General features: G+C 50.1%; 3 protein-coding genes across 3 annotated transcripts; all 3 read left to right on the forward strand.

The window, feature by feature from the left end:
* Window positions 1–5512: 5512 nt before the first annotated feature.
* srms (src-related kinase lacking C-terminal regulatory tyrosine and N-terminal myristylation sites) lies at window positions 5513–33507 on the forward strand. Its single transcript, XM_030119224.1, is given in 9 exon segments — window positions 5513–5978; window positions 5980–6212; window positions 9429–9550; window positions 13841–14007; window positions 23330–23477; window positions 23556–23714; window positions 29317–29498; window positions 29598–29754; window positions 29875–33507. Coding segments are annotated over 9 exon segments (1539 nt in total). The 5' UTR covers window positions 5513–5807; the 3' UTR covers window positions 30075–33507.
* LOC115408320 (mucin-2-like) lies at window positions 31653–34369 on the forward strand. The gene is made up of 4 exons (XM_030119010.1): window positions 31653–31673; window positions 32899–32986; window positions 33032–33909; window positions 33965–34369. The coding sequence occupies exons 1-4, from the start codon at window positions 31653–31655 to the stop codon at window positions 34274–34276; spliced, it is 1299 nt and encodes a 432-aa protein (XP_029974870.1). The 3' UTR covers window positions 34277–34369.
* Window positions 34370–35783: 1414 nt separating this feature from the next.
* Window positions 35784–44588, forward strand: ptk6b (PTK6 protein tyrosine kinase 6b). Its single transcript, XM_030119227.1, has 8 exons — window positions 35784–36883; window positions 38503–38624; window positions 39326–39489; window positions 41063–41228; window positions 41361–41522; window positions 43405–43586; window positions 43669–43822; window positions 43958–44588. The coding sequence occupies exons 1-8, from the start codon at window positions 36558–36560 to the stop codon at window positions 44137–44139; spliced, it is 1458 nt and encodes a 485-aa protein (XP_029975087.1). The 5' UTR covers window positions 35784–36557; the 3' UTR covers window positions 44140–44588.
* The last annotated feature ends 15477 nt before the right edge of the window (window positions 44589–60065 follow it).

Genomic DNA, 60065 nt, shown 5'->3' on the forward strand with positions numbered 1-60065 from the left:
GGCGCAATCAGTCAAGTTGGACACAGCTGTGACTCAGTCAGGTACTTCACAGCACAGACTGCGCTTTGGCGTCAGCCACAGCGTCAGCCCACAGAGGGTAAAGACCTGCGAGTCTACCTGCGCGAGTCCACCGAGCTAGGACACCGGTGTCACTAAGGTCTGTCTGTCACAGTCTAACGCACAATGTGTTTCCTACGTATCCCAGTCATCGTCGGCAACCGGAAAAGACGCGTAGTCCTCCTCAAACGCAATCCACACAACCTGTCCGCTCTCTCTGGAAGTGGTCCAGCCCACACTCAGTTACCTTCGGTCTCTGGAACTGTCAGTCCGCAGTTAATAAGACAGAATTCATCAGTTCTCTGATGAAACTCTCAGACATTCAGGTTCTAGCCCTGACTGAGACATGGATCCGCCCAGAAAACTCAGCTACACCAGCTGCACTCTCTGAGTCTGCTGCGTTAAGCCACACCCCTCGCTCTACTGGCCGAGGAGGCGGTGCTGGCATTCTCATTCCGGACAACTGGTCCTTCTCCTCACTGCGCCCGTCGAACAACAACACAACGTTTGAATATCATGCTTTAACGGTCACTACTCCCATCAAAGCATATATTCTGGTTGTGTACCGCCCACCAGGGGGTAATCTGGATGGCTTTGTCTCTGAAATGGACATGTTACTCTCTGACATCCCTGATGATGGCACACCACTGATTGTCATGGGAGACATGAACATTCACGTTGACAAACCCCAGGCACAGGACTTTTTGGCACTGATGGCTTCCTTTGCTCTGGTACTGGCTCCGTCTCCTCCCACCCACAAAGCTGGCAAAATCCTTGACTTGGTGCTGACTCGTAACTGCTCCATAGCAGAGGTGACAGTTACTCCACTACATCTATCTGACCATTTCTTGGTAAAATTTGCGGCTGCCTTTCTGCCATTGCAGACACCGACACAGATGGTCTCCTTCCGCAGAAACCTGAAGTCCCTCACAGCAGCTCAGCTCTGTCCTGCCGGACTACTCTCACTTCTCATCGCTTCCTGTTAATGAGGCTACAGAAACACTCTGGTCCTCTCTGGCGTCCTCTTTGGACAAACTCTGCCCCCGGGTGTTGAAACCAGCCAAGACAAAACAACCAAGTCCATGGCTCTCAGAAGTCCTGAGAGAACAAAGAGCTGGACTCAGGGCAGCAGAAAGAAAGTGGCGTAAATCCCACGAGCCGCTGATTTGTCCTCATACAAACAGAAACTTGCTTCCTTTATCTCCCGCTTGCAGTCCGCAAAGAAAGCTTTTTATCAGAACAAGATCTGTGCAGCTTCTGATTCCAGAAAACTGTTTATGGCGTTCAACTCCCTGCTTCCTCCTCCAGCTGCTCAGCCGTCCACTGAGCTGACTCCTGATATGTTTGCCCCCTTTTTCACTGAAAAGGAGGCTGCAATCAGCAACCAGTTCTCTGAGCCGGACCGGCCCAGTCAGCTCAAACCCACCACTGCTCCTTCTCTCTGCTCGTTTGCTCCTCTGAGTGAGGATGAGGTCTCCAGACTTCTTCTGAGCTCAAAACCGACAACATGTCCTCTCGATCCAATACCCACCAGCATTCTGCAGACCATCTTGCCCATAATCATACCTGCAGTCACGCACATTGTCAATTCCTCCCTGGAAACCGGCATTTTTCCTGTTACTTTTAAACAAGCCCGCGTCACCCCACTGCTAAAAAAGCCTCATCTCAACCCAGCCCAGGTTGAAAGCTACAGGCCAGTCTCACTTCTACCATTCCTGTCGAAAATACTGGAGCGCTCAGTATGTAACCAAGTCTCTGAACACCTGCGGAACAACAACCTAATTGACCCATTTCAGTCAGGCTTCAGATGCGACCACTCCACCGAGACTGCTCTCCTTTCAGTCACAGAATCTCTGCGGCTGGCAAGAGCTGCTGGTCAGTCCTCTGTCCTCCTGCTGCTGGTCAGTCCTCTGTCCTCCTGCTGCTGGACAGTCCTCTGTCCTCCTGCTGCTGGACTTGTCTGCTGCCTTTGACACCGTGAACCATCAAATCCTCCTCTCCTCACTCTCTGACCTTGGCATCTCAGGTTCCGTCCTGTTGTGGTTCAAATCCTACCTCACAGGCAGATCTTTCAGAGTTTCATGGCGAGGGGAGGTGTCAAGGTCACATGGCCTATCGACAGGGGTCCCTCAGGGGTCGGTGCTTGGCCCCTTACTCTTCTCTCTGTACACCACCTCACTTGGTGCAGTGATTCGCTCCCATGGCTTCTCCTACCACTGTTATGCTGACGACACTCAGCTCTTCCTCTCTTTCCCACCTGACGACACCACAGTCTCAGCTCGAATATCAGCATGTCTGGCTGATATCTCCACCTGGATGAAGGAACGCCACCTTCAGCTAAATCTGTCTAAGACTGAACTCATGGTCTTTCCAGCTTGTCCATCTGTCCAGCCTCAGATCAGTGTCCAACTTCACTCGAGCCTACTTGTGCCCACAAACTCAGCCAGAAACCTGGGTGTCATGATTGATGACCAGCTGACCTTTAAGGTTCACGTGGCCTCAGTTTCTCGGTCTTGTCGTTATGCCCTCTACAACATCAGGAAGATCAGACCCTTCCTGACCCAACAGGCCACACAGCTTCTGGTTCAGGCTCTCGCGATATCACGCATTGACTACTGCAACTCTCTTCTGGCGGGTCTCCCTGCGTGCACAGTCAAACCTCTACAGATGATCCAGAATGCAGCAGCACGTCTGGTCTTCAACCAGCCCAAAAGAGCTCATGTCACTCCTCTGTTCATCTCCCTTCATTGGCTTCCAGTTGCAGCCAGGATCAAATTCAAATCTCTCCTCCTGGCTTACAAAACGCTTACAAGAACGGCTCCGGCCTACCTGGACTCCCTGACCCAGGTCTGCTCTCCTTCACGCCCTCTTCGCTCTGCATGTGAGAGACGTCTGGAGCTTCCAGCCCAGCTCGGCTCTAAATCTCTTGCCAGACTCTTCTCCTCTGTTGTTCCCAAATGGTGGAACGAACTACCTAACTCGGTGCGTTCCGCCGAGTCTCTTTTTACTTTCAAAAGACAATTGAAGACTCAATTGTTCAGAGAACACCTAGGGTCTTAATCCGACCCCATGTTCGGGGAAGAATAGATCAGGTGTTCTAAAACCCAGCACTTATGTAACACTGACTAAGTTGACACACAAAAAAAAAAAAAAAGGGGGGGGGTAGTGGCTCCTCTTCTGCAACTTGATGGCAACTCCCTTGACCAATCACACTTGAAGCAATTGATGCATTTACTAATGGTTTCTTTCTTTCTTATGTCTGTATTCTTGCTTGTGTTGTACGTCGCTTTGGACAAAAGCGTCTGCTAAATGAAATTGTAGAATTGTAGAATCTCCAAATGGCTTAAAGGAAAACTCCGGAGATTTTGGACTACCCTTTCCCCATCATCGACAAAGTGAGTTAAGCTCATAAATACCTTTTTTGTGTCTATGCGTCTAGTGGCTGGATCCCAGCTGTTAGCATCGCATTTAGCTTAGCTCAATTGCTGAAGGTGAGTAGGAGTCAGAGCCGGACTGACGAAAGTGGACGAAATCCTCCTTCCAGTGGTCCAGGGGACGGCGTTTTAGCACGTGAAGTAAATCCGAATGGTTATAAAACATTTAAAAAAAGTTTTCTTTTCAATCCGTTAAAATAACGTTTTGATCCACACAGATCTGTACAAGCATAGTGCTCCACGGAAGGATATACCGGAGCACAGCAGTAGAAGCCATAGACTCAGTCGCTGTACTCCGGTATATCCTTCCGTGGAGCACTATGCTTGTACAGATCTGTGTGGATCAAAACGTTATTTTAATGGATTGAAAACAAAACACGTCTTTTAAAATGTTTTATAACCATTTGGATTTACTTCACGTGCTAATACGCCGTCCCCTGGACCACTGGAAGGAGGATTTTGTCCACTTTCGTCAGTCCGGCTCTGTCTCCTCTTCACCTCCAGCAATTGAGCGAAGCTAAATACGATGCTAACAGCTGGGAACCAGCCACTGGACGCACAGACACAAAAAAGGTATTTATGAGCTTGTCTTACTTTGTCAATAATAGGGAAAGGGTGTCGGTCCAAAATCTTCAGAGTATTCCTTTAAACCTAACAGTCTTGATGAGCCACGGCTGGATGCAGAGCAGCATGATGTGAGGATCTAGTCATCTCTGACTTCCATTCATCAGTCCCACCATCAAATCCCATCAGTGTTTTAACATCAGCTCCTCTTTAATGGCCTGGTGGGACTTTTTAAAGCTAACCAAGCCTTCCCTGATCCCAGGGGTAAACTCACACCCATCTGGAAAAACCCAAACAGAAAGATGATAAACTTCACTCAGTGGAGAAATAAAGGAATTAGACAGAACATAAAAACGGCAACATTCTATACCCTCACCTCACAATATGGAATCAGCAGCACATTTTCAGAATACCATCAACTTAAATCTATATTTTAAAAAAATACCTTCAACCAATTCCACTAGAAGCTTCCTATCAGGGTCCAAGAATTCTGAAACCTTAGTTCCCCAAAGATATATAGAATATTATCAATGCTAGAAGATAAAATCTTCCTTCCGACTTTAAAATGGGAAGCTGACTTATCCAAAAACTGATCAGAATGCCTGGTCACGGATGTGTTTAAAAACCTTTAAAATGACAAAGAACAAATATACAACTAATACAATTCAAAGATCTGCCTAGAATTCATTATACAGGACAAAGGATGTTCAGGATGGCTCTGGTTCAGTAGCTGGTCCGGGTGAAGTGAAACTGAGTCTACATGGTTCTCACCGTCCTGTGCACTGAAGAAAACTCTCCTAAATTAGAAATCCAGAAATAATCGGAGCGGAAGGCAGTTCAGGAATCTTTTGCTGGATCACAGGTGGAGACCATGTCTGTCAGTTCAGGATCAATCAGCTGATTCAGCGCAAAACGCGGTTTACATAGAAATGAATGACTGGAGAAAGCCTGAACACACACACACACACACACACACACACACACACACACACACACGCTCAGTCTCGTATTTCTATCCTTGTGGGGACCGTCCATTGACTCCCATTCATGTCTAGCCCCTAACCCTGACCCTTACCCTAACCCTAACCCACACCACAACAAAGCCTAACCCTAAAGAAATGTTTTTGCACTTTTACTTTTTTCAGTAACAACAACATGGTCAAGAAAACACTGTTTCTCCTACTTAGGACCGGAAAAAGGTCCCCACAAGGCACGTCGTTCCACGTTTTGCTATCCTTGTGGGGACATTTGGCCCCGACAAGGATAGAAATACGAGAACACACACACACACACACACACACACACACACACACACACACACACACAGAAAGAGAGAGGGGTGTGTGTGTGTACAGAGCGCCAGAGCCAACCAACCCCCCCCCCGCTCCACCTGCCGCGGTGCCCCACCGGGGATCAGCCGGAGCGGCGGACCGGAGGCAGCCATGCTCCTGCAGCCCCGGTGCAGCTCGGGCCGCCGGGGCGCTGCCGGGTCTCCGCAGGGACGCGATCCGGCTCGGATCGCCTCCGCTCCCGTTTCCGCATTCCCGCGGCCGCCGCGCGCACCGCAGGCGCGGAGCCCCGCGTCCTGATCTCAGGAGGGAGAACCGGTCGGTCCGGATAATCCGCCCGCAGCGCCGGGCGGGCAGAATGCAGCCAGCCGCAGAGCCGCCGAGCCGCAGGAGCCACGGGTCCGGGACCGGGACCGGCGCCGCGGCGGGTGAGGACTGATCCGGATCCGGATCCGGCCCCGGGATGGAGAGCTGCTGCCGCGCGTGCATGCCGTGCTGCGGCCGGCTGTGGAACTGGATCTGGCCCGACCTGCGCTACCCGAGATCCGGCCTCCCCGGCGGCACCGCCGGCGGCCCGCGCGACCACGTGATCGCCAACCCGGCCGCGCTCGGCGCCGAGATCAGCACCGTGTCCGGGGGGGGTCCGCATCCCGTCCCCCCGCCGCCACCCGCCGCAGCTCTACGCCGCGCTCTTCGACTTCGAGGCCCGCAGCGACGACGAGCTGACGGTGCGCGAGGGGGACAAGCTGTCGGTGCTGGAGAAGCGCGGGGACTACGTCCTGGCCAAGAAGCTGACCGGGTCCCTGGAGGCCGGCCTCATCCCGGCCAGCTACGTGGCCCTGCTGCAGGACGAGTTCGCCAAGCACAAGTGAGTCTCCGCCTTCTGGGGGGCCGTGGGGGGCCGTGGGGGGCCGCTCCGCCCTCTGGGGGGGCTTCTCTCCTCCACCCTCTGGAGTTGTCCCCCTCCCTCTCCATCCTCTCCCCTCCTCCCTCCAGCTGACTCCTTCAGCTCTGCTGATCGGTTCATCATTGCTCCAGTGACTGACTGATCGGTAGGACTGGTGGCTGCAGATCAGTTATTTAAGAAAAAGAAAAGAACATCTGGACCTGGACAGCTGGGACAGCTCAGACCGGGTCCTCTCCTCATGTGGAGTTTGCATGTTCCTCCTGCTTCCTCTCAGTTTCTAGTTTTCAGCCTGAAAACACGAAGCTGCCCGAGACCAGGTGTGTTTAACCACAGCAGAAAACTTGAGTGGGTGGAGCCATGAGCGAGCAGGACCACTTGGACCCGGACCACCTGGACCTGGACCTCCTGGACCCGGACCTCCTGCGTCTGTACAGGAAGTGGATCCGGCTGTTCTATTGTCCGTCCTGCGGCTGAGTTCAGGCTCCGCCCTGCTCCGTCACCGGCCGTCTCCGGACAAACAGACACGCCTTACCTGAACCTGGAACACCTGTTTTTACTCTGAGGGAAGAAACCAGAGTCGACCAGCAGGCACAGGCAGAACATGCAGACTCCGCCCAGAAAGACGGAACTGCACCTCCTCTCGGCGCCGACGCTCTGGAGTTCCTTCATTTTAACATTATTTATTTTTACTGTTTGAGCTGCTGAGCTGCTCCACCTGGTGGAGCCGACCCGGCTGGAGCCGGCTGAACCCGGCTGAACCCGGCTGGAGCCGGCTGAACCCGGCTGAACCCGGCTGAACCCAGCTGAACCCAAGTGAAACCAGTCAAAACCCGACAGACCCAGGCAAACTCTGTCTGACTGAGTGTTGGGATACTCTATTCTTGGTCTTGACTCAGTCTTGGCAGGTTCTGGTCTCGGTCTTGGCAGGTTCTGGTCTTAGTCTTGATCCAGTCTTGGCAGGTTATGGTCTCGGTCTTGGCAGATTCTGGTCTTAGTCTTGACCCGGTCTTGGCAGGTTTTGGTCTCGGTCTTGGCAGGTTCTGGTCTTAGTCTTGACCCAGTCTTGGCAGGTTCTGGTCTCGGTCTTGGCAGGTTCTGGTCTTAGTCTTGATCCAGTCTTGGCAGGTTATGGTCTCGGTCTTGGCAGATTCTGGTCTTAGTCTTGACCCGGTCTTGGCAGGTTTTGGTCTCGGTCTTGGCAGGTTCTGGTCTTAGTCTTGACCCAGTCTTGGCAGGTTCTGGTCTCGGTCTTGGCAGGTTCTGGTCTCGGTCTTGGCAGGTTCTGGTCTTAGTCTTGACCCGGTCTTGGCAGGTTTTGGTCTCGGTCTTGGCAGGTTCTGGTCTTAGTCTTGACCCAGTCTTGGCAGGTTCTGGTCTCGGTCTTGGCAGGTTCTGGTCTTGGTCCTGACCCGGTCTTGGCAGGTTCTGCACATCAGAGGCGCTGAGTCGGAAACTGACCGTTTTCCATCCAGGAGCAGGAGTTCAGTGAAACAGGAAGAAGGCGGAGCCTCCGCCTGGCGTTCACCAGCGAGGCTCCAGATCGGGGGTGTCCAAAGTGGGTCCTGGACGCCGCAGCCCTGCATGTTTTCATGTCTTCCTGCTTCAACACAGCTGATTGCAATGAGGCTCATTATCAGGCTTTCTGCTGGACTTGGCCATGAATCATCATGAGATTCAGCTGTGTTGAAGCAGGGAGACATGGAGGACATGCAGGGCTGCGGCCCTCCAGGACCCGCTTTGGACACCCCTGCTCTAGATGCAGCAGCAGGAAGTCCATTATTCATCCGGCCTGCAGGAGGCGCCGCCAGAGAACCAACCAACCAACAACCAAACGGTTGACGGACCAACCAACCAGTCAGTCGAAGAACCTGCTGTACTGTGGTCCCGCCTGCTGGTCTTTAAGGCTGAGGGCCTGAGGTCCTGTTGGGGTGGGGAGCAGCAGAACGTGGTTCCACCAGCTGGTCTCAGGATGTGTTCTGTCTCCGGAGCGGTGGATCCTCTCTGGAGCCGAACTGAAGCCACGGGCTCTTCAGGAGTTGGTTAAATGGGATCCAGTGTTGGTTTGATGGGATCCAGTGAAGGAATCAGTCCCAGAGTTTCCCAGCCTGCCGAGCGGTATGCCAGCAGACCATGGTCTGAAGCCGGTCTGGTCTTTAAAGGACTCAGTGTCACTGACTCACAGTCAGGATTCACTCCGGTACTGAAACCAGAAGGATCCGGTTCATGGAGGAGGATTTCTTTTTCTTCTCCTCTTTTTCATCGTTTTATGGAACCAAACCTTCTGGGGGTCGGTTCACAAACCGACGGCGCTCTGAGTAACTGAAGACACAACTTTTCGAAAACACCGTGACTCCGTCTCCATGGAAACGGCCGAAAACACAACCTGCTGTAGCAACACTGAAGTTAAAGAGATAACGGGATCAAACTGAAAGCCTTCTTATTTCTTCTCTTCTCTCTCTTTCCTTCTTTCGTTCTTATTGCCGTTACGCTTCTCGACACGCCGTCGTTGGTCGACGACTTTGAAATATTGAGTTCAGTTGAGAAAAGTCTTGATCTGTTCTGCAGGCGAGTCCTTCAGAGCTGCTTTCTGCTGGTTTTCAACAAGAAATGACCAATGATGATAAGTGAGAACCGTTCTGACAGCTCACTGTCTGGAGGGATGAAGAGTCTCCGTCCAGCTTCCTCTTCCTCCCTGGCGGTCTCTGCTGAGACTGTGATGTCTAACAGACAGCAGCTGAAGGAAGAATTTAAAGGATTAGAGACAGTAAAGCTGTCCTGGACTCCGTCTTCAAGCAGTCCCTAGTCTCTGGTCTCTAGTCTCTAGTCTCTAGTCTCTAGTCTCTAGTCTCTAGTCTCTAGTCTCTGGTCTCTGGTCTCTGGTCTCTGGCTCTGAGCCGTTCCTGTTCCTGCAGGGTTTGTTTGTTGTGAGTTTCAGTGAAACCTGATCCTCATTCGGAGCGCTGTGCGGTTCATCGGGTGTAGCGTCAGGCGGAGCGTCAGGCGGAGCGTCAGGCGGAGCGTCACACCCGCAGCGCTGCGCCTGATGACTCAGGGAAACCGGCGTTTTTCTGCTGTGAACAAACCGGAGCCGCCTCCTCCTGCTTAACGCCTTCTGCCATTGTTCTCTGTGTCCCTCACCCCTCCACCCTCACCCCTCCACCCTCACCCCTCCATCAGGTGGTACTATGGGAACATTAACCGGATGAAAGCCGAGAAGCTGCTGCTCGCCGCCCAAAACAAAGATGGCGCCTTCCTGGTTCGCATCAGTGAGAGTCACAGTGACGAGTACACCATCTCTGGTGAGGCTGCGCCGCTCCTCCGCCCGCATGACCACACATCCTCCACCCGCTCCTCCACCCGTTAATCCACCCGTTAATCCACCCGTTAATCCACCCGCTCCTCCACCCGCTCCTCCGCCCGCTCCTCCGCCACATGACCACACATCCTCCACCCGCTCCTCCACCCGTTAATCCACCCGCTCCTCCGCCCGCTCCTCCGCCCACATGACCACACATCCTCCACCCGCTCCTCCACCCGCTCCTCCGCCCACATGACCACACATCCTCCACCCGCTCCTCCACCCGTTAATCCACCCGCTCCTCCGCCCGCTCCTCCGCCCACATGACCACACATCCTCCACCCAATCATCCACCCGCTCCTCCACCCGTTAATCCACCCGCTCCTCCGCCCACATGACCACACATCCTCCACCCGCTCCTCCACCCGCTCCTCCACCCGTTAATCCACCCGCTCCTCCGCCCACATGACCACACATCCTCCACCCGTTCATCCATCTGCTGGTTCCACGACTCAAACATCCAGGAACAAAAACTTGTTTCATTCATTGAACTTTTCTTTCTCTTTTTTCTTTCACATGAAAAACTGAGCCTCTTGTTTCTGAATTCATGAGATAAATATTAGAACGACAACAGAAAGTGAAGAACCTCAGGCAGCAGGATCCTTCCTGGGGGGCGGGGGTTCAGAGTCCTTCAGGGCCCTAAAAACCGACAGAGGGAGGATTTTCCCGCTCCTGTGGACACCTCCACCTGCCTCCTCCACCCCTCCCTCCATCCTCTCCTTGGCTCCTCCCCCAAACTGCCTCCCCCACCCCTCTCTCACTCACCATCCCCATCAACCCCCCTCCTCCTGCCTGTCCTCCACCCGTCCCTCCGTCGCCCCCCTCCACCCTCTGGGGGTTGAAATGCTGCTCCTCAGTCTTCACTGATCTCGTCCTCCTGAAATTTGAAACGTGCACGGTCGGGACTCTGCCGTGCACGTGCACTTCCTCTGCTTGGTGACACGTGCACACCAGTCGCAGGTGTGCACGTGTCCTGGTTCCTCAGCCGGGGGTCTCTGATGTTCTGGCGTTTGGAGGGAAGTTCTGAAAACGGCGTCTGTTTCCGTGGAAACGGGCGCAGTGGGCGTGTCCAGCCGCAAGTCCCCGCTCTCCGTTGCTTTTAGCCGTGTTCAAAAAGCTGTTTTCCGCGGCTCCAAGCAGGTTGTAGGTTGGATTCCCTGTGTGTCCTTGAGCAAGGCAGGCTAGGCTAACAGGCGGAGTCCTGAAACCCGCCTGAACCAGACCACAGTCAGGTCCTCTGACGCCGTATCACTAGCTAGTTACTTCATGAAAAGGTAACTCAGTTAGTAACTCAGTTACTTAAACCAAAAAGTAATGCATTACTGAAAAAGTAACTTTTCAGTTACTTGTACAGGTTTTTCCAGCTCTCTCAGTAAAAGACGGGTGACTGACTGACTGAACTCCTGCAGCCCTGGTTCCAGTCTGGACTGATGTTTTATTACAAACCGTTTCAGTTCGTTTCATCCTCATCCCTGAAACTAACTACTAACTAATGGAATATTATCCACTGAGCGCCAACACAAACACCAAAGTATTTTTTTCAATGACTGTTTATTTTAATCAACAACAGCCTGGAAAACAGTAAAGTGGATTAAAGACAATATAGACATTCTGACAGAATCTATTATTCAGAATGAAGTTTCACTCAGCACCAAGAACTTCTGTTAAAGACAAAGAATGAAATATGAAATGCAGACTGACGCATATCAGTACAAAAACAGCCAATTACTGCATATCACAGGAAAACAAAACAAAAATCCCTTTTGCACTCTGTAAACAATGTTCAAAATGAAAAATCAAGAAAAAACAGAAACAATGTGCTGCAGAAACGCACAATGAAGATAAACGTGCATGTTTCAGAATAAATAAATTGCCAGACATCACAGAAACAGTAACGATTAGCCTTCGCGTGCATCTCGCTCCTCAGCGCCACCAGTGCGTCTAGATCCAAGATGGCGGCGGTTACGCTCGTGCGGTTACGCTCAAAGATGTCTCCCAGCTGGATGATGCCTCAGTCATGTGTAACATATCAACAAACTTTATTTAAACTCCAAAAATTAACAACAAGCCCACAAGATGGCGACAAGAGGCAGCACATGACATCCTGGGAACAGGGCCGGCCATTAGGCTGGGCATCCGGGGCACTTGCCTAGGGCGCCGAGCCATAGGGGGGCGCTTGATGAGACCGTGAGGCGCACCGCCCAGGGTGCGCCGCTGTGACGGCCGTTTGAGCAGCGCACTGCTTGGTTCGCTCGCTCGCAACCCCCCCCCCCCCACCGCTCAACAACTCTCGCGGCGCGACTCTCCGCGACACTACTACGGGGCGCTCGCGTCGGGCTTGCCCAGGGTGCCTGAGAAGCCCGCGCCGGTCCTGCCTGGGAATGACGCTCTTTCCCTCCTCCAGAGGATTAGGAGGTTTGGTCAGAGGAGCTGGATCAGTGGGAAATTACCGCAAAACGGTAAGGAAATAAAACGTGTTGTGTTTGGTTGAACAGCTGAGAGGTTTGGTGAAGAAGCAGAAACATGATCTGAGCAGCTGCTGTGAGTGAAGCTGGGTTCTGGCTGGTTCTGGTCCTGAAGGGGGGCGGTCGCTCAGAGAAGACTCTGCTGCTGCCTCTGAAAGTTCCATGAGACCCAGCATGGTGGAGCAGACGGGCCTGGGCCTGGAGGTGCTGGGTGGGTGGGGGGTCAGAGTGCAGCTGGAGGTCAGTCAGTGAGATGAAGGCTTCTGGTTTGAGACACAGTTGAAAGAAAACTTCCTTTCAGCACTTTAGTCTCTTTTTCCTCCTGGTGAAGTGGAGCAGACGGCTGGATCCGGCACGGGATCTGTCGGGCCGAACGGGTTGAATAAAGGAATTAAATCATACTAGTCTAAGTAGTATTGCTACATGGAAGAGATTCTTTTATTTTTACTGAAAATCATGCCTTGTAAAAAAAAAAAAAAAAAATGTTCCAGGTGTGAAATAATGCGACTATCTGCAGGACTGGAGACTCTTCTGCTCTGCCGTCTTGCTGCTCATCAGACCAGAGCAGTCGAGCTCTGACCTGAGGAGAGAGAGCACCGAATGCTTTGTTTTCAATTCAGTTAAACTTTATTGATCGCTGGGATGTTACAGGACCTGTGCGCCTGTCATGAAAACGCTGTATGAAACCTCACCGAAAGGAACGGAGTAACGCAACGTCTGGTAACGGAAACGGAGATACCGAGTTAAAAAAAGAACGTGTTACGTTACTAGTTACTGAAAAAAGTAATGCTGTTACTAATAATGCATTACTACCCAACACTGATCACCAGGTGACCTCTTCCTGGGTCACCAGGTGACCTCTTCCTGGGTCACCAGGTGACCTCTTCCTGGGGACCTCGGAGGTCTGGGTGGTTCATGTTCTACGATCTGAGATGGATTCAAAGTCTGCTAGAGGCTCCGTCAGACGCTGAAGTGGATCCGATGACAGATTCAGTGTTTGAAGCTCGGGTGTGGTTGCTCCGCCCTCTGTTGGTGAGGTTAAGGTTTGGGTGTGGTTGCTCCGCCCTCTGTTGGTGAGGTTAAGGTTTGGGTGTGGTTGCTCCGCCCTCTGTTGGTGAGGTTAAGGTTTGGGTGTGGTTGCTCCGCCCTCTCTTGGTGTTTAGTCTTCATTCACTGACTCGTCTCTTTATCTCCAGACTTTCTCAGGAGTTAGTTTTTCCTCGGATCGTCGGGGTTCAGACTCAGAACAGCTGATCAGGAGTTTCCTCAGAAGATTTTATTTACAGAAAGAGAAACTGACACCGAACCCAGACCGGTCCGGTTCTGCAGAAAATACCCGTCTAAACCGGTCTCCAAGTTCTTCTGATACAGAAAACTGAGACTGAGGCAGGACGACTGTGGGAACCAGCAGACTGAGCAGAACTAACCAGAAACAACCAGCACTAACCAGAACTAACCAGCAGTAACCTGCACTAACCAGCACTAACCAGACTGGGACAGAAGGGAACCAAATACTACCTGAACCGCAGCCCCACCACCTCCACCCAGCGAGGGGCGGAATTCTGGTTTTGAAACTTCATGAATGTGTTTTCTTTTAGATCCGTGTCTCTGCTAACTTCAGTTAAATTTCTAATTCATAGATTGATGGAGGGCTGGGCGTGTGGAGGGATGGAGGGGTGGCTGGATGAGGGATGGCTGGGTGAGGGATGGATGGATGAAGGATGGATGAAGGTGATCACAGACCCTGGTCCCTCTCTTCCCCGCAGCTCGCAGCGAGGGGAAGGTCTTCCACTTCCGGATCCAGCGCTCGGCCATCGGAGCGTACTTCGTCTCGGATAAGATCTCCTTCGGCACGCTGGGAGAGCTGGTCTCCTACTACCAGAAGAACCATCGCAGCCTGGGGGTCCTGCTGCAGGAGCCCTGCGCCCAGCAGGTAACGTGACCCCCCCACCAGAGGAGGAAGATGCTCTATAGTCTGAGGAGGAAGATTAAACCTGTCCAAAAAAAATCCTTATCTCAGATTTTCATTCAGTCCGGCCTGGTTCCCTTTCTCCAAGCTGTACAATGACTGAATCCACCGGTTCCATGTAGCTGGGGTCGTGGTTCAGCCACAACAGCGGAACTTGTATTCTTGACGTATCGGCGAAATTGCCTGAAAACACGTGGTTCAAATTTTTCTTTAAAAAAACGACACAGCTATTAAAGTTATGGCAGAACGGCTGGTACCAACTGAAGGCTTAGAAAGTTTTCCTTCACATGACACGGAGCTCATCCACCGTTAGAGGGTCTGGAGTTCTCTGTACCACTGCAATATGTACATTATGTTGCTTTGGCAAAGGTGGAAGGAAGTAGGCCCCACACTGAGTGTGCAGTGTCCACCCAACCATCTGACCACTCATCTTCAAGGCTTCATGTCTTTAACATTCCTCCAGAATGTGAAGACCCTTCTCAACAGCCTGGACGGTTCAGCAGAACCACGGTTCTCCTGTCAGAGATCAGGTCTCTTCAGAACTCTGCCCTCAGGAGGAAAAACTACATTTCTTTCTCAGACAGATGGTCAATGTCCTCAGAAAGCTCCGTCCCTCTGGCCTGGGGTCTCTGACAGTCAGAACGTTCAGACGTTCTGTCTTTAAGGCAGAAGAACATTGAAACGTTCCTCGTCTCCCTTCAGTCTGAGTCCAGAGCTTCAGTCACTCTGGTTCCTGTCAGAGTCTTATTTCTTCTTTGGTTTTTAGCGAACAGGAAACATGTTGTAGAAGAGAATGAAGAGAAAAAGCATTTTACAGTCAGAAGAACCTTCAGGTTCTGATTCTCACGTCGTTCTCACACTTCTAAGGAAACTGTTCTCATTTTTAGTCAAACACAAACTAACTTCATCCATCAGAGTCAATAAACAAAACAAAAAAGGAAAATCAGATGAAGCCACAGAGCTGGAAGTGAAGCTGGAGCCTCACAGCTCACTGCTTCACTGGTCCCCCCGTCTGTCCTCCCGTCTGTCCTCCTGTCTGTCCTCCTGTCTGTCCTCCTGTCTGTCCTCCCGTCTGTCCTCCTGACTGTCCTCCTGTCTGTCCCCCCGTCTGTCCTCCTGTCTGTCCTCCTGTCTGTCCTCCCGTCTGTCCTCCTGTCTGTCCTCCTGTCTGTCCTCCCGTCTGTCCTCCTGTCTGTCCTCCTGTCTGTCCTCCTGTCTGTCCTCCTGTCTGTCCCCCCGTCTGTCCTCCTGACTGTCCCCCCGTCTGTCCTCCTGTCTGTCCTCCCGTCTGTCCTCCTGACTGTCCCCCCGTCTGTCCTCCTGTCTGTCCTCCTGTCTGTCCTCCTGTCTGTCCTCCTGTCTGTCCCCCCGTCTGTCCTCCTGACTGTCCCCCCGTCTGTCCTCCTGTCTGTCCTCCCGTCTGTCCCCCCCGTCTGTCCTCCTGTCTGTCCCCCCGTCTGTCCTCCTGTCTGTCCTCCTGACTGTCCTCCTGTCTGTCCTCCCGACTGTCCCCCCGTCTGTCCTCCTGTCTGTCCCCCCGTCTGTCCTCCTGTCTGTCCCCCCGTCTGTCCTCCTGACTGTCCTCCCGTCTGTCCTCCCGACTGTCCCCCGTCTGTCCTCCTGTCTGTCCCCCTGACTGTCCCCCCATCTGTCCTCCCATCTGTCCCCCTGACTGTCCCCCAGTCTGTCCCCCGTCTGTCCCCCTGACTGTCCCCCAGTCTGTCCCCCGTCTGTCCTCCCATCTGTCCTCCTCGTCCTCCCGTCTGTCCTCCTGTCTGTCCTCCCATCTGTCCTCCTCGTCCTCCCGTCTGTCCTCCTGTCTGTCCTCCTCTCTGTCCTCCTCGTCCTCCTGTCTGTCCTCCTCGTCCTCTCGTCTGTCCTCCTCGTCCTCCTGTCTGTCCTCCCATCTGTCCTCCTGTCTGTCCTCCCATCTGTCCTCCTCGTCCTCCCGTCTGTCCTCCTGTCTGTCCTCCTCTCTGTCCTCCTCGTCCTCCTGTCTGTCCTCCTCGTCCTCCTGTCTGTCCTCCTCGTCCTCCCGTCTGTCCTCCTGTCTGTCCTCCTGTCTGTCCTCCTCGTCCTCCTGTCTGTCCTCCTCGTCCTCCCGTCTGTCCTCCTGTCTGTCCTCCTCGTCCTCCTGTCTGTCCTCCTCGTCCTCTCGTCTGTCCTCCTCGTCCTCCTGTCTGTCCTCCCATCTGTCCTCCTGTCTGTCCTCCTCTCTGTCCTCCTCGTCCTCCTGTCTGTCCTCCCATCTGTCCTCCTGTCTGTCCTCCTCTCTGTCCTCCTCGTCCTCCTCTCTGTCCTCCTCGTCCTCCTGTCTGTCCTCCTCGTCCTCCTGTCTGTCCTCCTCGTCCTCCTGTCTGTCCTCCTCTCTGTCCTCCTGTCAGCAGATCCATGTCTGGTCTTCATGGTGCTGCAGTGTGTTCTTGACTGATGTTGACAGCTGATCCGACTGTTGATCACCGATACAGTGAAACGGTGCCGTTGTGTTCTGGAGAGAACCACCGTCAGACTGAGAGTCAGTCAGTCCAGATCAGCCTGATCTGTTCTCTGGGAAACTGAGCTGAGTCCAGCCTCACTGAGCGTCTTCCTCTGTAACGACGCTCTGAGACGCTGAGACGCTCTGAGACGCTGAGACGCTCTGAGACGCTGAGACGCTCTGAGACGCTCTGAGACGCTGAGACGCTCTGAGACGCTCTGAGACGCTCTGAGACGCGCTGAGACGCGCTGAGACGCTCTGAGACGCTCTGAGACGCTCTGAGACGCGCTGAGACGCTCTGAGACGCTCTGAGACGCTCTGAGACGCTGAGACGTGGACGAAGGGACATGCAGTGAGACGAGCTGTGAGGAAGACCGCTCTGTGAGCTGCTGGAGGTTTGCTGTTTGCAGAATTGAGCCGAGCCACTGGAGGAGAACTGAACTACCATCCTGACGCTTGACTGAGGCCACCAGGTGGCGCTGGTGGTCCAACCTTTACATTATGGTTTAACTTCTCTTTATTAGTTCAGTTGCTGGTAGAGTTGCTGGTTAAATTCCTGGTTGAGTGGTTGATCTTTTATGAGGACGAGTGTTCTGTGCCGTGCCGATACCGTGACCGATACCGGTGTCGTTTATCGTCTCGATATCGCTGCTTCTTCAGAATGAAGTTTTTCTTTCACTCAAGTTCAGCTGGTGATCACTCCGTTTCCTGTCTTCCCTTCCAGTGATCGCTGAGTCCAGGCTGAGGACACACACACACACACACACACACACACACACACACACACACACACACACACACACACTAATCAGGATCAATTCAATAGACGGATCAACATTTCCACTTGACCTTTGAACTCTGGTCCTGATCACTGCCTGATTCATGTGGATTCAGGAGGAAAAGGTTAAAGGTCAGCAGCCGACTGACGACTTGCAGAGTTTTGTTCTGGTGGGTTGTTGTTTATTGGGTTGTCGTCAGCGGAGACCGACTGTCTGCCTTCTGATCAGTCAGAGGACGTTTGACTGTAAAACTACAGGAGAATCGGTGAACCATCAGCTTCCCGGCTGTACAGCAGGGCCGGACGCTGTGGGCTGTGACGCTGTGGGCTGTGACACTGTGACGCTGTGACGCTGTGGGCTGTGACGCTGTGGGCTGTGACACTGTGGGCTGTGACACTGTGACGCTGTGACGCTGTGGGCTGTGACGCTGTGACGCTGTGACGCTGTGGGCTGTGACGCTGTGACGCTGTGACACTGTGACGCTGTGGGCTGTGACGCTGTGGGCTGTGACACTGTGACGCTGTGACGCTGTGGGCTGTGACGCTGTGACGCTGTGACGCTGTGGGCTGTGACGCTGTGACGCTGTGACACTGTGACGCTGTGGGCTGTGACGCTGTGACGCTGTGACACTGTGACGCTGTGGGCTGTGACGCTGTGGGCTGTGACGCTGTGACGCTGTGACGCTGTGACACTGTGACGCTGTGGGCTGTGACGCTGTGGGCTGTGACGCTGTGATGCTGTGGGCTGTGACGCTGTGACGCTGTGACGCTGTGACGCTGTGGGCTGTGACGCTGTGATGCTGTGGGCTGTGACGCTGTGACACTGTGACGCTGTGACGCTGTGACACTGTGACGCTGTGGGCTGTGACGCTGTGATGCTGTGGGCTGTGACGCTGTGACGCTGTGACGCTGTGACGCTGTGACGCTGTGGGCTGTGACGCTGTGACGCTGTGACACTGTGACGCTGTGGGCTGTGACGCTGTGACGCTGTGACACTGTGACGCTGTGGGCTGTGACGCTGTGATGCTGTGGGCTGTGACGCTGTGGGCTGTGACGCTGTGATGCTGTGGGCTGTGACGCTGTGGTACTGACGCTGTGCCGTTGTGGCCAGGGCCCGACCGATATGGCTTTTTTGAGGCCGATTCCAATATTTGACAGAAAAAAATTCCGATATCAACCGATTAATTTACAAATTGTTTAATGAATAAAATGACTTCTGTTTTGGTCCCTTAAAGGTGCATTAAGGAGTTTTACAACCTTAAAAATACTTATTTTCCACCATAATATGTTCCACATTTTTAATGATGTGTACAATGTGCCCTGACATATTCATTACCAGAACCTCTAACAGGCTAAACTGTCACTTGACAGTCACAGTGCCGGTCCGGCTCCAGAGTTTTTTTGGGGAGAATTTGAAAGGAATGACGTAATGCTCGCTCCAGCTCCTTGAGTTTCATTTTGTCCGCCATTACTCCGCCAGATGCTTGAGCAGGATCTTCCAGAAAGTCAGAACAGACTGGCTTCTGCCACAGCACTGCCACAGCTCCACACAGACTCCACCAGGGAGAAGACACTTACATTTTACTTGAGCGCTACTAAACGAGCGAGGACGGAGTCCCCCTCTTCCGTGCACATGAGCCACAGGGACGAATTTTTCACTAAGCTGCATTACGCCCAAGGCCTGCAGGGGGCGCTGTTTTGCATAAAACGTGCAAACCCTTAAGGCACCTTTAAAAACAAAAAAATACAACATAGAAACGGGTAGAAACGAGCGCTCCCGCCGGCGCAAACTGCAACACTCCATCGGTTAATCATTCAGGAAAAACACACTCATTCTACTACTGAATGACGACACGTGGACAACTTAACGTCAGGGTAGACGACGTTGAAGAGCCTGCAAGATTTGAAATGGCACACCTCAAGGCCCCCCCCCCCCCCAAGCTCCTCCTACTCCAATCAGTGCTTGGCCCAACGCCACACCCCCACCAACGTGACCGCGCATCTCTACTCATGTTCTCAGTGGGACCCGCTCCACGCCTCGGGTGGCCAGACGTCCTCTTTTGCCCGGACATGTCCTCTTTTTCCGTCCTGTCCGGGGCGTCCGGGCGGGTTTTTAAATTCAAGCAGATGTCCGGGGCTCATGTTTCTCAGCACGTGAACGGAAACTGACCGGCGCTTTGCACTCAGTACTATGATACTTCGTTTCACGACGTCATTACCGAGAGGACACACACACACACACACACACACACACACACACACACACACACACACACACACAGACGGAGCGGAGCAGACGGGGCTGTTCAGACAGCGGAGCACGGCCTCTGATTGGTTCCTGAAGAGCGGTCCGGCCAGATTTTTTCCGCACCTTTTTCCGTCCACTTATTGTACTGACCTCTCCCAGGCGGCAGGGAGCGTTTCACTCAGTATGACTAAAAGTGCTTTTGGACAACAGTAGAAGCACTCAAATAATTAAAAAAAAGCAACATTTTAAATATTTTTCCAAACGTAAAGAAACGAACGAAAACAATAGAAAAACACTTTTTGTTCAGGCATTAGCCTGTTCGCCTTTTCAAGGGCCGTCAGCGTCTCGCTGCAGGACCACACCAGTGTCGCCGGTGTCGTGCCAAAAAGTGATTCTCTGCCAAAAACTGGTTTCCGGTCTGCAGACAGCTGAAAAGCGCAGCGTCTGCGGCTCTGCTTCAGTCTTCATCGGGCTCAAACGAGCCTGTTTAGGATCATGGAACGATGTTTATTAGTGTTTGTGTTGGATAGCCTCCTGTACGTCCAGCTGCCTTATATCGCTGTTAAATAGGCTGGCTGGTGATTTTAATCTGGCTTGTAGTTACGCTGATAAAGACGTGACACCGAGGTGTTCTATGTGTTCTTTTTTTTCTGCACCAAAATTACTAGATTGCTCAACAGAGTAATTCGATCCCAAGCAGTGTTTCCTACAGTTTGAAAGTTGAGTAAAGGGACATTACAATGTCCAATTCAGCTTATTTTGCTGGCCAAAAGCTGATTCATGCCTCTAGTATTGCACATAGAGGGATATTTTGCCCCAAAATTATTAAATACAACACAGCAGAGTCACATTTACAACATCTGAGCACAACCAATACTTTAAACCACTTGAAAATTGAGTAAAAGGACATTACAATGTCCAAATCAGCTTCTTTTGCTGGCCAAAAGCTGATTCCGCGGACCGGAAATCACCGGCAGGTGAGACGCGCCGCATGCAGGCGGTTTGTCTGCCACTGTGTGGAGGGTTGAGGTGATGCTGGGTTCCTCTCTGGCTGCTGGACGTTGGGGCGTCGCCAGACGTTCCCAGATGACTCCTCATCGGTGAGACCCTCGTCTGCCGTCACCTCCATATATAATGGAGTGGAATATAGCAGCGTTCTATCGGCAAAAACCCAGCCGATGATCAATATTTTGAAAAGGCCTCATATCGGCCGATGAATCGGTCGGGCCCTAGTTGTGACGCTGTGACACTGACACTGTGATGCTGTGATGCTGTGATGTTTCGACGCTGTGACGTTGTAGGCTGTGACACTGACGCTGTGATGCTGACGCTTTGACGCTGTGATGCTGTAGGCTGTGACGTTTTGATACTGACGCTGACACTGTGACGTTGTGACGCTGTGACACTGACGTGACGCTGTGGTACTGACGCTGTGACGCTGTGACGTTGTGACGCTGTGACGCTGTGACGTTGTGACGCTGTGACGCTGTAATGCTGTGACGTTGTGACGTTGTGACGTTGTGACGCTGTAATGCTGTGACGCTGTGACACTGACACTGTGACGCTGTGATGCTGTGGTGTTTCGACGCTGTGACGTTGTAGGCTGTGACACTGACGCTGTGATGCTGACGCTTTGACGCTGTGATGCTGTAGGCTGTGACATTTTGATACTGACGCTGACATTGTGACGCTGTGATGCTGTGACGCTGTGACGTTGTGACGCTGTGACGCTGTGACGCGGGGATGAGTGAAACTTTTTTCAGAAACCTCAAACCAGGCTCGTCTTCTGGTCACTTCATTGTTTCACCTTCACTCGTCCTTTTCCAGGATTTTAAAATTTACTCAGTTTATTCTTTTCATGTTCCTTAATATTCATTATCAATATTCATTATAGAAAAAACTGTCTAAATGAAATTTTAAAGAATAGAATCCGTCCGGCTCAGGTCAAATCATTAATGATATTAATTAGCTGAAAAGTTCAAATCGTAGTTTTCATTTATCTGTGAATCAGTCGTTTGTTCTGTTCTTCAGGCACTTTAAGTCTTCTTTAGTGTAAAACGTTGATTTTGTGGTTTTGTTTTTGTATTTATTACGGTTTTTATTTTAAAATATTTTAAACTTTTCAAAACTCACCAATGAGTTTCCAAAATGCTTCCCGTTATTTTCTCTTCCTGCTGACATTTTTTACTAAAAGATTTAAAAAGAAATGAAATAGAATATGAGATTCGAGTCAGAGTCTGTCTGGTTCGCTGCTCGGTCCGAGCGTCGGTTCAACGCCGCAGAATTTCAAACATTTCCACATCTTTGTAATTTTTAATTTTGTTTTTATTTTATTCGTCGTTTTATTTTGAAGGGCGCTGCCGCACTTCACCGGGGTTTTGATTTCTATTTATTTTGGTGAGAATAATGTTTTTGGGTTTTTTGTTTTGTGGTTCGGTTGTTTGGTTGTTTTCTGGGGGATTTATTCCTCTTTACTGTATTTATTTGTTTTTTTCGGGGTTTTACTCTGACATGTCTGTTTTCACTTTGTTGGGTCTTGGTTTCTGGTTTGTTTGGTTTCAGTTTTTTAACCTCACATTCTGTTTGCTTATTTATTTCTGATTGTCTTGTTTTGTTCTTTTCTTGTTGATTCGTCTGTTTGAATCTTTTTTTTAGTCAGTTTTTCGTTGTCTTTTCTCGGGACGGTTTATTTTGTCTGCCTTCTCTCCGTTTGGAGCTGAGCTCTCTTTACTGAGGAGTTGACGGTTTCTTTCTCCGGTTGTCTTCAGTTTCTGTCTTTCGGGAAGAAAAGCCTCCTTCTGGTTTCTAACATTATTAATTCACTTGTTCATTTCACATGAACTCTTTCATTTCCCTGACGTGTTGATTTGAATTCTCTGGTCGATTATTCTAATAAATTTGGAACAAAACGAGTTTGTTTCTTTGACATTTATTCATTTGTTCATTATTGATCCTGTCGATGTTTCTTCACTCATTCATTCTGGAGCTGAAACTCATGTCTTTTCTCAAGACAAATACAGATAAAATGCCACAGCAGGAATTTTTATCTTTTTTTTTCAAGCCAATTCCGGTATTTGATACATTTGTTTATTTGAACAATAATGCACATTAAATTAATACCTGGTTAGTTTCACAGGAAAACGACAGTTTGAGCATCACTGAGTTTCACTCGGGACTGATGACGATTCCGTCTACAGATGAAAAACATTTCAGAAACACTTTCAGATCCTGGACTTTCGGTTTTTGTGACTTTTGAGCTGAAATCATCAAGAATAATGAAATAAAGCTTCAAATGTTTCAGGTGGAGTCCAGGAAGAAGAAACTCCTTCCTCCTGCTTCTGAGACAGACTGGAGCAGCCTCGGGTCAGGGTCAAAGGGTCAGGGGTCAGGGGGTCAAAGGGTTAGAGGGGTCAGAATTACGGCTCAGTTTTCTGACTTCACTGGGGTTCAGCGACCCTGATCCACGTTTGGCTCTGACTCCTCTCGCAGTCGTTGGTTCTCACACTTCTTAGAGCTGTCTGACAGAGCGAGACGTCCTCCGTCGGCTCCGTCGGCTCCGTCGGCTCCGTCAGCGGGCGGAGCAGGGAGGAGGAGCGGCGTCCGGCGGCTCGGAGGTTCTGGAACCATGAGAACCACGACGAAAGACGGAGTGGAGACGATGTTCTGATGGAACAGCAGCGACGGAGCCCGGCCTGACTGTGTGTGTGTGTGTGTGTGTGTGTGTGTGTGTGTGTGTGTGTGTGTGTGTGTGTGTGTGTGTGTGTGTGTGTGTGTGTGCGCGCAGCGGGAGCTGTTCGACATGGAGCGCTGGGAGCGGCCGCGGGAGGAGTTCCGGCTGGTCAGGAAGTTGGGCGAGGGCCACTTCGGCGAGGTGTGGGAGGCGCTGTGGACCACGGAGAACCGCAGGGTGGCCATCAAGACGCTGAAGCAAGGTACCGGGGGGGCGGGGCCAGCGGGGGGGCGGGGCCGGACGCTGTGAGGGTGACCTGACGGGACGCTGTCCCCCCCAGAGGACACCAAGCAGGACGAGTTCGTGAAGGAGGTCCAGGCCCTGAAGAGCCTCCATCACCCCAAACTGATCGAGCTGCTGGCCATGTGCTCCAGAGGGGAGCCGGTCTACATCGTCACCGAGCTCATGAGCAAGGGCAGCCTCAAGGCCTACCTGTCCTGTGAGCCAGCACACACACACACACACACACACACACACACACACTCCACAGCCTCCGTCACACGGCTTTCCTTTTCATTTCAGACCTTTGAGCAGATCTTTAACTGCAGCTGTTTGTTGGTTTGTTTGTTGGTTTGTTTGTTTGTTTGTTGGTTTGTTGGTTTGTTGTAGTTTTCTGGTTCTGGTTCTAACTTTAGGCCTCGTTTTTGCGACAACAGTTTCCAGTGGAAAAGGGAAACTTTTGTGTTTGGTGTTCGTCTCTTGGAGATCTCTGAAAACGAGACTTTTATAAAACGCTGCCACTCCGTTTCCGTGGAAACGAGTGAAAACGAGACGTTGAGGGAACACTCAGGTTCTACCTCCGTGGAGACGGTTAACCTCTGCTGGTCCCGGACGAGGAGAACTCATGAGAACAAGGTTCTCCTCCCGGTCCATGCTCTCCATCATTAATGTCTAGAACAGGGGTGTTCAACCTGCGGCTCTGGAGCCACATGTGGCTCTTCAGCCCCTCTGCAGCGGCTCCATGAACTCTTCACTCCATGATATCTGCACTGTCAGACATTTCACTGTAAAATTACAGTAAATTATTGGTTAATAATTGAATTGCTTTGACAGCAATTAGCTGTAAATATTTTCACAACAATTTACCGTAATTAATTCACAGCACTTTACTGTAACTGTTCCACAGTAATTTACAATAAAACAACAACACTTTACCATAAATTCATGGTTGCCATGCAGGAATTACCGTGATGTAGCAGTAAACTAATGTGAAATAAGAACAGTAAATTGCTGTGAAAATATTTACGTTGAATTACTGTAAAAGTAATTATTAACCAATAGTTTACTGTAAATTTACAATTTAATTATTCATTCATTCATTATCTGCCGCTGCTCCCTTTCGGGGTCGCGGGAGCCGATCTCAGCTGCGAGGGCGGGGTCGCCCTGGACCGGTCGGTCTGTCGCAGGGCTGACATGTACAGACAGACAACCACTCACGCCTAGGGGCAACGTAGGGTGACCAGTTAACCTGGCATGCATGTGTTTGGACCGTGGGAGGAAGCCGGAGTGCCCAGAGAGAACACACAGGGAGAACATGCAAACTCCACACAGAGCCTGAGCCCCGGCCGGTATTGAACCCAGGACCTTCTTGCTGTGAGGCACGAGCACTAACCACTGCTCCACCGTGTGGACTCAGTTGAGTTATCAGTGGAATATATTGAAAGATCCATGTGTTGATTGTAGTTTTACTGCAGCCTCTCTCTCACTTTATGCTTTATTGCACTTTATGACTTTTTTTTCACTTTTTATTCCACCTTGATAAGTGCAAAGTGCAATATCACATTTAACAGGAAACTTTCCAGGGCAAACATGCTTCCAACATATTCAGAACAAGCATACGAGCTCCTTTATAAAATGTGTAAAATTTGCAACAGCTGCATGGTCCCAACGCCGCTCCTCCTCAGTCGGCCGTGGCTTCATCAGGTCACCTGAAAGAAGCAGCTGTGTGCTGTCATACAGATGTGGAATGCTGAATGTGTCACTGAGACGGTGAGGAACTTCCAATGCTCAAAGGAAAAATGATCAGAAAAGACCAGAATCAGAAGAGATGGAGATAAGATACAAAATTTAGCAAAAACATTCTCAAAACATCAGTCAGCCAGTTACAGTAAGTAGAAATATGTAATGACTTTATTTATAAAATTCATTTATAAAATATTCACAGTTTTCACATTTTTCCTACAAATATAAAACCTTGTACAGTCGAGCAGCCTGGCAGCTCCTGTGACCGCTGCACATGGCTGTAAAACAGGATCCCTGTTTCATACAAATGTTGCAGCAAATTTTAAACTTACTTCTGCAATCACTACATGCTGATTTATCTTTTTAACAACTTACATCAGTCCCAAGCATGATGGAGGTTTTGGGGTCTTTGAAGCATGCCATCAGGAGTAGAAGGCCTGAAAGCCAAACAGCCTGGGCACAAGCCGTTCATGGATCAAGGAAAAAAGAAGAAAAAAAAACACTGACGTTATATTAGCCTACATGCTGCTCTACTGAGAATTTCACATGCAAGACGAAAGAGAAATGTAAGCTAACGTTAGCGTGGGTGTTTTGCACCATATTAAACCATCTTGCTAACGTTACCTCAGCCTCAAATCAAAATGTGGAGCAAACAGTGACACTCAGCGTCCCTTCAGCTCACACAAACAGTTCATCGAACCGACTGACTGCTGATCCTCCGTGTGGCCGTCCCTCGCAGCCGTGGGCGAGCTGGGTGTCACGCTCATTTCAAATGTCAGCATAGTGAACAAAGGTGGAAAACGAGGCGAAATGACCTTCTCTTGTTCTCCAGGCGGGTGGTATCAAGTCCATGCTCCAACAGTTAATAAAATATGAAAAAATCAGCGGCAGGTCCCACAATTCAGTGCGGTTCATGTAATTTGCTGTGTTTTTGCGTGGAGAGTCTTAATACGGTATTTTGCACTGAAATAACACAATAAAATGCTGTGAAATCCCAGTAATTAAAACAACAAACAACACAATAGTTTACTGTGATGGGACTGTTTTTATAGTAAACTTCTAAATTACAGCGTCATACATGTGAGCATTAAAGTTAAATCCTGTAAAGTAATAATACTGCAATTTAGAGTGAAATTTTACAGTTGACTATTGTGAAATCCTGGTAATTTTTTTTTTTTTTTAACTTATTTTTAAATTATTCTATGATTCATCACTCTGGGTTCAAAAGGGATTCAAAAAAGGTTCAAGGAAAATTGGGAAAAATAGAAAAAAAAAACAAGAAATGAGGAAAAAATGATCGAACAGCTTAAAAAACCTGAAACGTCTCCAATTTCTAACATAAGAAAATGAAATATGGCAGAAAAAACAGAGAAAACTGTTTAAAAAGAAATAAAATGGATAAAAGAGCTAAAATTTTAAAACTGTCTACAAAAAAAAGCTTGAAAAGAACAAAACTGTTAAAATCAGGAACAAAAACCGGTTCATTGAAGTAAAAAGTTCTCTGTTCTGAGCTGTAAAAGCTTCATGATGCTTCATCAGAGCTGGTTTCTGTCTGAAGCCTCCTGAGCTGCTTCTCCTGGTTTAAAGGTTAAGGCCCAATCCCAATTCTCTGCTTAATCCTCACTCCTCAACCTTGATCCTCAATCTCAAATTAAGTGCCTCCTAAAAACAAGTGTTAAGGAATGTAATGTCACTTGGAAATGGGACAACCCTTAAAGACAGTTACGTCCTTGGACCACAGGGGGCAGCACTGCGCAAGAGGGTAGAAGAAAGCCGAAAGAAGTGCAGCGTCTCCTGTAGGAAAAAAGTTTAGCCAGGGGGGAGCGCGCGGCGGGGAGTTTTTGGACCGTCGGGAGGGTGCTAGGGGCTCGCGCGACGCTTCTTTGGACCGTCCGAAGGAGAGAGAGCGCACACGCGTGGACCGCTGTTTTTTTCCCCTCTCCGTTGTCAAGGCGCTGCAGAATTTAGCGCGGTGGTGGTGGTGGTGGGGGGTGGTGGGGCTGGCAGCAGTGATAATTTTGGTCAATGATCCATAACAACGCCCTTTATAACTGTAAGTAATGCGCCCTGCATTAGAAATGTTTAACATTTTGCATGTGTGACCTTGTTAATAAATGCATTCAAATGAATTTTCATGATTTCTTTCTAATAGCCTTTGTAAATATTATCTGTGATAGAAAGTTAATACAACTACTCCCAAAGTAATATACACCATTTTTTATTAATAAAATAACAGCAAAACGAACTATTTAACAAGCATTCTGGATTCTCCTTAATTCCAAGGTAGGTCTGGTAGAATCTCAAATTAAGGGAGATAACGTCCCTTAGTCTCGCTCCTTTCCTCAACTTGTTTAGGAATGGGACAACACTTAACTTCACGGGAGCGCGCATTTTGAGGAATGAGGAGTAAGATTGAGGATTAAGCAGAGAATTGGGATTCGCCCTCTTTATGGCTCCAGAACAGCTGGACTCCAGGAACCAGGAGAGTTCTGTGTTTCCCATCGCTGATGTTCCAGTGTATTGTTCTCTGCAGCACCCACTAGTGGCCAGGCATGGGAACTGCAGGGTTTTCAGTGTTTCTATGGAGACGGTCGGTGTTCTCTGACAGACCCGCAGTGTGTTCTCTTGGTGTTGTGTGTTCGAGTAATTGTCTGGAAACCTGTGACGCCTGAGCGGAGAAGAGGAAGTGTTGTTAAAACGGAGCGAGGGTTCCAGTGGTCACGTTCTGCTGAAGCTGAAGCTCTTCCTCTCTGTTTGGAGGCTTTCAGTGAAGCAGAGCAAAGACGACGAGTTCTGCTCAGAAATCAGATCAGCTCAGCTGGAAGAAGGAAAGCGTCTCACTGAGACTCGTCCTCCGTCTGAAGCTGAAAGACGCCTGAGTCCAGCTGCCAGGAGGTAGAGTCCGGTTCCCTCGGCTCTGGATTTAAAGAGGGCAGAGATTTCACCTCACCTGGCTTTAATACCCCAGGGAGAGCTAAATCACCTTTACCTTATTCAGAAACAGGAAATGAACGGGGGGAAGTGAACGTTGTTCGCCGCCGACGAGGAAGTGTCTGGCCTCGGTTAAAGGAAGAGAACAAACCGACGGCTCTTCGTATTTAGAGGAATTTAATTAATCCTGCCGTGAAGCGACGACTGCGCCGGCGGGCGGCTTCACGCGACGGAGTCCTGCAGTGGAAACCACCCGAACCGGCTCGGCCCGGTCTCCAGACCAGGTCCACCGGCCCCGAGTCCCGCCGAAACCCACCAGTCCCAACCAGTCTGGAGCCAGAGCCTCAAACCAAACCAGAAAGCAGCTGGATCCAGTCAGAAAGCAGCTGGATCCAGTCAGAAAGCAGCTGGATCCAGTCAGAAAGCAGCTGGATCCAGTCAGAAACCAGCTGGATCCCATTAGAAACCAGCTGGATCCAGTCAGAAACCAGCTGGATCCCATCAGAAACCAGCTGGATCCCGTCAGAAACCAGCTGGATCCAGTCAGAAACCTGCTGGATCCAGTCAGAAACCAGCTGGATCCTGCCGAAAGATCAAATCCAGAGTAACATGAAACCAGTTCAGAGTTTGAATCTAAAGTCCAATGAAAGCTAACTACAGATAACCAGTCTGAAATCAGATAAGATGAACTGAAAACGATCCAAAAGCTATTCAAAGACCAGCGAGAGATCCACCAATAGATCCAGTCTGAGTGTAGCGTGTCCTCCGGAGTCCTGAGAACCGGAGTCCTGAGAACCGGAGTCCTGAGAACCGGTCCTTTGCGTCTTTGAACCCGGACCGGCTGGACGGGGGGTGAAGCCTGAAGCAGAACCTGGACGACGTTTTGAGACAAACTGGGACCGAGAGAAGCAATAAAGAACTTTTCAAAATAAAACTCGATGCAGACTAAAGCAAAGTTCTGTGTACGTTTTCAAAATAAAAGTTTAATTCTCTCTGTCTTACTGGGGACTAAACGGGTCCCGGCGGTTTGTTGACCCCTGGTGGAAACGTCGTGGAAACGAGGCCAAAAGTTAAGATCCAGAAACATCCTGAAGCTCAGTGAGAGGTCACGACCTCTGACCCTCTGCCCCTCTGCCCCTCCCCCCCAGCGGCTGAAGGCCAGGTCCTCACCTCGGCTCACCTCATCTACATGGGCAGCCAGATCGCCGAGGGCATGGCGTACCTGGAGGACCGCCACATCGTGCACCGGGACCTGGCGGCCCGGAACGTCCTGGTGGGCGACGAGCTGCTCTGCAAGGTGGCCGACTTCGGCCTGGCTCGCATCATCAAGGTGAGCCGCCGCCGCCGCCGCGCCGTCATCCTGCCGCTCGGTCGGAAGCGGGACCGATCCTGACTCTGACCCGCGTGGCGTTTGGACCGACCCCCGCAGGACAGCGTCTACACCGCCAGCCGCAGCACCAAGATCCCGGTGCGCTGGACGGCGCCCGAGGCCGCCCTCTACCAGCGCTTCTCCGTCAAGTCGGACGTGTGGTCGTTCGGCGTGCTGCTGTACGAGATGATGTCCCGGGGCAAGATGCCTTATGAAGGTAACCGGCCGCCGCCGCGCCGCGCCGCGCTCAGGCGTCGGCCGTTGCCGAGTCAACCGTCTGTGAGGCCTGGTGAACCCTGGTGAAGCCCGGTCCGTGACCCGGCTCTCTGTCCTCCAGGAAAGAGCAATAAGGAGGTTCTGGACCTGCTGTCGTCGGGGTTCCGCCTGCCCTGCCCGACCCGCTGCCCCCCCAACATCTACCGCATCATGCTGGACTGCTGGGCGGCCGAGCCGTCCCAGAGGCCCTCCTTCCACGCCCTGCACAGCCAGCTGGATGCCATCTACGCCCGCATCTACTTCAAGACCATCGAGGTGTAGCGGTGGGCGGGGGGCCGCCAGACCCCGAGAGGGACCAGAACTGCTAGAACCCCGGGGGGAGGAGGGGACCGGGACCACCGGGACCACCGGGACCAGAACTGCTAGACCCCCCGGGCAGAAGCACACTGAGCACATTCACACAAACCACTCTTTCTACTTTTCTACACCTGGATGTTTTCTAGATTTCTTACTTCCTACATGTGCCACGAGCGAGTCGCGCACTCTGGAACCCCGAGGGGTCATAGGTCAGGGCTGAAACCACGTGGGGTCATAGGTCAGGGCTGAAACCACGTGGGGTCGCAGGTCAGGACTGAAATGTGCAATATCCGGCGGCGTGCCGGGGTTCTGACACGCCGCCGTCTGTCAGGGACCATCGGGTGGACGGAAACCTCGGGCGCAGTTAGCCTAGCTTAGCATGAGTCTCGCCAAACCGAACGCTGACTCTGCACTTCCTGGTCCCCGGGCCAGACCGTCCATTCAGAACCTTCAGATCGAATCAGAGGAAAACACCAATCAGAACCCGGCTTCAGTTCAGCCCGTCGTCTCCAGGGAGCGTTTTGGGTGAAGAAGCTCCAGTAAACGTACGATTACTGGTTTTTATGTTTGAGCCAGTCCTGAGCTCTTTCAGATGCTTTATAACTCACGGATTGAAAAACTGACGCTCACATGTTTTCTACTGTAGTTTCAGTAAAACTGGTGAGAAACAGATTTGCTTAACGGGTTCGACAGAGTCCTCAGCCAATCGGAGGAGAGGAGCGTCAACTTCCTGCCTGTTTGTTGCGTCCGTAGCAACCACCATAGCAACCCGGCGAAGCTGAGAGAAAAACGCCAGGCTCGTTTCCATCAGCAGAACGACGAGAGGAAAACAAACGTTTCTCTCCTGAAGCGTCTTCAAAACGACGTAAAGCCAAAGTTTTCTGTAAATACAGCCGCTGCCTTCTGATTGGCCGCGGCGCAAAAGCTGCTCTCCTCTGATTGGCTGTGGACTCTGCCAAACTCCGTTAAGCTGGTTCAGTGGGGAGAGCGGTTGTCCCACCATCGGGAGGTTGTGAGTTCGATTCCTGTCTGTCTGCCAAAGTGTCCTTGGGCAAGACACTGAACCCTGACTTGCCCCCGGTGGGGCTGCGGGCCTCTGCTGGTGGACTGAAGCGTCTGCTCGGTGGGATTGTGGAACTCCACACACACAGCTCCACATCGAGCTGTTAAAAGAGCTCAGGGCTGCTTCAAAAACACACAGCGAGTTCAGACACGTTTACAGGAGCTCCAGCCGCTTTCCCTCCATACCTTCCAAACAAGGAACGGGATGAAAATCTGCTTCCCAACATTCCTCAGCATCCGTAGGAAAAACACAATATTGTAATGAGAACGCCTGAGCCCAGAGCTCCGGAACCTTCAGCACCAAAACGACGATGCTAAAGATCTGAAATGGAGAAAGATGGACTTCAGCAGGTGCTATCCACCAGGTGCCACACACACCGTTCACATATTTATTCTGCTGTTAGTTTTTTATTTCCTGGATTTTGTGTTTTGCTATTTTGTCTGTTATTTATCTGTTTTCTTCCAAAGCTTAGCGCAGTAATGACCTCTGACCCCTTCCATGTGAGCTGTGACAGACAGCAGAGGGAACTCTGCCGCGGGATGAACACATGAACGGAGTCGTCGTCGTTCCACAGCGACGTTCTGATCACTCTGATCTGTTCCGCTGTCGTGATGGAGCTGCAGAGGCAGAACTCTGGGCTCCTGTTTCCATGACGACGCTGCTCAGAGTCAGCATTTCCAGAAAATGTTGTTTTTCCTGTTTCCGAGTGTTTTCAGTCACTCTGAGCTCCGTTGTCGTGGAAACGGACTCCAGAGGCAACGGAGGTTTAGCTTTTTTCATTTGAACTTGTTGCCGTGGAAACGGGGGAGGAGTCTCAGGCTGTGTCTGAACGTCCACGCTGTGTCCTCTACAGGACACTACAAGGGCTGTCCGAATGTCCTGACAGCAAACAAGAAGGGCACTAGAAATTTCCCACAATGCATCTTGAAAAGTAGTGAGCATCGATGGTCCCTAGACGGCTCAATATTACCCATGGTGCATTGCAAATCTTCAGCAAAATAGTGGAAGAGTAGCAGCACGAGCCGGGAAGAATTTAATAATATGTTTTTATTTATCCTTCAATGATTAGAAAGACGACAGGAAAGCACAATGCAGAATAAGAGACATTAAAGAAATATATATCACAAAGCCTCTGATTACCATGGTCTAGAGATGCGTGGATTGCGGTTGCACCCGTGGATAACGGTGGATCGGGCGGATGACGTGTCGAAAAATTAAGATTTTAGTTACATTCGGGCGGGTTGCGGTTGAAGCACTCAGATAAAAAAAAGCAACATTTTAATAGCCAAAACACTGCGGATGGCGGCAGGTTCGGTTTTGAAAATTGATAAAAAATCGTTCGTGCGAGTGGATGGCGGGCGGATGGTGATTTGAAGAAGCGGTTTCGGATGGAAAAATGAGCTATCTGCGCATCTCTAACGGCCAGGGGTCACGTGATCAGCGCTGAGGGAAAAAGTAGGGAGCTGCGAGTCCGAATCCCAACGGATTCAGGCTCTATGAAGTCCACTATGTAGTCCAGCTCTGTAGGGACTGAGGGGTGAGGACAGAGTGTGGACATTCGGACACTGCCCCCCCCCCCCCCCCCCCCCCCCCCAATTTAAACTTGATGTCGCAGTCGAGTGGCTCTGCACCGTCGTCATGGCGATGCTCTGTCACTCAGCGTCCCTGCTGTTTCGGGGACGTGGGACGCCGTGGCAGTGTGTCTCCAGGACATTGTCCTTTCAGTCAGTTGGATTTCACAGCAGAGCAGCGACGGACGAGACGGACGAGCCGGGAGGGACAGCGCTGGTCGCTCTGGACGACCCGGAACAACGTCAGTGCCTGTTCACCGGCCAGCCTGTTCACCGGCCAAACTGAGCACCCGTCGCTCTGTTCACCCCCCAGACTGTTCACCCCCCAGACTGTTCACCCCCCAGACTGTTCACCCTCCAGACTGTTCACCCTCCAGACTGTTCACCCCCCAGACTGTTCACCCTCCAGACTGTTCACCCTCCAGACTGTTCACCCCCCAGACTGTTCACTCTCCAGACTGTTCACCCTCCAGACTGTTCACCCCCCAGACTGTTCACTCTCCAGACTGTTCACCCTCCAGACTGTTCACCCCCCAGACTGTTCACCCCCCAGACTGTTCACCCCCCAGACTGTTCACCCTCCAGACTGTTCACCCTCCAGACTGTTCACTCTCCAGACTGTTCACTCTCCAGACTGTTCACCCTCCAGACTGTTCACCCTCCAGACTGTTCACCCTCCAGACTGTTCACTCTCCAGACTGTTCACCCTCCAGACTGTTCACTCTCCAGACTGTTCACTCTCCAGACTGTTCACCCTCCAGACTGTTCACTCTCCAGACTGTTCACTCTCCAGACTGTTCACTCTCCAGACTGTTCACTCTCCAGACTGTTCACTCTCCAGACTGTTCACCCTCCAGACTGTTCACCCTCCAGACTGTTCACCCTCCAGACTGTTCACTCTCCAGACTGTTCACTCTCCAGACTGTTCACCCTCCAGACTGTTCACTCTCCAGACTGTTCACTCTCCAGACTGTTCACCCTCCAGACTGTTCACTCTCCAGACTGTTCACTCTCCAGACTGTTCACCCTCCAGACTGTTCACCCTCCAGACTGTTCACCCTCCAGACTGTTCACTCTCCAGACTGTTCACCCTCCAGACTGTTCACTCTCCAGACTGTTCACTCTCCAGACTGTTCACTCCAGACTCTTCCCCCTCCAGACTCCAGACTCTTCCCCCTCCAGACTCTTCCCCCTCCAGACTCCAGACTCTTCCCCCTCCAGACTCTTCCCCCTCCAGACTCCAGGCTCTTCCCCCTCCAGGCTCTTCCCCCTCCAGGCTCTTCCCCCTCCAGGCTCTTCCCCCTCCAGACTCCAGACTCTTCCCCCTCCAGGCTCTTCCCCCTCCAGACTCTTCCCCCTCCAGACTCTTCCCCCTCCAGATTCCAGGCTCTTCCCCCTCCAGGCTCTTCCCCCTCCAGGCTCTTCCCCCTCCAGAGGACCGTCTCTTCTGGTTCTGGTCTGTTATCCTGTACAGAGGACGGTTCCAGCCGGGACCGGTTCCTGCATGCCAGAGCCAAGTCCTGGAAACTTGAGCCATATTCACTGAAGCGCTGCTTCCTGGTTCCGCCTGCGCGCCGGCAGGCAGCAACTCTTGTTATGCAAAGAATAAAGTATTTTAAGAATGATTTGAATTCTGGCTGCGGTGCTGCTGTTCTCTCGTCCGACCGGACATGACAGTCCTGTTCCAGGAGGGAAGAACAATTCATGAGTCATGTTGTCACCACCATGAGGATGAGTCAGTGAAACTCATTTCTGCAGCGCTCTTCCCAGATCAGCCTCACAAAGATCAAAACATCACACAGAACAGAAAATCAAAGCGATAGGAGTCATATGGGCGGAACACGGTTCTGCCAGGACGGCGCTGGCCCGGGTCCGAAGCCTCTCCTGAAACAGATGTTTTTAAGGGTTTTTGAAGCCTCCTCTGAGTCCAGGACCAGGTCTGGAGGAAGCTGCTTCCAGAGGCTGGATGTGAACCAGCGGTCGCTCCTGGGTTTCAGACGAGTCCAGGGACTCTCAGCAGGTTCTGACCTGAGGACCTTCAGCCCGTCTCCGTGAGGCCGCTCCAGCCGAGGCTTCCCCTCCAGTCACGCCTCGATCCCACAGAGCCTTTCTGGATCCCAGTAGCAAGGTGTACAGTCAGGACCTGACGACTTCTGGCTGTTCAGTGTGTGAATTTATTACAGTAACATGTTGCTTCCCTGACAAGGAATTCTAGTCTCTGAGTCCCTGGTCTACCGAAAGTAGCGTCCAGCAGGCGAAAAGCGATGTCTGATCTGTGTGTGTGCATTTCTGATCCCTCGCTCGCAGGCGGGGTTCTCAAACAGTGGTTCTCGGTAGTTTTCCATCGTCCGCCCCGTCCTCTCTCCCAGGCACGGGGATCTCCCAGGTTTCGCATCCCGGGTTATCTCGCCCCGACAGACTCTGTCCTTCACTCCCTCAGGTGTTTTCTGGAAGAGCTCAGACGAGACAAACTTCCCGGGACCTCCTGAGCTTTTTTCATGGTTAAGGTTACAAATCATCACGAAATACATAAGCAGCTGCAAAACAAAGTTAAATGCATTTACCGGGTATATTGTGGTATTTTCCCCTGAGTATCATATGTGAGCAAGTATTAGAATAAGAATACTGAAACTAAATAAATTCCCACAACCTCAGGCTCCGGGCCGAGATGTAGCGGGTGACTCAGCCGCTGATGGACATGGGGGCCTGGCCGTGTAGAGGTCAGAAGGTCAGCACCAGGATTTTAAACTGGACACGGAGCACAGCGGGGGGCCAGAGGAGGGATTTTAACACAGGTGTGTGATGTGGGACCTCCAGGTGGCGCTGGTCAGCAGCCTCAGCTGGGTTCTGGACGTTCTGCAGACCAGCAGCTCTTCCTGGTCCAGGCGGCGATCAGCTGCTGCAGGAGTCCAGCTGATCAGGATCTGGTGGTCAAATGGGTCAAAGGTCGAGGACAGGTCCACGAGGGCCAGAATGAGAAAACTGTATCTGTTCATTCATCCTTTCATTCTGAGGAGAAAACTCAGCGTTTCGTATCCAGAACCTCGTTCTTTCTCTCAGGAACGTGGACGATGGAGACGGAGACGTTCCCGTTCGCTCGGTTTCACTTCCTGTCTGACCCTGCTTCCCTGGAACATCAGGACCAGCGTGGAACAGAGCCAGAACCGCATGAAGGAGCAGCCTGAAGCGTGAAGCGGACCGAGCCGCCGGCTCTGGATCAGGATCAACAGAACCCGAACCAGCAGACGGGAAGGCCAAGAAAACATCCTGCAGGAGAGGAAGTGAGAACAGCGCCCAGCGCTCTCACTTCCTGTTCTCACCATGAACTTTTCACTCCTCAGTTTCCCAACAGGGAGGAGGAAGAGGAGGAGGATGAAGAGGAAGACTGTCTGTCTGAGAGCAGCTTCTGTTGCCGCTGGATTTAAACAGACATCGGTGAAGTGAGATGAGTTTTTCCAGCTGAACGTCTCGTGACAGTAACGGATCCTGGCTGCTCAGGAACAGTCCGGATCGCTGCTTCCGGCGTCGCTCGTCGTTCTGGGTTTGGTTCCCGCGGAGGAAGCTGCAGGTTCATGGTTTTTCTTTCACACCTGAGTCTCTCTCAGCTGAGCTTCATCCTGGGCGGGGCTCCAGGCCCGCGGCCTCGTGCCAACACTTCACACGGGGAAGTTATTGTGAGCAGCAGCTCGTGCGTGAGCACTGCGCGCCGCGGACGCTCCAGCTGTGCGCCCCGCGGACCCTGTGCCACTGCGCACTGCGCACGGCGGACCCTCCACCCTCCCGGTGCTCCCTGGCCGCCTCGCGGCGGGAGGGATGAGCCGACCCGGCGCTCGGGCCGGATCCTCTCCGGAGGACCGTCTGCGCAGAGCGTGCCCGTGCCTGGGCGCGCTCTGGGACCGGATCTTCCAGGAGAAGAGCGACCCCCCCGCTCCGCCCGGCCCCGTCTACACCGCGATGTGGTCGTTCGAGGCGGGCCACCCGGACGAGCTGTCCTTCCGGAGGGGAGACCTCTTCCTCGTGCTCAACAGCAGCGGGGACTGGTGGGACGCGCACAAGATCGAGCGCAACGGGCGCGTGCTGGCCGCCGGCATCGTGCCCAGCAACTACCTGACCCAGGCGGACTCCCTGAGCGAGCAGCCGTGAGTGGAGCATCCTCCGTACGGACCGTACCCCGTCCAGCCTCCCCGCCTCGCGGCAACGCGCCCGGGCGCGCGTGCCACCTGTTGCGCAAACGCCGCTGTGTTTGTTCCGCTGAGTTCAGCGAGTCAGAGCTTTATGGGAAGAGAGGGAGAGAGTCCAGAGTCCAGCGTTAACGTTAAATGTCGCGTTAATCACCGTGAAAAGTGAGAACTAATGGATCCAGAGAGAGAGAGAGAGGGAGAGAGAGAGAGAGAGAGAGGGAGAGAGAGAGAGAGAGAGAGAATCCCTGTGTTTACATGGGACTTTTTATTCCTCTATGAATCAGATTAAAGCCCAATTCTGCTCTAAAAAGATCTTAAACGCCTGAAAACTCAGAATGAAGTTTGAATCTGAATAGAGAGAGAGAGAGAGAGAGAGATTCAGCTCCTTTCTTCAGGGAAAATAGAGATATTTGGATAAAAGAGCTGAAAGTGGGGAATCCGCCGCATCCTGACATTTCATGACTGTGATTGATCTCAGTGTTGTTTCCATGGTTACAGCAGTTTAATCATTCATAACAACCGGTCGGGGCTCAGCTGCTTTGTGGTTTACAGTCAGAGAATAAACTGTGCTATATAACCCGTCAGAACCGTCCGGACCGTCAGAACCTGAACGCCACAGCTTGTCCTGCTGCTGTTAGTGAGGATGTGACCTCTCACCTCTGGTCCGGGTCGCCCGCTCGCCGCTCCTGCTTGAATTAAAATAAATCAGTCTCAGTTCCTCACTGAGTGAGAGGAGAGTTTAAAACAGCTGAAGGTTCAGGAAAAGTCTGATTTAGTCTGTGCTGGAATGACCTTTGACCTCAGCTCTTCTGCGAACAGGAAGCACTTTGTTGTCTTTAATCGTCGAAACGTAAAACCAGAACCGACCGTCAGCGGGAAGCGGAAACGCTTACAAGCAACGGTCCAAGTCCAGACAGTAAAGCTGTGTGTGTGTGTGTGTGTGTGTGTGTGTGTGTGTGTTTAGTTCCAATCAGCACGTTTTAGAATGGCTCACGTGGAGCCTCCACTGACGAGTCCAACACACACACACACACACACACACACACACACACACACACACACACACACACACACACACACACACACACACACACACACACACACACACACACACACACACGTTAGTATTTCTATCCTTGTGGGGACCTTCCATTGACTCCCATTCATGTCTAACCCTGACCCTGACCCTAACCCAGACCCTAACCCAGACCAAAACAAAGCCTAACCCTAAAGAAATGTTTTTGCACTTTTACTTTTTTCAGTAACAACAACATGGTCAAGAAAACATTGTTTCTCCTCATTGGGACCGAAAAAGGTCCCACAAGGCACATCGAGCAGGTTTTTCTATGCTTGTGGGGACATTTGGTCCCCACAAGCATAGAAAAACCCGTACACACACACACACACACACACACACCTCAGACTGGAAGTGAGGTGTGTGTGCGGTGTGTGTCCGTTCATTTCCGTTTCCGTTCCTCCGCCTCGGTTCGGTCGCTCTTCAGGAGTCTGAACGTTCTCTCCAGTCCCTGCTGTGGTTCTACTGAGGAACGTGGGCGGTTCTGCCGGTCTCTCCTCAGGTGGTACTTCGGGACGATGAACCGGTTCGACGCTCAGGGTCACCTGATGGGCCCCGAGAACCAGGACGGGTCCTTCCTGGTCCGGCACAGCGAGCGGGACGGCGTGGGATACGTTCTGTCAGGCAAGGCCAGTAGAACCCAGAGAGGGGAACGCTGACCGGGTTCCACTACACGATGTTCTTCCAGCCGAGGTTCTCTTACATTCACTGATATTTCTACGTGATCGATGGTTTGTAGCGTTTGAGACAGGGGTGTCCAACATGAGGCTCGTGGACCAAAATGACACCTGCTAGAGGCTCCAATCCGGACAAGAAAAATATACAAATGTTGTTTATAAAAGAAAAAAAAAACATTGATTTTATTTCTTTAAAAAAAAAAAAGTGTCTTCAGATCAGCAGACACGGCGGAACACTGAGAGGTCTGTGAAAGCTAGCGTTAGCCTCACAGCCATGCTGTCAGGCTGGGACTGGAAAAACACCCACAATGCAACAGCCACAGGAGCTTCAGGGACGTTTCACTGGATTTTTTCACCAGAAGGTTTCATTAAAGTTGAGATTCGAGTCATTTTCTGAATTAATTCTTGAAAGATATCAGCCTGTTCCTCAGCTGGTTACCTAGAACCACGCCGCGGGCCTGGAGGCCGGAACGTAAAGAAAGCTGCGGAACGTGTTCAGAGTCAAAGTGAATGTGAAACGTTCCAGGTCTGCCGGGCGGGCGTTGATCTGTGATGGCCGACAGGAACCTTCTTATTGGACGAGTTTCTTCTTGAAGACCTTCTCCAGATCCTTCCACTGACCGGGTTTCTGAACCGCTGTCTCCGCAGTCCGGTCGTCCAATCGGGTGAAGCATTACAAGATCGTCCAGTCCAATGAGAGCAGCTTCCACATCGCGGCCAGCCTGCCGTTCCCCACCCTGCAGGCTCTGGTGGAACACTACCAGAGCGCCGTCCTGCAGAACGCCGGCCGGCTGGGGAGCGCCTGCAAGAGGGTGAGACGGTCGTTCGTCCAATGTGACGCCACTGAGCGCCACAGCCAGCAGGAAACATGGCCGCCGAACGGCACGGACGCTGGAGCGCTCGGTCACGTTTATGAAAACAGCTTTACAGGTTCAGGTTTCATGGAAGGAATCAAAAACCGCAAGACGCAAAAAAAGACGTGACGACTTTATTTAGATGAAGGGCGTGTTTCAGATTCACTCCAGAGTGAATCTGAAAATCTCAACATGTCCACTGCTGGTAATACTGCTAGTGGCTAACTAACTAACTAACTAACTAACTAACCAACCATATAAAACTAAAAACTAAATTAACTAACTACTAAGTAGCTAAGTAACTACTAACTAAATAAATAAGCAACTGCTTTAAAACTAAAAACTAAATTAACTAATTACTAAGTAGCTAACTAACTAACTACTAACTAAATAACTAAATAACTAATTACTACTAACAAAATGACCAATGAACTACTAAATAGCTAAATAATTGACAGATTAAATAAATAACCAGCTACTACTAATTAAATAACTAACTAATCATCCAACTACTAACTAACTAACTGACTAAGTAACTAACTATCCAACTACTACTAACTAAATAACTATTACCAACTATTGACTGACTGACTGAATAACTAACAAACTTACTACCACTACTTGCTAAATTACCAACTACTAGAAAACTAATCAACTAAATAACTAACTGATTAAATAACTAACCAACTACTACTAATTGAATAACTAACCATCCAACTAATAACTGACTGGCTGACTAACTAAATGACTAACTAACTAAATAAACTACTGACTAAATAACTATTTCTAATGAATTAGATAACTAACGAACTAAATAAGTAACGTCCAACTACCAACTAACTAACTAACTAACTAACTAACTAACCACTATAAACTGTTTACTAGGAATGGGTATCATTTACAGTTTAACTTCTGAACCTCCTGGTTCTGCTCGTTGATCCAGTTCCTTCAGTTTTTTAATATAATAATAATAATCATTTTTTTAAAGCTCAATGAAACATTGTTTTGAACTAATCACATTTCTTAACACTGATGTGTTAAACCGTGGATCATTTGGTGCTCAGCCGCAAAGCGAAAACATACAGTTTTATTTTGAAAGTGTAATTTCCATTCCTCTGAGTCTTATTTTTAAAACTGAACTCTTAGTTTTTTGGGGTGTTTTTTGCTTGTTTTTCTTCATACATGATCAAGTCCCTGTTCAGGTGTTTTTATGCATCCTGCTGTTTATAAAAGTCTGTGGACGCTTTTCTAAAGTATCGTTAAAAGAACCGGACCCTCAGAACCGGGTTCCTTTCACCCGGGACTCGGTACCTGATTCGGTTCCCTCCCGCCAACGCCGAGTCGGCATTTCACGACATCTCGATGAGAGACTCCATAAAGCAGCCAATCACAGAACCAGATCAGGTCCAGACCCGGAACTCAGAGGTCTGTGTTTTCACTACTTGTGTGTGTGTGTGTGTGTGTGTGTGTGTGTGTGTGTGTGTGTGTGTGTGTGTGTGTGTGTGTGTGTGTGTGTGTGCGCCCCCCCCAGCGGCAGCCCGGCCGGTCGGACCTGAGCCACTCCACCGTGGACCACTGGACCCTCCCGAAGGGGGAGTTCTCCCTCGGGGAGCAGCTGGGTTCCGGGTACTTCGCCGACGTTTACCGCGGACGCTGGAAGAACCTGATCAACGTGGCCGTCAAGATCCTGAAGAGCGGTAAAGGGCGGAGCACGGCGTTCGGGGGGGCACTGCCTTAGTGCCATAAAGCCTGCTTTCTTCTGGGTTTGGGTTCGAGTTCCTGCCGGTCGCTGAACAGGAAGTCAGGCCGTGTGATTTCTTCTTCTGCAGACTCGGACGTGGACTTCCGGGAGTTCCACCGAGAGGTCAACATGCTGAAGACGCTGCACCACCGCTACCTCATCTCGCTGTTCGCCATCTGCACCGAGTCGACGCCGTACTACATCATCACCGAGCTGATGGAGAAAGGCAGCCTGCTGAGCTTCCTGCGAGGTGGAACGCCGCACGCCGCCCGCCTCTCGCCGCCCGCCTCTCGCCTCTCGCCTCTCGCCCCGCCCTCCTCTCGCCCCGCCCTCCTCTCAGGCCTAAAGGGGCGGAGTGATCAGGAGAGTCTGCAGGGCCAAGGATCCAAACAGCACGATGCTAACAGCCAGCTAGCTTGTTTAAAGAAATAAAACTAACACAAAAAAGGGAAAACTTTCCTAAAATATCGAGAAAATAACAAATAAACACATAACAGCTTAGATACAGTCAGATCAGTTAGCATTAGCATTAGCATGTGGACTCATGGTAACTTGAAGGGTTTATTAGAGGTCTGGAAAAAATCGAGTCACAAAAGTACAGAGGATTTTTTTTTTTTTTTTTTTTTGCCATTTTTAAATCGATTTTTTTTCCTCAAAAACTTTAAATACTTCATTCTAGTTTTGTGTTTTGAAGCCGTGTTCAAAAATACTTGAAGACATCTGGATAGATTCTAGATAGATCTAGATTAGTTTAACAGTAATAAACTGAAGCCACCTCTGTTATTTTCTGAAGACATGAGGATAAAATGCTGGTTTGAAGAAAACTGTATTTTTTACGCTTTTATTTTTGCTTCTTATATAGCTACACAGTCAAAGCTTTTGAAAAGAAAGTTTAAAAGGTTAGACTCAGCTGTGACGAGCACTGCTCCTGACAGAGTCTCTAGATGTTTGAACTTTTTCTCATGGTCCGCTGTCAAAGCCGAAAACAACAAACAAACTGGAATGTGGCTCTCAGAGAGGCAGCCCTCCGCCACAGCTCCAATCAGTCACCAACAACAAGAAGAACACCAGATATACTAAAAAACATTGTATTCCTCCCCAACACAAACAGTGTCTGTGAGAAAGCTGTTTGCTGCTTGTTCATATCTCAGTGTTTCCTCACAGTGACCGACTCTCCGGAACCCCCCTGTTTTTGTCTGTTCTGGATCCTGGTATCCGGAACACTTCCTGATCTGGATCAGCAGCTGATCTCTCTTAGAGTCCTTGAAGAAATGACATTGTAATGTTCTCTAAGCCTCCTTGTCATTTATTGTTGAGTTATGCCCAGCTATGTGAAAGACTGCCTGATCTCTCAATGATAAAGAATCCTTTAAAAAACTGCTGGATCCAGAAAGTGATCCGGATCGTCACCAAAATTTAATGGATTCTAAGTTGCCCAGGACCCGCATTTCCACTAAGTTTCATTGCAACCCGTCCATAACTTTTTCCGTAATGTTGCTCACAAAACAACCAACCAACAAACCAACAAACCCACGTGATTACATCACCTCCTTGGCGGAGGTAAAAATCATCAGAATCAAGGAATCGCAATTTACATCAAATCAGCGCCACAAAAAACTCGTAGAAAATCAAATCAGGAACAAACATGGTCCGAGCCGTAGTCTTTATTCTCTCAGGCATTTACAGTACTTGGTTAGAAATTACCCACAATGCTTTGCCATATCCACCCTGACACAGGACTCAGGAAGCTCCCCAGGTTCCTTCAGTCCAGGTTCTCCTGGTAGAACCTTCCAAGAAGGACAGGTCTGGCCTGAAGGCTGGGCTAAGCTAAGCTAAGCTAAGCTAAGCTAAGCTAAGCTGAACAGCTCAAGTCGACGTTCCACTCCCCGTTTACGGTGGAGTTTCAAGCGGCAAAGTCTCGTTTTTTTTGTTTAAAGTTTTGCGTTTCCATGGCAACAAGTGTCCGTTTCCATAGAAACGGCAGAAACACTGTAGCCAGTGTATTTTTCAGTTGTTCCAGCAGTTGGAGCTGTTGCTGGTTTGTTGGGGTTGGGGGTCTGCCTGAAAGGGGCGGAGCCTAAAGCCTCTCAGGAAGTGGTTACCATGGAGACAGACTGTGTCCCCCCGTCCAGGACCGGAGGGCCGGCTGCAGGACGTCCCGGCGCTGGTGGACATGAGCGTGCAGGTGTCGGAGGCCATGGCGTACCTGGAGGAGCGGCGCAGCATCCACCGGGACCTGGCGGCGCGGAACGTCCTGGTGGGGGCCGACTACATCTGCAAGGTGGCCGACTTCGGCCTGGCCAGGATCATCAAGGTGGGGCGGAGACGGAGGAGCAGCGCCGCCGAGCCGAGCCGAGCCTCCGTCGGCCTGACGCCGTTCTGCTCTCCCCCGTCAGGAACCCGTCTACGTCACCACGGAGAAGAAGATCCCGTACAAGTGGAGCGCCCCCGAGGCCCTGAGCCACGGAACGTTCTCCAGCAAGTCCGACGTCTGGTCCTTCGGGATCCTGCTCTACGAGGTTTTCACCTACGGAGGCGTTCCTTACCCAGGTGGGTCCGACAGAGAGCCTCCCGACTGGACCCGGACCCTGGCTGACCCGGGTCCTGCTCGGAGCGCCGGTTTGCGGCGGGAACCCGCGGTGACCGAGCGCTGATCCGTGTTCCCCCCTCTGCTGGTCTGCTCAGGTCTGGATAACCAGGAAGTGTTCGAGCAGGTGAAGACCGGGTACCGGATGCCGAAGCCGACCGACTGCCCGGACTTCATCTACCACCTCATGACGGAGTGCTGGCAGCAGGAACCGGAGGACCGGCCCGACTTCAGGACGCTGCAGCGGCGGCTCAACAGCAGCACGTACGAGTTCAAATGAAGCCCCGCCCCCAAAGCCCTCCACTCCAGCAGGCCCCACCCCCCAGCCCTCCACCCCCCCTCCCCCCGTCACTGGCCTCTGTTCAGCTTCATGCGAACTCAAACTGACACTCATTTCCACCACCATCTTTAAACCCGTCGGTCTGACTGTTTTGTCGTTTCTCCTGGCTGTTCTGTTTTTGTCCGTCCAGCGATGCTCTTTGCTCTTCAGTGTAAAGTTTGAGAGTTTTAATGATCAGAACTCTGCACTGCAGTTTTATCTTTATCTTCACTCTTCAGATTCTGCAGAATTTCTCCAATGAAAATATCAAATCTTCAGCTGGATATTTGAAGTGGGCGGTGGGGGTCAAAGGTCGAGGGTTGAGGGTCTCGCTCAGCGCCCCCCCCCCCCCAGAACCCGGTTCAGGTTTTTGGACTGTCCAGGATGATGTAATCCTGTTCCTGAGCTGTACAGAAGTAAATATAAAAGTAGGAATAGAGAAGCTGAACTCTGGTTCAGTTTCAAATCAAAACCACAGAATGCAGCCGGTGAAGGAAGGATGGAGTTCAGCAGGAGAAGAAGAAGAAGAAACACTTTTTTATTTTCTTTTTTGTCTATTTTTTGTCTCTGCTTTTTCTGTTGTCTTTATCTTCTTTTGGTTTTGTAAAAAAAAAGTAAAAGAAACTTTAATCAGTTTATCACAATTTTTCCTGTGTTCTTTTTGCGTGTGTACTTTATCCATATTGTCTTCCTAAACTGTTTTAATCATGGAGATTATTCTGTTTCTGAAGATCAGTGTAAAACACAAATGATTAAAAAAAAAAAAACTGTTTCCGTTATATAACAGAAGTTTCAGGGACTCGAACCAGGGACTCCCCTGTGAGGCCAGTGCTCTCCACTGCACTACACTGACTGACCACTGAGGGGCAGCAGAGCCACACCACACACTTTTCAGCTCGACTGAATTTTTAAAATCCTTCAGGTATTTTATCTTTTTTCATCTTTTCTCTCATTTCTCTTCCTACTTTTTCTTTGATAATTTTCTTTTTTTAATCTTTTTATTTTCCTTTCTTTATTTTTTCCTTCTTTCTAAACATTTTCTATTTTTCTTAGTTCTTTTTTCCTTTCCATTGTTTCAGTTTTTTTTCCTATTTTTTCTTTTCCTTTGTTTTTCTCTCTTTGTTTATTATCTTTATATCAGTTTCGTCTTTGTGTTTCTTTCTTCTTTCCATCTTTCTTCTTCCTTTTCTCCACCCTCCTTTCTTTTTCTTTTTGGATTTGTTCTTTGCAAAAAAAAAAAAAAAAGAGAGAAATACTTAAACTCCTCCACTTGGGCCGGAGTCTCCCCACCGGAGAGGACAGACCGCCGTCCTCTGGTCCAGGACCAGGGCCTCGGGTCTGGAGGTGGTGATCCTCATCCCCATCACTTCACACCCGGCCGCAGACCGCCCCAGTGCATGATGGTCCAGGTTCCATGAAGCCAACAGGACAGCAAAAAGCAAAGATAAAATCCTGTGGTCCCTGACCCGGACCCCTCCGGCTCCTGGTCCCTGAACCGGACCCCCTCTGGCTCCTGGTCCCTGAACCGGACCCCCTCTGGCTCCTGGTCCCTGAACCGGACCCCCTCCGGCTCCTGGTCCCCGAACCAGACCCCCTCCGACTCCGACTCCTGGTCCCTGAACCAGACCCCCTCCGGCTCCTGGCTGCACCTGCAAATTGTGTCCATAGCGATTATAAACAGAACCAGGGACAAAGTCCAGCCCTGCTGGAGTCCAACATGCACCGGGAACAGGTCTGACTTCATGTGTACCAGACTCCCAGTCCGGTCATACACCCCGAAAAACATGGAAAAAATTAATGTTTTTCTTTCACTCACTGATGGTCTTTCTAAAGCCTCATTAATAAAGTGGAAATTATAAAAAAAAATATATATATATATATATATATATATATATATATATATATATATATATATATATATATATAAATAGTTTTTTTTTTTTTTTTTTTTTTTTTTTTTCAATCACTGATGGTCTTACTATATAACCTTACCTTCCAAATAACGTGGAAAACATGAATTTTTTTCGTTCAGTTTTCACTCACCGATGGTCTTTCTAAAGCCTTACCTCATGAATAAAGTGGAAATTATGATTTTTTTTTTTTAAATATTTCATGCACCGATGGTCTCACGATAGTCTTACCTCACGAACAAACTGGAAAATAAAGATTTTTTTTTTTTTTGTTTCCACTCACCGATGGTCTTACTTTACAACTCTTCGACTGTCGGCTGACCTCTTTAATATCATGGAGAAACGCAGCTTGTGAATCATAATCCTGCTCGCCTCATCAGACATACGCTAATGTTCATGCAAGGAATCTTTGAGTGTCTCTGTGCAGAAAGACAACTCCTGATCAGGCGGAGCGGCTGTGCTGGACAACAGGAGGAACACCGGATCCACATCAGTGTGAGAGAAGCAGAGGCCCGACCAGCCCAGACCAGATCCAGAAGAGTGAGATATCACCCCGCCTGTGAGCGAAGACTTCATAAATACACACACATTAGATCAGACATGGCCTCTGCTCTGACTCTGTCAGTGAGGCTGCTGGAGGACAGACCAGGGACACAGAGGACCAGAATTCTGTCCAGAGGCTTCGCACAAATAAATTGTAATCTGGTTCTCGTTGGAAATCTGCATTGGGACTCTTTATTTCTGCTCTCTATTTGGGATCCAAGAAAGAATGCGTAGGGTACGAGGAGCGATCGGAGGGGAGCCCGCCCGGCGCCGGAGGAAGAAAACTCCGTCCTCGACATTTGGCGTCATGAACAGGATCCCGGAGGCGGAATAAGGAGGCAGAGAAGGCACCGACGCCACAACCAGCTGGCCAGCAACTAAAAGGTAAAGTACTACCTGTTGTAAAAGTATCAATTGGCAACAACTAAACTGACGGTTGTGAAGCTGTTTGTGCTGGCACCTGCGGTTTAAATGTTGTAGAGGCAAATTTTGTTGTTGTGCGAGGTCTCATTTGTTTTTTACCTGCGTCTTCAGGGACGTCAGGGTAGGTTAAAGGTTAAAAGTTAAAATGGATGGTGAACTTGATGACGTTATAAAGGAGTTGGGTGTGAAATGGGTTGAGGATCACACTGGACGTGTGTTCCCATTTGGAAAATACTGTAAAAATGTGTGGAGATTTCTGGAAAGTGCCGCAGGGGGCACAAGGGAGCAACAGGTAAAGTACGGGAAACAGGCGAAAGAAAGGATCAGAGTGTGGCAGGAAACTAATTGTTGCCCGCCGAACAAAGATGCTGTGAGTCTGTCACTGGTGTAGAGAAATGATAACAAAGCTGAAGGAAAAGAAAGGCGAGCTGATGAGAGAAGCACAGGCTGCTGGACGGCTGAAGAAGGGAAAGATTAGAAAAACGAGGGAAAGATGTGAAGAAGTGTTGTCGTTTATGAGTGTGTTGCTGCAAGCGTCCTGGAGGGCGAGGCGCAAACAGGAGCAGAAGAAGAAGAAGAAGAAGAAGGAAGAGCTGCATAAGGGCCCTGTGGAGTGATGAGAGACAGCTGGGAGCTCAAAAGGGAGGAAGGAGAAGCAGGAGGGTCTGGCGAGACCTCCATCTGACTCGCCTCCTGATGATACCGCTGAGGGCCACGTGATGGCGCCAGTGGTGAAAATACAGGGAAAATTTCAGGAACAGGGGAATATGAACAAACCGGGAAAGCTGAAACACATGATGACTGCTACGGGATGGAAATGAAGAGAGCGGCAAGACGCGAGGAGGAGACAACGTGTGAAAGAAGAAGAAGAAACAGAAGATGATGAAGATGACAATGGAGACGAGAGAGGACGGGAGCAAGACAGAGAAATACAGCAGAAACAGAAAACATACACAAACAAATTGGAGGAAGGGTCAACAAGTCCGTCAGGGAGAGTGGAAGAAGAGGAGATAATGGATCCACCAAATTCCTCACCGCAAACACCAGCAGGAGCAAACATCCCAGCACTGCCACAGCGCGGCGCATCACGCTTTACCCCGTCCTCCTGCACACACCAGATGCCCCTATTGGCCAAATCAGAGGGTCCTCCGATCTACAGACCATTCACATTCACAGACCTGAAGGCGGTATCAGAGAAGTTACCTCCATTAAAGGATGGCACACCAAATTTCTCAGATGCTTAACAGAGGTCACTACAGGAGAACAATTATGTCTCAGGGATTCAAGGAAAATAATTCAGGCCAAAGGGGGGTTACATACACTTAATGAACTGGAAGGAAGAGCAAATACCACGACTGAACCAGACAATGAACCACTGGGACATTACATAGAGGACTTGACTAAAGAACTAAGACGGATGTTTCCAGTAAACATGGGAGCCCTAGAACAGGTGCACCTGCCGTACAACGGAGAGGACCCTCACAGGGTTTTACATGACGCACAGGACACGTGGCTGGATACGACTGGGACTAGACATGACGAGGACCGATTACAGACATACATGTTTAGAAATGCAGTGCTTACAGGGTGTCCAGCAAAAGTACGGGAGCAGATGGAGGAGAATCCCAATCTGCCAGATTCAGCTCAGGAGACATGGACCAAGACTCTGATTTTCTACCTGACCAGATATAAGAAAAAACAAGATAACGCCGAAAAAGGCAGAAAGGAAAAAGAGGAACAATTACTCTCCATGCAACTACAGAATGTGAAACAAGCCACATCAGCACCGAAGAAACAAATGTCACAACAGCAGGCACAGCCACCGCAGCACTTCCCCTCCTCCACCACAACCAGCACCACATCACCACTGCCAACAATCACCACAGGGTCATGGGAACGGGGGAAATGGAGGAGGGGGACAAGGTGGAGGACCCAGAGGCAGAAGAGGGGGACAGCAGAGGTGGAGTAGAGGTGGGATCAGCAGGACAGATGCAGCTGCTGTGGACAGCCAGGCCACTGGGCAAGGGAATGTCCGCACAACCAAAGAAGCAGGAGCCAAAGGGGAGGTTATGGGTAACCTCCAGCACCACCAAACTCCCAGCTGATGCCACCACCACCGCCTGAAGCAACAGGGGGAAGCCAACTCCCCTACGGGTGCCTAGAGGAGCTTGGACCAGAGGCGATGGCAGAACCGATGGTCTCTATGACAGTTGATGGACAGAAGTTGCAGTTTATGGTGGATACAGGTGCAACGTATTCCACTGTGAACAATCACACACCACCACACCACTCTCGCACAAGACTGTCAACTTAATGGGATTCTCTGGGACATCAAACACCTGCCAATTCACGAAACCGCTGCCAGTCCAGCTGGGCAACCAGAAACACCGACATCCGTTCATCTATTCTCCAGGATGCCCAGTAAACTTACTGGGGAGGGACTTGTTGATAAAACTCAACGCCCAAATGTCATGCACGGCTGATGGAGTAACAATGACTCTTCCAGGTGGGCAAAGTCAACCACTTTTGGGGACGATGAAAACAATGTTGCCACAGTTCACATCTTCGACTCAAGAGGGGGCCGTGATCTACTGGCTCCTCCTGGAAACACCAGACTCCGCCTCCATACTGTCGAAGCTTGAACCCTGGATGCCGTGGGTGATGTCTCTGAATCCCTACATGCCTCCTGCAGATCCCCTACGCTGCACATTGTTTTATGACAGACACCAAGATTTACATTATGAACATGATTTTTTGACACACCTACAAAACACAAATTGGACATTCACCACAAAAGACATCTGTGTAGGACAGGAGGGTGTAGCAGCATCTGCCATCCTTCCGGGGGATTTAAAACCGTGGTATAAAAACGACACAGCCCCACATGTTTCTCTGTTGTTGGCGCATGGACATCAGGCTCAGGAGCTGGGACCGATGGCTGAGAAGGATGAGAAGGCAGTTGACTGGGAAGACACATTTCATCCACAGGTAAAGTACTCCAAAACTACGAAAATGTATAAACTCACTTTGACTGGTTCGGAGTACTCGACTGCAGACCACGAATGGCTGACTAGAGATCATGGACGGGAAGTGACTGACGCTCAGGGGACAGAGGACATGTTAAAAACAGTACCAGAAACACTGTGGTCCAGAGACTCGACTGACGTAGGTTGTTTGACTGGAGTGGAAGCTGCTTTTGAAGTAACGTCCCGGGTGCCTGTCAATAAGCCTCAATATAAAATCCCTCAACAAGCACAAGAAGGTCTGTCCGAAACCATTCAGGGCTTATTAAAGGCAGGAGTACTTTATGAAACAATCTCTCCTTGGAACACACCCATAATTTCAGTAGAAAAATCAACAGGGAATTACAAAATGGTCCACAACCTAAGGTTCATTAACAAGGTGACCTCCTCTCCTCTATCGGCAGTTCCTAACCCAGTAGCAGCTTTTGGACAAGTAGCATCCTCACACAAAAGGTTCTCGGTGATAGACTTATCAAATGCATTTTTCTGTGTTCCTCTGACACCAGCACTACAACCTATTTTTGCATTCACATTTCAAGGTGTGCAATACACCTACTCCAGACTACCACAAGGATTTTTGCTCTCCCCTGAAATCTTCAACCAGATTCTTAAAGGCTTGCTCCAGGATTTGGTGCTGCCAGAGGGGGTAGTTTTAGTACAATACGTCGGTGACTTGCTTATTGCAGCCCCAACAGAAACTACGTGTCTACAAGCCACTCAACAAGTCCTGGTAAAATTGGCAAAGGTGGGCTTTAAAGTCTCAAAATCCAAATTACAGTGTGCACGGCCCACTGTACAGTTCTTAGGGAAACTAATCACTCAGGAAGGTTCCCGACCCTCAGCCGCACACGCCACAGACATCCTACAACACCCACTGCCAGTCACTGTAAAAGATTTAATGTCATTTTTGTCACCTCCCAAAAAACGTGGAAAAAATGAACATTTTTTTCAGTTTTCACTCACTGATGGTCTTACTACAGCCGTAAATCATGAGTAAAGTGGAAATTATGAAAAATTTGTTTTTTTTAAATTTTCACTCATTGTTGGCCTTACCTCATCAACAAACTGAAAATTATTAATTTTTAAAAAAATGTTCACTCACCGATGGTCTTACTATAGGCTTACATTTTGAATAACATAAAAAAAGATTTTTTTTTTCAGTTTTCACTCACTGATGGTCTTACAATAGCATTACCTCAAGAAGAAACTAGAAAATAATGAATTTTTTGTTTAAATCTTCATCCATCGTTGGTCTTATTATAGGCTTACCTCCCAAATAACGTGAAAAAAAATGAAACTTTTTTTTTCAGTTTTCACTCATCGATGTCTTACTAATGCCTTAAATCATAAATAAAGTGGAAATTATGAAAAAGTTTTTTTTTCACTTACTATATACGGCCTTACCTCATTAACAAACTGGAAATTATAAAAAAATAAAAATAATTTTCACTCACCGGTGGTCGTACTATAGCTTTACCTCCTGAATAACATGGAAAAAATGAATTGTTTTTTTAAGTTTTCACTCATCGATGGCCTTACCTCACGAACAAACTTGAAAATAATGATTTTTTTTTTTTTCTTTTTCATTCATCCTTGGTCTTACTATAGCCTTCTGGAAGAGACTTTCCCGGGGAACATGAGGAGCGTGATTGCCTGCAGACTCGGGTCTCATCACCTGCTGGCGAGCTGCGTGCCTGAGCTTTACCACGCTGATGGTGTCCCACGTTGATGACATCATCAGCGCGACAGAGCACAGCAAGGTAAACATGGAGCAGAGTCGACGAATCTCCTCTTCTCCACGGATCCAGAGAGCTCTCCGATCTCACCATCTTGCCAACGCCGTGTCATCTCCATGAGGGATGTCTCTCGCTGTGTCCTGAAACAACTAGCGTGCTAACGGCGTGCTAACGTAGCCACGCTATAGCAACATCGTCACGAAAATTACCGGGTTGACCCCGGTCTGCCTTTCCCACTGAGGCCGAGTGGAGGTGAGCCGATTAAAACCCGGGTCGCTTGCAGGGTCAGTCAACCCGGATCGAGATGCCATTTGAACTCTTTCCCATGAGGAGCCATGAGGAGCCATGAGGAGCCATGAGGAGCCGGGTATCAGCGGGTTTAAACGGGTTGTTTGGCCGGTGGGAAAGGGGGGTAACAGAGACGTGCCAACCAGGACAGTCCATCCAGAGACTGACGGTACTCAGGCTGAATCCCATCCACCCCCAGTTCCTTCACCCCGAGGAGCTGAGCAACCACCTCGGAGACTTCAGCTTGGGTGATGGACGAGTCCACTTCTGAGACCTAGATCCACCTCTGAGACCTCAGACCCCAGTCCACCTCTGAGACCTCAGTCCACCTCTGAGACCTCAGACCCCAGTCCACCTCTGAGACCTGAGTCCTCCTCTGAGACCTGAGTCCTCCTCTGAGACCTGAGTCCTCCTCTGAGACCTGAGTCCTCCTCTGAGACCTCAGACCCCAGTCCACCTCTGAGACCTCAGTTCACCTCTGAGACCTCAGACCCCAGTCCACCTCTGAGACCTGAGTCTTCCTCTGAGACCTGAGTCCTCCTCTGAGACCTGAGTCCTCCTCTGAGACCTGAGTCCTCCTCTGAGACCTCAGACCCCAGTCCACCTCTGAGACCTCAGTCCACCTCTGAGACCTCAGACCCCAGTCCACCTCTGAGACCTGAGTCCTCCTCTGAGACCTGAGTCCTCCTCTGAGACCTCGGCCTCTGATCCCTCTGTGGACCCTCCAATCAGCCGGTCTCAGAGCGGCGTATGGGAGCGCTGAGCGGCTGCAGTGAGCGGACGCCATGTGGAGCTCGATGTGTTTAAACAGCAGAATAAACAGAACCAGGCAGGAGAAGCAGACGCACAAAGACAGAGTTAGAGACTGTCTGAAGGTCAGAGGTCAGACGTGGAGTGGTGAGGGAGAGCAAGTGCTCATTGATAGATGGTTAACAGACTATAAATCATGGCTGTTAGCCGTTAGCTGCTAACTGCGAACCGGCAGCAGGGGCGGGACTTTAGGTTTTGTCTGCACCAATCAGATGAGCCGGATTTCTTGTTCCGCCTGTTTGGTCAGAGTTCATTTTGGCCGACAGCGCCCCCAGGAGTCAGTCAGTGGTCCATCAGGTCTATCAGGTCCGTTAGCGGTCCGTTAGCAGTCCGTTAGCGGTCCGTTAGCGGTCCGTTAGCAGTCCGTTAGCGGTCCGTTAGCGGTCTGCTCTCTGAAGAGCAGCCAGCAGCAAGAAGAACCAAATGAAGGCATGAAAATCTGGAAATATTTCCTTCTGGAAATATCACTCGTCTTCGGCTTCATTCAGCAGATAAAGTTTCCTGGACGAGATTCAGAGACGGAAAGAGAACGAAACCGGATCTGTTGGAGTTCCAGGAGATCCAGGAGGTCCAGGAGTTCCCGCCGTGCGGCGGTCCAGCAGGCCAGCGAGCCACGCCGGAGCCACGTGAAGGGAGGATGGAGAGGCAGCAGGAGGAGGGGTGAACCCACTGACCGGGCTGACCACCACCGCACACACACACACACACACACACACACACACACAGGGAAAAGAATGAGAAACAGGAAAAAACATAAGAACAATGAAAATGAAAATGAAAAAGAGAAAAAAGGAAAAAAATGAAGGAAAAGAAAGAAAAAAGGTTTTTCAGGTCTGCTGACAGGCTGCAGTTCGAGATTCTTTCACTTCGTCTTTGATTCACGGTGAATCTGTTCAGTGGAACTCGTGGTTCAGAAAACGCCTCCTGAAGACGTCCCTCCTGGTTTTCAGTCCAGAGGATGTTTGAATCCTTCGTGTCTTCAGAGAACCAGAACTTCAGCTCCAGATGTTTCTACTGTGGGTTCCACTGCAGCGGAGTGGAGAACCACACTTGCTGTGTTTGCGTCAACAGGGTGAGAAATTCATAAGTACTGATCCCCTGCAGCAGAAGCCAGGACCAGGTCCAGATTGTCCAGAGCTCCAGATCCTCCAGGGTTCCAGATCCTCCGGGGTTCCAGATCCTCCGGGGTTCCAGATCCTCCGGAGTTCCAGATCCTCCGGGGTTCCAGATCCTCCGGGGTTCCAGATCCTCTGGGGTTCCAGATCCTCCGGGGTTCCAGATTGACACCTGTCTGTGGACAAAACACGCCGATGAGCTGCTGGAGCTCCTGATGCTGATTGGTCTAGTCGGACGGGAGGGTCTAACCCGACCCCTTACTCCGTTCTTCTTCTTTGATGTATTTCTGTGGCAGAGCTGCGGCGCCCCCTGAAGGCTACATCGTTTTGACGGGAAACTTATTAAGAACCACGAGGAGGAAAAAGTTCTTGACTCAGTTAATCACCTGCACAATGCAAGCAAACCGACCTGCAGTCTGCTGCCATGAACAAGGCATTGTGGGATCTGAGCAGACTGAATCAATAGAAGTGAGGCTTGTCTCCTCGTGGCTCTCATCGCTCTGAGAATCGGCCTGGATGGGTTCGCTGCCCGCTACGCCTCGGCCCGCCGATGGGAAGAGTCTACGTTGGACCTGAGGTTCTCAGCAGAGGTCGAGTCGAAGTCCCACCAGAAAACTTCTGGACCTGCCAGAAACTTCTGGACCTGCCAGACCCTCCTGGACCTGAAAGACCCTTCTGGACCTGAAAGACCCTTCTGGACCTGCAGAACCCTGAAGCGCCGTCGACACTGAAGGCTCCTGAGTGGAGAAACCGTGTGCGTCAGGGTCGGCAGCTGGAAAAGCATTTGGCAGGATATGAAGGGTGTTTTATCACCGCCAGCAAAGTGAACCGGGTCGAGTCTGACCTCAGGTGACCCTCAGAGACCTGCTGACCTGTGGACGCTCACACGTCTCCCGGAGAAGAGACGGGAATAGAGAGCGTCTCCGTTTCACTTTACTTTTAAAAACCCCTCTTTGTTTTGTGCAGCGTCACCCCAGCAGAGCACCCCACCCCCCACCCCCCGTCCCCCGGTCCCCCCCCTCCCCCGGTGATATAACCGAGCCCCGGGGTCTAAATCTAACCCACATGTAGGTCATCAGAGGACTAAAATAAGACGCGTGTCCTGGTCGGACAGGAGCAGCCGCCGCACCGACCTTTGGACTGCAGCGACATTCGAGCCGGCGGGGGAACGCCAGGCGCCTCCTTCAGGGCAGAGGAGGCGGAACGGCGCTCCATCAGTCCACGGTCTGCCGGTTCGACTCCACTCAGGCTCAGAGGACCAGCGGCGGCCGCCGGACCAGGTGAGACTGATGAAGTCTGGTCTGCTCTCTCTGCTCCTCTGCTTCCATCTCTATCCAGTCATCTTTCCTTTCTTCCTTTCTCCTTTTCTTCTTCCTTCATGCTCTCCTGTCTTTTTTGCTTCCTTCTATCCTTTCCTCTCCTGTTCTTCCAGGTTTCTTTGCTTGTCTTATTTCATTCTTCCCTCGCTCGTTTCCTTCCTCTTTATGTATGAAGGATATCTTGCTTCTTTCCATTTCTCTTTCTTTCTTTGCTCCTTCTCTTCTTTTTTTCTTCCTTTATTCATTCCTTCCTTAACTTAGTTCTTTCATGTTTTCCTTACATCCTTCCTTATATCCTTCATTCTTTCCTTCATTTGTTCAATCCTTCCTTCTCTCCTAACCTTTGTTCCTTTGTTCTGTAGTTTGCTTCTTTCTTCCTTTCCTCCCTTTTTCCTCCATTCCTGCCTTCAACTCTTTTCTTAAATGTTGCAATGCTTAAATGCATTTCCTTACTTCATTCCTTCTCCCCTCGCTCTCTCCCTCTCTCTCTCTCTCTCTCTCTCCATCTGTTTGATTCGTGGAAACTGTTTCTCATCTTTCTTTCTATTTTAGTATTTAAATCTAATGTCGATGTTCAGTTTGGCTGTGTGTGTGTGTGTGTGTCTGTGTGTTCTTGTATTTCTATCCTTGTCGGGGCCAAATGTCCCCACAAGGACAGCAAAACGTGGAACGACGTGCCTTGTGGGGACCTTTTTCCGGTCCTAAGTAGGAGAAACAGTGTTTTCTTGACCATGTTGTTGTTACTGAAAAAAGTAAAAGTGCAAAAACATGTCTTTAGGGTTAGGCTTTGTTGTGGTGTGGGTTAGGGTTAGGGTAAGGGTCAGGGTTAGGGGCTAGACATGAATGGGAGTCAATGGACGGTCCCCACGAGGATAGAAATACGAGACTGTGTGTGTGTGTGTGTGTGTGTGTGTGTGTGTGTGTGTGTGTGTGTGTGTGTCTGTGTGTGTGTGTGTGCGTGAGGGAGCTTCTGGATCACAGTTTGGTTCTGGATCACAGTGAGGTTCTGGATCACAGTTTGGGAGATAACAGTGGAAACCGACTCGATGGGGCCAAACAACAGGGGGCGCCCACGACCTTTCACCTACTTCTGACAGAGCGAGACACAGAACAGGCTTTTACAGAACTCCAGACCAGAACCAGTAACCAGAACACCGGCAGACCCCAGCAGAACAGACTGAGGTTGCGGTGTCTCATCTCACCGTCTTTATGCTGAACTCAGAGGTCGTCTCATGTCAAGAAACATCCAGAACATCAGAGCAGTGTTCCAGATAGCAGCTGACAGCAGAACCGAAAGCGTCTTCTGACCATTTGACATCTCTCATCAGTGCCAACCTGCATTGTTTCCAGTTGGAACAAGTTGTGTGGTTTTGTGTTGTATTGTCGAGTTGTTATCATTTCCAGTAGTGTCTTGTTGTATGGTTGTATGTTTTATGTATGTTTCTTGTTGTATGGTTTTGTATTGTACTGTCTTGTTGTATGGTTTTGTGTTGTATTGTCGAGTTGTTATCGTTTCCAGTTGTGTCTTGTTCGGTTTGTGCAGCTTGTCGCCTCCAGAATGGTGTCAGGTGGACAGTCTTTGCTAAGTCATTTCTTGGTATTGGTTGGTATTCGGCATATGTAAAACTGTCTCCTGGACGGCGTTTACACAACCAGTGAAAACTGATGATGCCTCTTCGTTTTAGGAAAGTGTCCCGTTTACACACAACCACTGAAAACAATGTAGTTTCATGTGTGTCCACTAGAGGGAGACATCTCTTCATGTCATCTGTAGCTTGGCCTTGTTTTCCTTGTTTGGACCCGAGGACTGGTTTCCCAGTGTTTCAGCAGATAACCAGCTGATAACCGGCTGATAACCAGCTGATAACCAGCTGATTACTGGCTGATCACCAGCTGATAACCAGCTGATAACCAGCTGATAATCGGCAGATAACGGCTGACAATCAGCTGATAACCGGCTGATAACCGGCTGATAACCAGCAGATAACCAGCTGATGACCAGATGATAATCATCAGATAATGGCTGATAACCGGCTGATAACCAGCAGATAACCGGTCGATAACCAGCAGATAACCAGCTAATAACCAGGAGATAACCAGCAGATAACCAGCTGATAACCCGCTGATAGCCAGCTGATAACTGACTAATCACCAGCTGATAACCAGCTGATAACCGACTGATCACCAGCAGATAACCAGCTGATGACCAACAGATCACTGGCTGATAATTAGCAGAAAACCAGCTGATAACCAGCTGATAACCGCCTGATAACCAGGAGATAACCAGCTGATAACCAGCTGATAACCGCCTGATAACCAGAAGATAACCAGCTGATAACCAGCAGGTAACTGCTGAAAACCAACAAATGACCAGCTGATAATCAGCAGATAACCGGCTGATAACTAGCAGATAGCCAGCTGATAACTGGCCAATAACCAGCAGATAGCCAGCTGATAACCGGCCAATAACCAGCAGATAGCCAGCTGATAACCAGGAGATAACCAGCAGATAACCGACTGATAACCAGCTGATAATCAGCTGATAACTTATAACCAGCTGATAACCAACTAATAAGAAGCAGATAACCAACTCATAACCAGCTGATAACCAGCAGACAATCAGCTGATAATGGTTGATAACCAGCAGATAACCAGCTGATAACCGGCAAATAATGGCTGATAACCAGCAGAAAACCCAGCATATAACCAGCTAATAACCAGGAGATGACCAAGAGATAACGGCTAATAACCAGCTGATAGCAGACTGATAACCAACTGATCACCAGGAGATAACCAGCTGATAACCAGCTGATAATCAGCTGATAACTGACTGATCACCAGAAGATAACCAGCTGATAACCAGCAGATAACCAGATGATAACCGGCAGATAACGGTTGATAACCAGCAGATAACCAGGCGATAATCAGCTGATAACTGACTGATCACCAGCAGATAACCAGCAGATAATGGCTGATGACCAGCAGATAACCAGCTGATAGCCAGCTGATAACCAGCTAATAACCAGCAGATAACCAGCTGATAACCAGCTAATAACCAGCAGATAACCAGCTGATAACCAGCAGATAATGGCTGATAACCAGCAGATAACCAGCTGATAGCCAGCAGATAACCAGCTGATAACCAGCTAATAACCAGGAGATAACCAGCAGATAACCAGCTGATGACCAGCAGATAACTGGCTGATAATTAGCAGATAACCGGCTGATAACCAGCTGGTAACCGGCTCCCGGTACCGTCTGGAATCAAATCAAAGCAAACTTTATTTGTAGGACACTTTCCATATTAATAAAACAACACAAAGTGCTGAACAGTAAAAAACAATCATAAAGACAAAAAAAAACAAACCCAACAGAACACGCTCCGTATCACCTCACGGTACAAACGGTCCTCTATCAGCTGATCCGTTCACCTGCCACTCCTTCCAACAGGAAGTGAGAGGCGTCGATGTCCTCAGCTGGAGCCCTCTGGAGTCGTTATGGAGACGTCTCTTGAAGTTGCTGCTTTCTGACGACATTGCAGAGCAATCGTCCCTGAAGGACTCAGAGTCCGGCCGGGGCCGTGGCCGGGGCCGTGGCCGGGGCCGTGGCCGGGGCCGGGGCCGGGGCCGGGGCCGGGGCCGGGGCCGGGGCCGGGGCCGGGGCCGGGGCCGGGGCCGGGGCCGGGGCTGGGGCTGGGCCGGGGCTGGCAGGGTGTGAACTACAGGGGGGCTGGGGGGTCTCGGCCCTTCTTAATGAGACATAAGCTCCCCTGAAAACATAATTGGTGAAATGCTGTTTCCCCCGTGTATTTCCTTTATTTTATCATTATTATTATTATTATTATTATTATTATTATTATTATTATTATTATTATTATTATTATTATTACTGTATGGTCATAATCATGGATCAGATGCAGAATCAAACCATTTTCGATGTATGATTTGCGCATCACTATTTCCCTTTAATTAATAAAGCTGCCGGCCTGCATGCAGTACTGGTCCTCACCATTGAAGCATGGGGGCGCTATGCCTGAAACGATCTGAGGCCTGCGCAGAGCGCGCACCCCATATAAGTGAGCCCCCCTGAAAGCCACGGTATAGTTTGCACACTGGGGACCTGGACCGGGAGGCTGATCTTCAGCCCAGAAAGCCGCAAACAGTCCAAATGCTCGGCCGGGCTATTTTCAGTCTTCTTATCTCTCAACCGCTGGGAACAGCAAACACTGCCTGGACTATTCTGTAAAAGTCAAGTTTGCTTTTCTTGGATAAGGGAGAATTGGTCAGTGCTAAACTTTAAATACATCATTTATTGATCGACTGTTTCCTAAAAAAGACACGACAACACTCCAGAGTACCGGGTTTCAACACCAGAGCAAACTTCAAGCTGTTACCGGAAAAACTCTCTGACCTGATCCCAGCCAGTCGATACTGGAGAACTCTGACGGGCGACGCAGGGTTCGAACCCACGACGAGTTCAACATCCTCCGCATGGCGAGTTCAGCCGCTCAACATCCTTTAAACATCCTCCACCTGATGGAGGCGCCATCTTTGCTGTGAAGCTGATCTGGATCGACAACTATTTCATCTGATGTCAGTGTAAAGCAGCTCAGCTCTTTATGTGTTTCTGAACTTTAATATCAGTGATAAAAACTGGTTTTCATGAAACAACTTAAAAAGACTGGAGAGAGAGAGAAAGAGAGATAGACAGACAGAGAGAG

Source organism: Salarias fasciatus, chromosome 20 (genome assembly GCF_902148845.1).
Source record: "Salarias fasciatus chromosome 20, fSalaFa1.1, whole genome shotgun sequence".
In the NCBI taxonomy this organism is placed as follows: Eukaryota; Metazoa; Chordata; class Actinopteri; order Blenniiformes; family Blenniidae; genus Salarias; species Salarias fasciatus.

Coding starts and splice junctions, on each gene's coding strand:
- LOC115408320 (XM_030119010.1), top strand. CDS start 31,653: ATGACCTCTGACCCCTTCCAT. Junction 31,674..32,898: donor TGACCTCTGACCCCTTCCAT/GTGAGCTGTGAC, acceptor TTGTCCTTTCAG/TCAGTTGGATTTCACAGCAG. Junction 33,910..33,964: donor TCTTCCCCCTCCAGACTCCA/GACTCTTCCCCC, acceptor CTTCCCCCTCCA/GACTCTTCCCCCTCCAGACT.
- ptk6b (XM_030119227.1), top strand. CDS start 36,558: ATGAGCCGACCCGGCGCTCGGGCCGGATCCTCTCCGGAGGACCGTCTG. Junction 41,523..43,404: donor CCTGCTGAGCTTCCTGCGAG/GTGGAACGCCGC, acceptor CCCCCCGTCCAG/GACCGGAGGGCCGGCTGCAG. Junction 43,587..43,668: donor GCCTGGCCAGGATCATCAAG/GTGGGGCGGAGA, acceptor CTCCCCCGTCAG/GAACCCGTCTACGTCACCAC.